General features: G+C 34.4%; 3 protein-coding genes across 4 annotated transcripts in view; all 3 read right to left on the bottom strand.

The window, feature by feature from the left end:
• The window catches only part of LOC128170181 (macrophage mannose receptor 1-like), a 21,664-nt gene extending 1,191 nt beyond the window's left edge, over positions 1-20,473 (bottom strand). The window contains exons 1-5 of the mRNA XM_052836119.1: positions 20,404-20,473; positions 17,572-17,719; positions 16,586-16,812; positions 1,813-1,960; positions 52-287 (exon numbers count right to left, since the gene is read on the bottom strand). Of these exons, the coding sequence (XP_052692079.1) occupies positions 52-287; positions 1,813-1,960; positions 16,586-16,812; positions 17,572-17,719; positions 20,404-20,470 (826 nt within the window). The 5' untranslated portion in view covers positions 20,471-20,473. The remainder of the gene's footprint in view (positions 1-51; positions 288-1,812; positions 1,961-16,585; positions 16,813-17,571; positions 17,720-20,403) is intronic.
• A 7,766-nt stretch (positions 20,474-28,239) lies between these two features.
• LOC128190882 (uncharacterized) lies at positions 28,240-55,632 on the bottom strand. Of its 2 annotated transcripts, none has more exons than XM_052863106.1 (30): positions 55,457-55,632; positions 55,187-55,247; positions 52,556-52,657; positions 51,637-51,714; positions 51,196-51,255; positions 50,904-51,011; positions 50,544-50,621; positions 50,374-50,411; positions 50,217-50,262; positions 50,011-50,112; positions 49,843-49,923; positions 49,694-49,753; positions 47,091-47,198; positions 46,855-46,932; positions 46,727-46,755; positions 46,454-46,499; positions 46,224-46,325; positions 45,808-45,888; positions 45,640-45,696; positions 44,638-44,745; positions 44,420-44,497; positions 44,095-44,126; positions 43,921-43,975; positions 38,170-38,271; positions 37,398-37,478; positions 37,041-37,100; positions 36,619-36,726; positions 36,217-36,294; positions 35,672-35,703; positions 28,240-28,643 (listed from the first exon to the last, which is right to left on the bottom strand). In XM_052863106.1, the coding sequence occupies exons 1-30, from the start codon at positions 55,517-55,519 to the stop codon at positions 28,545-28,547; spliced, it is 2,211 nt and encodes a 736-aa protein (XP_052719066.1). In that variant the 5' UTR covers positions 55,520-55,632; the 3' UTR covers positions 28,240-28,544. The 2 variants fall into 2 exon arrangements, with proteins under 2 accessions (XP_052719066.1, XP_052719058.1); XM_052863098.1 differs by having other exon boundaries at positions 47,091-47,201; positions 55,457-55,631.
• A 3,373-nt stretch (positions 55,633-59,005) lies between these two features.
• On the bottom strand, positions 59,006-60,519 carry LOC128157224 (neuronal acetylcholine receptor subunit alpha-7-like). The gene has a single exon (XM_052819680.1). The coding sequence runs from the start codon at positions 60,439-60,441 to the stop codon at positions 59,251-59,253; it is 1,191 nt and encodes a 396-aa protein (XP_052675640.1). The 5' UTR covers positions 60,442-60,519; the 3' UTR covers positions 59,006-59,250.
• Positions 60,520-62,708: the final 2,189 nt, after the last annotated feature.

Genomic DNA, 62,708 nt, shown 5'->3' with positions numbered 1-62,708 from the left:
ATTTTCTAATTTGGATTGAATTTTCCTAAAGAACAATATCTCTGAATTAACCTTGGCACAGGAATCTGAAAGTGCTTGAGCAGCCATAATCTGCCCATACAAATTGCTGAGAGCCCATATACTTTAATCGGATGCATGGGCTGGAGGAATCTGGCTCGCCGGGGTGCCAGGGATACGCATTATGTACAGAACCGTATACACCGGAAGTACAGGACGTGCCGTCCTCGAATGTAAACACACTGCTCGTGGTCTTGTAAAAACCATGCCAAAGATCAGCCGGCGACATTCTGAAATGAATATCTGTTAAGCTTGGGAGGTGTCAATAAAATTATTGCATAAGGTTGAACTTGTGATTATTAGCTAGTATCGAATTTAGGATGGGAATATATTAGATACGTCATGCCCATCTCCCAGTCTGTTTGCCCGTCTGTAGACACAATACTGTGTAGACATTATATAAGAGACTTTAGCATGGATTATTTTCTTTTCACAATTCTATATAAATATATGCACTTGCTATTTTTACTGATCCTCATTTCTTAGGTACTTTCTATTTTTACGATCGACGGTGTCATTATCTAGATTTGAGGTCAAGGAACACATCAAGGTCAAGGGCACATCAGAATAAATTAGACATTTAATCATGAGAGATATTTAGTCCAGAAAGGACGGGTCTAGTTTAAACGTAATAACCGAAGATCGATATATTTTCTAACTATGAATCGTGGAATCGTTTTTATTCGAGGGGGTCAATGTTCGTGGGTAGCATTTATTTTCCTGGTTCGTGGGAACGTAATTTCGTTGATTGCAAGTTCGGGATAATTTTGATTAACATTAACCAAATGCTTGAATATATGTTCGTTGGGATGTAAACTCGTGGGCAAAGGTTACCCACGAAAACCACGAAAATTGGTCCCCCACGAACAAAGATGATTCTGCAGATATTTATTTATTATTGTTTATATTTAACTAGACTTTGACCCGTGTATGCACGGGTTGGTATTGTGTCTCGGGGCAGGCCTTCATCACAGTTAAAATGCCACCCATATACAACTGATATACCCGTAATGTAGCAGAAAATTACAGAATCGCTCCGTAACGATATTGGAGAAAATTAATGAAGTTGCATTGAAAATAACAGACAAATTATTCATAACAAACCATTTTGAGGCTGTAAATACCGTTCATCTAAAAATTTAATTCACATTATTGAAGAATTTAACACTCTTTCACCACCGTTTTTTACTCGCTTCAAGTTGACTTTCGGAACTCTCGGGATTTTCCTAGTAAATGCACTGTGTTAGAGTTATCTCCTATATCTTATTTGATGAACAGAATATATACATGTAACGAATCTCCAATGAAAGCCTACCCGGTTCTGAGTGTATCAATGCAAATGTGATATTGTAAAAATATAAACTTTATACAGAGCATCCCGTGATTTATCGTGAATGTAATGCGCATGTGCAAGATTGTAAAATCCAAAAAATTCAGATGATTTCCGGAATTATTTGAGGAATTTTCGTAAATTATTAATTAGCGAAGCTTGATATAGAAAAAATAAAAACAAACTGGTAATCTTCAAGTACCAATGATGTTTAAAATATATAAAACAAAAGACAGTACTCTTCCGATTTATCGGTATTAAAGACAAAAATTCGAGTCTGTTATTTTAATATAATAGTATACAATGTAGATACAAAACGTTTTAAAACGGCAATCCAGCATTTGAAAGCTTGACTGAGTCAATATAAAGTCCCTTTTGAATTATTGTAAGATCGTTGGTTTCTTAAATTCAACAAAAAAGCTTACCCGGCTATGTTATATCTCACATTGATGTATTTGATGGCAGCTTCGTTAATTTCAGTAGTTTTCAGCGATGCTAACTTCATGCCCATAGATTCACAAGAACTTTTTGCACCTGACCAGCTCAATTGAGAGGATGGGGTCAAGAGGAAACCTATTTTTGGTAAGGACATTTCATTAGGTAGTTACATCAATTTCAATAAATACCACATGCACAATCAACAATACGCAGAGACAGGACAATGCATGATAAATCAAATGACTACATCAACTAAAGAATCATTGCAAAGGTAGTTTCTTATTGTCTTTTTTGGAACTAAATTTAAACAACAGAAGAGCTGTCAATGTGACAGCACACTTTGTGTGAACAGCATGCATACTCATTTGTCAACACTGAATTCAACACTACACTGTAAAAAAATTGCGTTTAAAATGTGATGAAGTTTTAAACAGCGTTTAAAGAATGAAACTAAACACAAGGCGTCTTTACAAAAGTAAAACATTTGCATTTAATTTATACACACTCGCTATTTAAGTTGATGTTAATATGCAAAGCGATTAATCGCATATAACTTAGACACACAATCAGGGATTAAATAAGTGTTAATTCGTATAACGGAGGCAGTTGTCATGTACTTTATGGTTGTAACTTTATACAATTGTACATAGCCTTTTAATGAGGTCAATACTAGGAATTCCTCGGTCGATAAAGTCTCATCAGGTCTGTATTGAATTGAACGATATCAAAAAAAATTGTTTTATTAAAATAAGTCAAAAACAGTTTCCTTTAAAAGAAAAACAGTGTAATTTTTGTATCAAGATGTAGAGGCATTGATATTGCTATTGTGAGATCACACTGTCGCACTTATCAAAACCATTTTTTTCATGAAAACCTATTTTTGGTAGTTGATTTTAATCATCTCCTATGCAGTTACTCTGGCAAACCGAAAGTGAAACAGTGTTTGGACCTAAGCACAAATCATCACCGCTGACAAGACGTAGATCTTGAAAATAATAGATAAATTCGGTGTACTGTATGCTGTATCAATGTTTTTCAAAAGAAAAGTATCTATAAATACCTTGAAAATAGTCAGATTTTATATAGTACGAACAATTCAATTGTTTTTTGTAGTTTCATGTATTCCTACGCTAGATTTCAATATAGTCACGTTCAACCAGATGCTGGGCTGTCTCCGTTGGTCTCCGACAAGCAGAGTCTCTCTTGGTAGGCGGAGTTAAACGGAGACAGCCGAGCGTCTGGTTGAACGAGACTAGAGTTCAATAGTGCTTTGATCTAGACGTGTACAATTTTTAGAAACATTTCGATTACTGATACACAGTTTGATGGAATTAATTCTATCTTTAAATATTACACAACATGATTAATACGGGGTTTTCTCGAAATTCTTGTCGGAAAAGTTCAAGAATTCATATAAAAATTTGCATAGCATATCGTTGATTTTAAAATTGATAATAATCAATAAAATCAACTCCCGACAGTACTTCATCAGTATTTTGATTAGTACAGTTTATAAATTTTATATTTTTATTACAGTGAGGTCTACAACTGAATTTAGAGCACGGTTATGTGTCACATGATCGTGCTATTAAATCTGTTAAAAACCATGCTATACTAAAAATAGAAGATTCATGTCCAAGACTATAGAGTATATCGATATTCTATCGATTTCGTTTCACTAATTTCAATATTATAAAAAACTAAAATGCAAAATTATGTGTAATAAATATTCTATACATTGTGTCGATATCGAATCGATATTGTTTCACCATCGTTTAACACCATTATTATGAAGACTTTATTTTGCATAGTTTCATGTTAAGCATTTCACAATTAAGTATCCGTAATTTACGTCGATATCGTCCATATCATGTCAATATCGATTTGTAAATGAACACAATTGAAGCTATTTTGAAATCTTTCATTTGTATTTCTTTTATTCACACCTGATATTGACAATATTGTATCAATATATATCATTTTTAATTTTACCATACCATTATTTATACTTTATTTGGTATTGCTGTAACCAGTGTAAGTAATAAATGTTATTGTTTCAGTGTTTTAATTAATTGTGTATGTGTTTGTTTTGCGAGAGTTGAGCTATGGGACACGAAAATTTTACAGGTGAGATTAATAGTGAAATAATTGAATTATACCACACTTTAAGGAGTTCATTTTAAGACTTAGTAGTGATAAGATGAGACCCGCGCCCGTCCGAAGAGTTTCTGGAGGTTTCAGTAAAAAGAAGCCAAAGAAACAACGAAAACGAAAGGCAGAATCAAACGTAAGCAGTGAAGCGCAACACATAAAAGTAAGTGTCATGAGTAGATCACAGGACAATATTGACAATGTAAACAATGATAAAGACACACGGAAAGACCTTTTCCCGATATTTTCCACTCCAGTAAACAATCAAGAGTGCACTCCAAACACTCCCAACAATACATTCCAAGCATATAAAATACCGCACCTGCAACAGGTGCCCATGATGAATTACAGTCTTTCACCTATAGGTCCAGTGCCCCCTGTGCAACATGTTCAACAATATCAGGGTGGTATGCAACCGATTAACTACGATAGCAAAATTGACAACCTGGCTAAAACTCTGGATAAAGTTTTTCAAAAATTAAACAAACTCGACCAAATTGAATCCAAAATCAGCAATTTTGAAACCTCAATGATATCTGTAACAGAAGAGGTGCATGACCTAAAAGCAAAAATGCCTGAAATCGAAAAAAACGTTGTATTTGCAAGTGAAAAATTTGATGAGAGAGATAAAAATTAAAAAAGAACTAGTTACAGAAATGCAGAAATCAAAAAAAGATAAATGAAAATCTAGTAAAAGAAAATAAGGAAATTAAAGAGCAATTGACAAGCATTACAAACAATCTCAAAACCCTAAAAGATCAACACCTAGATTTACAATCAAGATCAATGAGCGACAATTTAATATTCACGAGGATAGACGAACAAAGAGAGGAGAGTGCAGATATGTGCGAGCAAATGCTTAACAAATTAATTGAAGAAAAACTGGGGATAACGGATGAAATTTCTTTTCATACCGAGTCCACCGCATTGGACGAAAACAAACAAATAAAAACCGCCCAATCGAAGCAAAAGAATCTGGGGGAATAAGCCGAGGCAAATGCCCACGCCCTTCTCATACCTCTATTAAAAAGTAATAAACGTACGAGTTAATTGGGCATTTAAACGGTGGACAGTATTGTCCAAATGAAAATGTCCAAAAAGGCGTAACTGTGCTTAAATTTTATAGTATTTACATATACTTTAAACTGGCAAATTTGAAATGACAATCACGTACTCATTTAAAGAGTTAAAATACGAAATTGTTGATTATAAAATATTTTATTTACTAATTTACCTCAGTCATCATATACAACCCCTAACGCAGGGGAGTCGACAAAGAGTATGGGGGAGTCGATTCCACCATTTGTAGTAGTCGATTTTTTTCCGCTTCGGAAACAGGAGGAATTTAGGTAACACCTTTTGTAGGTATTTAAAACAAGTTTTTCCAAAAAAAAAAAAATTGAAAGTGTGTGGGGGGGGGGGGGGGGGCTAGACTTGTACAAAATATTGACAAGCAAAAAAAGGTCTTTGGAATGTATAAATTTGCAAAAAAAAGTAAGCGCCCTGACGATACAATTGGAAGTAAAGTGCATGCCTAGTTAATCGTTGAATTTTCATTAGGCGCACACGGTACGTTTGACTTGGCTTGTATTCTGCATTTTGAGCACAATTACATGCTTTTGTCCAGCGTATGTCCCTGTTGCGTTAACAAGACTCTCAAGGATTCAGAGATGGAACGTTTTATCTTTCCATGTAATAGTTTCTTGCATGCACAACAACCATCTGTTTACAATATGAAATCGTGCAATCTTAAAGAGAATAACATACATTTCATATTTTATAAAAGTAGTAGAAAACGCATATCAAATAATTTCAAGTAATTATTATCAAATTTTTGATTATTAAGAAAAGAAAAGAAAAATACATTTTAACAATGTATATTAATAAGTATAAAAAGAAAATTACATTTTAACAATGTAAACAAAAAGATAAACAAAATACCCAAAAATCGTACGATTCGAACACTCGCTTTTACAGTGACATTTGTTCAAAGAGCTCCTCGCTTACCACTAGACCACCGATTCGCTTGTTTAGAGGGAATAATATAGCTGATTGTATTGTTATCAGTATTACGCAAACAACTGGACTTAGCCATTTAAAGACCAATCTTAAAAATTAAAAGAAGAAAACTTACTTTTTACCATAGAGTGGGTTTTCGTACCATTTTTTGGAAAATCGAAAAAGATAGACGTTAATATGTGTTATCAATATTCGTTCTTTAAAAAATGGTACGATGACCCACTCTACGAAAAAATATAATTTGAACATCCGATATCTATATCATTTTGTTGCCAAATTAGCATATAACTATTTTGTTGTCTTAATAACAATTAAATGTGAAGTTACTATTTGTGGGTTATGGCAGCACTGAAAGTATATGATTACATATGTTTAATAAATGTAACAAAAGTGAAATTTGTTAGAAAAAAAAATGTTATTTTTTTTAATGGACCTATGTGGTTTTTTGCCTCGGCTTATTCCCCCAGATTTTTTGTCAACTTTAAGGACCGTGAAAAAGTTAAGAAAAATTTCTATAACAGCGTGACGGGATCAAAGTGATCAAAAATACAGTGTTTTTGAGAAGTATCCTGGCTAAAGAATCAACGATCAACGCAAACCGCTGTATTCACACTATAAGGCAGCAAAACGACGGGAAAAGGGACAAGTTGGGGATGGATAAATTATACATTGAAGGGGAGCTGTTCGTGTTGACGAAGGGACATCAGAAGAATGCCTCTCCTCTATGTCGCGTGAATTCCACCCATTCAACAGACGCGGGTCAGCGAGCACAAGGTAGGACAACCACGGAGGTTCTTCATCCAGTGAATTTCCAAGCGTGAACAGTGACTCAGCCGTCTCGTTCGATTTTTCGTTTCAAAAGAATTTGACTGAAACACGTTCCGTAGACAATTTAGATGTCAAATAAGACAGAAAAATTAAAATACTAGGACTTAATGTCCGTGGGCTCAATAGACGTTTAAATTATCCGGAATTTTCTGATTTCATGTCGTGTTATGACATTTTGTGGTTAACAGAAACAAAAACAGACGATACAACACTGGTAGAGAATATCGAGTTTTTATTTGATGCTAAAAATAGACATGAATATTCTTACCGACGCCATGGAGGTATTGTTGTCGGCTACAAAAGATCTTTAAAAGATTATGTTTCTGTTGTTTTGTATGCTGATGATACAGTTTTACTCTCAGAAACACCTGAAGATCTTCAAAACCAACGTTTTAGTTCCCTACTATATTGTCAAAAATGAAAACTTGAAGTTAATATTGAAAAAACAAAAAAAGTTATTTTTACAAAGGGACGGATGAAAAATAATGAGTTTTACTACAGTGGTTAAGAAGTTGAGATTGTAAAAAACTTTAAATATCTTGGAGTTATATTTTCATCATCAGGTTCCTTTATTCAGACCAAAAAAAAATGCAACTGAAAGAGCTACTAAAGCTATGTATGGGATTTTAAAAAAGATAATCAACTGCATCTTTCTTTAAATGATCAGTTGCATTTGTTTGATAAGATCGTAGCTCCTATACTGTTATATGGCTGTGAGGTATGGGGATATAATAATGTCGATATAATATTAAGTCTTCTACTCCAAATTACATTGATATATGGAGAATTAGGGAGAGTACCATTAATTGTACATATTAAGACAAGAATTATAGCATATTGGTTAACAATTATTCATGGAAAAACAGTCAAAATATTGTTACATAATGTATTGTTTACTTTATGCTAAATATGTGAATGGTAAGGAATCCAAATGGCTAAAAAACTTGAAATCAATTTTAGATGACAGTGGGTATAGTAATATTTGGATGAATAACCAAGTAGTTAATCATGATTGGCTAATGAAAAGCTTAAAACAAAAGCTAACAGATCAGTTTTAACAAAACTGAAAATCAATCTGCAATAATTCTTCAAAAGGTGTTATATATAAGTTGTTTACTAATTTAGACTATAGATGCCAACTGTATGTTAATTGTAATTTAAGTAATTATATGAAACAAGTATTAGCTAGATTTCGAACTTCAAACCATAAATTACCTATTGAAACTGGTAGATGGAATGATATAGAAAGAAGTAACAGGTTATGTAATTTATGTAACAGAGACACTGGAGATGAAATTCACTATTTTATGTGTTGCACTGTGTTGGAAAACGAAAGAGAAAAGTATATACCAAAATTTTATCTTTTTAAACCAAATATTGTTAAATTTAACGAGCTTTTTTCCTCAAACAATGTGAGCTTATTAAGCAAGTTATGTAAAAGTATAAGTATTGTTAACGAGAAGGCTAAACCTCCTGGTTATTAATCTACACAGTAGTATAGTCATTGGACAAAAGTATTCGTCGGTGACGTCAAAATGGCAGCGATTTGTTTACATTAACTACTCAATAAAAACTACGCTCCTGATTTTAATATACGTTGTCTTAACTTAATATTTTGTGAGATTGCCCTTCATTTTAATAACTTCTAGAAGACGGGTTGGAATTGTGGCATAAAGCTGACGAACATAATCTACTGATAGGTTTTGCCAGAATCGTGTCACTTCCGCGATCAGCTGATCTTTAGACTCGATGGTGTTAGACTGCAGGTGTTCAAGTTTCAACCAAATATTCTCAATGATATTAATATCGGGAGACTGGGCTGGCCATGATGTAGTGTTTATATTATTTTCTTCCTTATATGCACCGAGTAATCGGGATCTATGAACAGGGGCATTGTCATCTTGAAACACATAATTTTCATGAGGAAAATGTCGAACAATAACGGGCCACAAATTGTTTTCTAATATATCAATATATTTTTCGGAGTTGATATTACCGTTTACACTGGTCAATGTTCCAACACCATCGTAACAAAAACAACCCCAGATTATAACAGACAGTTTGCTCTTCGATGGCGCGCACACGAGATGGGGGATGTCAACTTCGTCGGTCTTTCGTCAGATATATACACGGTTGTTATCACCATTTACTACCTGACATTCATCAGTGAATATCCAGTTCTTCCAGTGATCATCAACAGTCCATTTTTTTTCCTTCTCTGCCCCATGAGACGCGTTTTTTTCTGTTACATACTATAGTGTTTCTCAGTCACTATCACTGATTATATCCGTGGGTTGCCGCTGGACTTGCCTGTCGCCGCGTCTAGCACATGTCTTACGTCTTCACTCGCTGGCTGCATGCGGTAGAATCCTTGCTCGTGCAGATTCCCGCGTGGTGACGTCACGGGCTAATAGATAGCCCGTACGGGGAACGAGTCCACAAACACTACACTCCCCTCCGTTTTCCTTGAGGGGAGTAGGTCCACGTCTGGAACCAACGGGACCACCGAATAACAAGGGGCGTGGGAACGCCATCCCAGCAACAGCCGGGATAACTTCCAGGGAACCGAGTCTCACCTGCGGTAACACCAATCCCAGCAACAGCCGGGATACTAAGTCACTAATGCAGGGCCCGTCCAAATGACAAGGGCCTCCACATACATAAAGGATAATCCAGGGACAATCCAAGTCGTTCTTCTAGGTTGCGGGTCCTGTCCGGGGAGGGCAGCTCTACGTCTGATCTACGAGACATGCCCTGCACAATCCAGATGGCGTCGACGGCATCTCCCGTGTGTCCGTCACCCTAGTCTGGACACCTTAATGGAGATACTCCAAGTTCGGTGCTGCTCCTAATGGCTGTCCTCCTCCAACCGACTCCCAAGCAAGGGAGTTCCTAGCTGCAATAACATGGGCATCCTCCACCGCTGTATCAAGACTGCTTCTTTGGAATTGCCAGATGTCTGTATCAGTAACAACCAAAACACCAAATCGTACAGACTGTTATATTGCCCATGAATATCTTCTCTTTCACACCAGTGCGATAAATACTTTTCCGTACGTACATGATAATCCTTGAACGATTCATCAGATTGTTGCCTTGCCTGTCGAAACTTCTCTCTATAAGCTTCTGAAGTTAACTCATATCGTTTGAGTATTGCCTCCTTAATCTTATCATACTTACCACTTTCACCATCGCTTAGACGAGAGTAAGCTTCCAATGCCTTACCTGTCAATAGTGGTACCAAATGAATAGCCCATTCAGACTTATCCCATTTATGCAACGCTGCAAGTTTCTCAAATGATCTCAAAAACACATCAATATCTTGACCTTCTTCCAACTTAGGAAGCTTAACATGAGAATTCTGGACCGATGAACTACCATTTGATTTCCCTCCATTAGCTCTAGCTACCTTTAACTCTTCCTCTTTCAATGCTAACTCCTTAACCTTAAACTCATGATCCAACGCAGCTTTCTTCATCTCACGCTCAGCCTGCCTCTCTTCCCGTTCAATCTTTCTCTCTTCCCTGTCCTTCTCACTCAACAACTTCAACATTTCTAAACAATCAGACAATGATGCCCCCTTCTTAATCTGATCATTAACCCACGACGGTAACTCCGACATGATTCAACACCTAACTGAAACAGAGATAGTAAGGCTGAAATTAGAGCAGGACTAGAGAAATGAAGAGAAAATACTCACAAGGGATGGGTAAATTCTGCCCACTTTGTAAAGGTTGTAACTAACACAGCAATCAAAGCAATCCCACCGCTGCCACCAAAATGTCATGAATCATATATCCTGAACTGATATAATGATCAGACGAGTTCTTTGGAATTGCCAGATGTCTGTATCAGTAACAACCAAAAACACCAAAATAAACAAACAAATATTTAATAAGAAAAAAAATACATATAAGAAAAAAAAATAAATGAAAGAAATATTAAACCAGATTCTAACACACAGAGTCGACTCTAATTTCAATAACAAATCTTTAAAGTGACTTCAAAACAAAATATTCTTTCCAAAATTTAAACACTTAAATTGATTCACATATATTTAGATTTACAAATAATTTCCTTAAACTCGTTTATCAACTTTCAAATCAATTTCACAAAAATATCACTACAATTATACGAGAACCAAATATTCAAAACAATGAAAGTGAAATTTCAATAAATTTCGTCACATTTCCTTTCCTGGTTCCTCGGTATATTTCCGGTGACTTTTCACCCAAACCCCGGATATCACATAGACAGACACACGGACACACAAACACGGACAGATGACACAACCGTTGCTCCGGTACGTTAGGACACCACAACACAACACACATATACAAACGTCTCCAGCGTAGACCGCTCCCGGTCACCATACACCATACACGTACATCGACGCCACGTGTCCCCGATATGGATGAAAAATGGCGGGTCTGGCGCTCCGTACTCGTCTCCGACTTCGTAGTCACAATTCAGCTGGTATAAACCGTCATCCCCTTTAACACAATTTCTTTTAAAATAGAATGGAATATACTCGAAACAATTTATCGTTAGTGTTCAGTTCTAAAATGACAATTTTCCATTCGAACACGTGCTTTTAAAACTAAGCTTTCTAACATAGCAAACAAACCAATTAAACATACATAACATTAAAAAAACAAACAAATACCTTGAAATTGGTGACAAACATACGGAAATGAACAAAGTAGGGAGAAGTTTCCCAATCTTGGTGACTACCACGTGCCTCTAAATAGACACACGTCCACTCTGCTGGACTGCACGGACTGGAGTGCGGTATTTAAAATTTACCGTGTACACGTCACTCCAGTGACAGGTTTAGAGAGTAAAAGGAAAAGCGGGAAATTCAAACATATATATATATATACAATCATATCAAGTACGTTACACTCCCGTATCTGACTCTCGGCTTTCCCATCTCTTTTACTCGACTGCTCATCTACAACCACACTCCTCACTGCACGATAGCCAGCGCATGGGGGTCTGCTCTGTCGGGAATACCGGTAGAACTGCATCCGGTCTACAGCCTCATCGACGGTCTTGGGCTGACCATCCAGGCCTGCCTCCTGGTCTTCTGCACCATAACACAGGCGGGGTATAGTCTGAGTGTGAACATCCGGTAGCTGGGGGAAGGCGCGAGTAGCCAAGGTCAGTACTCGGTCTGACCACTGCCTCAGGGACTCACCGCTGTTTTGGACTGCTGACTGGAAGTTGAGCTGGTGGGCCAAATCAGGCGCTGCTGAGCCAAAGCGCTTGTTGAACTTCCTCAGGATGTCGGCGAAGCACAAGTCAGGGCTGGTCTCCAGTAACAGAGTGAAGTACTCGCTAGCAGTTCGTTCCAGGAAGAAGCAGAACTGGTTGTGTTTCTCAGTCTCTGTCCAGCGCTGGCTTCGTGACAATCTAACAAACTTGTGCAGGAATGGCTTCCAGCTGGATCTCCCATCAAAATGCAGATCCTTATACTTCGGCCTACTCCAGGTTGTCGGATTGTGGTAGCTGGTGGGCGGTGCAACAAACTATTGGAGGTTGTAGCGCGCTGCAGGGGTCTGCACATCTCCAGGTACACCATAGGCTGCTGCTGGTCTCCACGAGTATTCCGGGGGATGGATATACGCTGCGGGTATCCGCGCGTAATCTGAGGGACATTGAGACGCTGCGGGAATCCGCGCGTGACTTACATTAAAAGGTCTTTCAGTGGTGGGGGGCTCATATGTATGTGGCATTCTCCCCGCTCCTTCACCCCCAAAATGACAAGGTTGGGAGGGGACCTCAGGTACTGGTACAGGATAACTACTGGGCTGATGATCCAAACACCCGCCCATAACAAACGGTCCTGGTGAATACCAAATATCTTGATGACCACCATCGAGCCGAGACCTTGGACAAGCATCTGGGACAGGGGGTTCTGGGTGGGTGGACCCTTGGGCTTGAAGTCAACTGCCTGAACTGGTCTTAAACTATCATAATGCTGCCCCTGACCTACATCCCTAGGCTCTGGTGAAACCCCTTGTGAATAGACAAGTTGGCTTTCTGAGGACTGGCATCCGGGCCATACAGGCCCGGTGGGCACTGGATTACTGGGGGGGGGGTGAATCCTTGGTAGTAAGGGGGTCAAAATCCAACAAATTTGGGGTTTGCCCCAGAGGCTCAAGTGGGCATAAAGTAGTATCCCTGACAGTAGGTGCTTCCTCAGGGTTAAGGGCCACATGGGAACATTGTAACATGGGGACCCCTAAATAGTCACTAGGTGGAACAAAGTCCCTAACACCTACTGGCGAACTCAAACCCTTGGCCGACAAACGAACAGGATCTATAGTATCACCCCTCCCCTCTCAAATCTTTCAGGAGACTCAACCCAAACATCGGGAGAACCTATGTAATCGCTGTGGGGTGCTCTCTCAACATAGCCTACCCTAACATGCCCTGTAGTGTCCAAGTATGTGGGTTGCTTAACGATACATACGGGAACTTGCCCGTACACAAAGCCGGGCCTAGTACCCCGTGACAACTCATCCCTACCATGAACCATAGACATAAATCGGGGCGATCTCTCATCCAACCCCAAAGCAAACAGAGCCTCCTCAAATGACATAATGATAAATCAAAGCAAGTATATGTAACACAAAGCTAAAACTGGCTCAATGTTTACAAAAACTAACAGGAAAGCTGACCACGCGGTGGCCCCCAAAATGGCAGCCTCTACGCGATTTACTCAAACTCCCTAATCAAAATGATATTGTACAGGCTTGCTCTACGGGGAAAAAAAATTCCTCGAAATAACTGGCGAGTCCAGGGCCTCGAGTTGGGCGCCAATATAGTATGTCTCAGTCCCTATCACTGATTATATCCGTGGGTCGCCGCTGGACTTGCCTGTCGCCGCATCTAGCACATGTCCTACGTCCTCACTCGCTGGCTTGGCTGCATGCGGTAGAATCCTTGCTCGTGCAGATTCCCGCGTTGTGACGTCACGGGCTAATAGATAGCCCGTACGGGGAACGAGTCCATAAACACTACACTACTCTGACGATCATCTTCTTTTTCTGCACCCGTCTATCGTATCCCATTTTAAATAATTTTCTCATGACAGTCTTTGAGCAAAAAGTAGAATCCTTTGCATTATTTATTTCACTTGTTATATCATCCAGTGTCCTTCACCTGTTACTTTTCATGATTCTTGAAAGTTGGACTTCATCGCGCACGGAAAACTTCGGCTTCCGCCCAGATCGATGCCTGTTTTCAACACTTCCATGAACTTCAATTTTTTAAATGATGCTTACAGCCTAACAATAGTAGTCCTAGGTATTCCCAACAACCTCCCAATTTCTGCCTTATTCTTTTCCGTCTTGTAAGTTTCTATAACTTTCATTCTTACTGCCACCGGAATTTCCTCTAACTTACGAGGGGGCATTTTCCCGAGCTTTGTTAATAGAATATTTTGACAGCCGACAAAAATTGTAAACTCTGACGAAATCTAAAAACTATGACGTATTTATGGAAAGAAATTCCGAACCCGACGTGCTTTCTATAAATAGCGCGATACAAAAATAGCCACGACTAATTACATCATCAAAGGCATTTTGACGCCAGCGACGAATACTTTTGTCCAATGACTGTACATTAAAAATTGTACTTTAATACTTCATATATATTTTGTAGAGAACCATTATTATTACTTATTAGGTTAGTTACTGACTCACTACGGAAATATTTTGGGTTGATCAATCTCAAAGATGGCGAGGCGTAGTGAGTCAGTAACTAACCTAATAAGTGTTTTGTTTTCCTGAGGACTATCAAGCGACATATTCATTCATAAATAGCCATGTACAAGATGCCCTACATCTCGTCCAATTAAACTCATTTAAACTCTTCAAAATTATCAATACTGCCTTTCAAATACGCCTTAAAAATCTTCGCTTCACCCATATTACTTACAATGTTTTGTTGCTATTCAATTTTAAACCTCTGCAGAGATCTGAGCAAATTTAGACGCTGACATTTTTTCTGCTCCAGACACAACAATGTGACGCCAATATTCAAAGGGCAACTACTCTAATTTAAAAAAAAAAATTCCAAAGGGCCACTACTCTAAATGTTTTAAGGACTTACTGAACACGAATTCTGTGTTAAATAATATGAAAAATCGAGATGTTTAGGTGAGGCGGCGGCCAATGACGGCCATATTGCCCAATATTAATCCTCAAAGAACATATATAGAGATATATGAGGCAATCACGTGCCATGTTTAATCCAATGAAAATATGACATTTCAGTCCGAGGGAAAACAAAATTGTTTATTTTTTTACTCTACTTACGCATAAAGTATATATTGTGTATATGTTTGTAATATTCTCTATGTTGTAAATTACAACCAAAGAGATAAAATAAACTGTTCAACTGTTCAACTGTTTATCGTATGGCGTCCTGTCCATGTGTGAATGTCCACGTGTGTTTGTTTATGTTTACATGGTGTGACGTGACGGACCAAATACCTGTTCGACCAGTTTACCTGTAGATGTTTTCTATTTTTAACAACATACTAACCTTCCCGCTAAAACCATAGTTACCCGCACACTCGGCGCTACATCCTTAAAGGGAACAGACTTATGTTTGATATCTACTCTATGTAGCTGATTACTTGGCAGTGCTTGGCAACTATAATTATTCTAATGCATATATTCTGTTATAATTATAATAAAGTGTAATTGCAAATGTTAGTAATATTTATAAATTTATTGTAGGTTTTTCGTATATTTATTATTTGAGAATATTAAAAGTATAGTTAGCCTGTATGACTGTGTCAGTTATAATTGTCTACCGACATGGACTACGTCGCTGCTGTTTTATCGTGATGTCAATATCGACGATTTAGTATCGATATCAATTTTCTTTTGCCCACTAAATTCTGGTTTTGGCACATGCGACATTGTGACATCACAATAGCGACATCAACGCCTATGCACAATGAACTAAATATTTTAATGTTATACCCTTAAAGAAAATTAGTTTTTGATTTATTATAATAAATCAATTACATGTATAGCCTTTTGATATCGGTCAATACATGGTTTTAAAGACCTTTCGGAAGTTCATCGGTCGATATGCTCTCATCATGTCTATAAAACCATGTATTTACTTAATAAAAAAGCTATAGTTGAATATTTTTTCTACAAACAAAACCCAAAATTAAATGATTTTTAGAGGAGTTTGATATTTCTAGATTGCCATATTGGCAAATATTCTAACACTATATCCATCATATCCATCACTATTATTTTACTTCGATGTTCACCTCTTAACTACTATGTGTTTAAAAATTAAACACAATATACATTTGTATCTACACAAACTAATTAAGTACCGGTGTTTAACTTTCCATGATATTTTTATGTAATTAATTTTGTCACAACATTTTGTAATTTAAACACTTTGAATTGTTTAAGTGATTATAAACCCTATGTTGCATTAAATAAACGTAATGATGAAGTTTTAAACACGTCAAGTGTCTATTTTATAAATATTGTAGTGTTTTATATTAAAACGTGTGTTTTAAAACTAAACATTGAAACAATACAAACGTTTAGAACTGATCTGCAAAGCAATAACTTTCATTCTGAAATTGAATTGAAAACATTGAAAACTGTAGGAGAAGTTATACGTACATAGGGGTTATTCTTTTGACAGCCGCCCGCCGCCATTTCACCGATTTTCCCTCAGAAACCCTATTAAAAACGAAAAATACATTCTTGCCTTCGCAAAGGAAATCTTCAGTAGCTGCACATTCATGGTCCTTCCAGGGAAGACTGGACCCCCACTCCATTTTTATACAGGCCTTAGTTACGTCGGTGGAGGGGGTGCCGCCATCCTTCCACGGGTCGGCATACAGCGGCGCCCACGTTAACGCAGAACCGTCAATCCATTTGAAGACAGTCGGAGTTGCATCCCTTTGTAGTCCTATCCATACGCTTTTTGATTTTCTAGATTAAATTCAAAATGGTTTTGGGACATCAATGATATTAGTAAAGGTATGGCAAGTTGAGCGGTTAATATCAGAGTTGCACAGAGTAAATCATTTTTGCAAATCCAAACAATTTCACCAATCCAAAAACAATGTTACCCTAAAATATGTAAGGATTTGAAAAGACCAGCAAATTGAAGTATCATAATATATTATGTCTTAGAACTGTTTTAACAAGAGCTTGGACATTGGGCATTTCGCGATAAACTCCGATTTGATGAAGGTGGAGTCTAATGATTAACTGTCCAGTTATTGGCTAATAGATATGCATACATTGAACGCAATGACACTCGTCCGCTTCATCCAGGTATGCATATTTCGACAAAACAGCGTCAGTTTCACACAGCAGAACAACGATTTGGAGAGTCTATGAATATTAATGAGGTTCTTTTAGCGAATTAGAAGAAAGGAGGTCAATGTTTGACAGTTTGTTTTGATGAGCCAACTAGATAGTGACATCCCACCGAAAGACCAAGCTCTTGTTAAAACGGTTCTAATATTAACAGACATGTTTAGCTGTTAACTGATGTGTTTTGTTGTTTTATTTTGATACTCAATAATACTATATTTACGGATGTATTTTGTTGTGTCTATATACACGGAATACACAGGCGAGTTTAAGCAGTGCCATGATACTAGAATCAAATTTTACTGAGGTTTTAGAAGTTTTTATCGCCGAATTGTGATAAGTATTTAGAGAATATATCGTGATACAAACCCCCACAGAGAATTGTAGGTGTTTAGGAAGGCTTTGGCCGAGTCGTATTCCGCCCTGGTCTCCAGTACGGCTAGCCTGAGTCCCAAAGACTGGCATTGTGTTATGGCGGTTGCCACGGTAACCGAGGCATCTCTCCCGTAATAAAATCCTGTGATAACGAAAACATTTGATTTATTTCAATTATATAACAGTACAAAGAAGCAATAACAATAGTAACAGCAATTTTTTTCTAATCTTTGATCGCTTAAGCTTGGTTTTTAATTATTAAGATGATTAAATCTGTTCGACTTTTCATGCGAATTGTGGGCTCGGCAGAGGTTATATTATACACACAGACACCCCGCCATTCTGCCGTTGTCTGTTTCTCACTAAATCCCCAAAGTTATATCAGTTATTTAAAATACCTCTTTTTTTTTAAAGATTTTCCCCTAGTCACCCCTTTTAACCTAAGCATACTTTCCGGAAAGTTTGGATCTAACTGCAGAACTGAACTGTAGTTCTACGGGAAATTTGTGTTGACGGACCGTTGAGCTAAGTACTGTTCCATCCATACAAAAACTGTATACATGTAGTTATTGCGCATGGTTTTAGACTTATTAAACCAATCTATGGATATCTTTTATTAACATGTATACGTGAAAAACATAATATAAGTTCAATAAATAATTCAAAACAGTGAACATGAATGAAAACTGTCATAATTAGTACTTACTATTTAATTATATAAAACGCTAAATTCATACAAAATAGGGATATATATTTTCCTGAACAATACAAAACAAAAATGCGTTTATATGTATTTGATTACCCCGATGCAATAATACCATAGAAGCTTAAAAATTAGGTCTAAGATTAATACTTTTACTCCCCTTTTTTCTGGAATTATGACTTTTTGTAACATTTTCTCTATTGAAACATCAGAAAGTAACGCATTTTTGAAATATGTTTACTAACATCAACATACAAATATTTAAAATATATCTATGATTTTGTACATCTACATTTCTTTTTTCTAAAATTAAAAACATTGAAATCAATTATGTACTTTTAGGTATGACATTTCACTAATAAAAACTACTGAACAAAATATGTCGGCCTATTAAAAAAGAACTGATAATGTTTTTAAAGGCACAGATTAAAATGGAGATGTCTTCCTTACATACCCATAGATTGTATTAACGACTCAAACAACTTAAAGAGGTTCGCTCCTTTCTACTTTCTCCTTTCACCCCTTATCTGAAGATTTTGCATTATATATTCATTTGATACTATTTGTATACTTATATTTTACAATGCCAAATAAACCATTTTGAATAAAATTGTTAAAAGAAAATTATATGTTTACGAAGTTTAGTAAGAGACTATATTTTGGATGGTTTTCAAGAAGAAAATGAACAGTTTTCATATATCGTTTTAGAGTATTGTTACTTTAGCCTCATAACTTGCAGCGCAGACTAAACTTTTAGATAGTGTATGTAATACGATATATTCATATTGTTCTGAAAATCACTTTTGAACACTATTTAGATATTTCTATCGATATGTTTTGGCATATTTAGTTTATATTTCATAGACGTCAAGAAAACATTAACTCCAATTTTTGCCTAAAATTAGCTTATTTCAATTTTTGAGATGTGACCCCTACATTTTTTTTTTTACTTTTATATGAGACATTAAATACATGTCTATTTGTATGCAAAGTTTTGGAAATATAAACTTTGACTTGAATATTACTTTTATAGTCACTACATGTGTTCAACTTCATACTGTATTGAAATCAAAAATAATAATAGTTTAAACTATAAATATTTTTTTTTAATTTCTTCAAATAATCAATTTTCATATCTAATTTAAGCAATGATTTCAGGAAAATTATCATTTTTGTTTGGGGTCCCAAATAAAATTTATAATTTTGTTGGGAAAAAAATCCTCCAGTAACTTCAGACTCTCAAAAGATTTAAATTTGGTGGCATTTAAAACATAAATATATATATACTCTTATACATTGTAAACACCAAGAATACAAATAAATCATGGTAAAAAATTCTACAAAACATTTAAAACTGATTGAATTCATAAATGATTCGTTTCCCCCCCAGTACCCCCCCCCCCCCCCCCCCAATACCTTCGCCGGTAGTTCTACGACAGTTCTATGGCCATTAAAATTCTTTCTCAGTTTTTATGACAAGTATTCAATTTGATTTTGAGTTGGACATATTTAATTGACTATTGAATGCCAAAAGGATCGGACACAAGTTATAAAAACTTAGATAGTCCTCTCCTTGTTGTATACATAATATATTACAATGTTATACAGTTAACATTTATAACAATTATAGTACATTTCGTGAAATAGAAATAAAATACTAAATTTAAATTGTGCATATAAAATTTAGACTTTATAAGAAAATTGTGCAAATACAATTAAAAAATTAAGATTAATTGATTTGATTTTGTTAAGAGACATTTCTTTTATCTAGTATTCATTTTATTTGGCAGTTACTGAGTAGGTTAATCCAAAAAATATTTTGAATCATTTATGCATCTGATTTCTTTATACACTTTTTCTCTGTCCAACAGAGATATGTTTCAAACTATACACTATTTCACTTATAGGAGTTAGTAATTTAGATCCATAACTTATCAGGTAATGATTTATAGTACTATATTTAAAAAAAAAAATAAAAAAAAAAACAAATCACCAAATTTAAAAAACTTAAAATGTAACATTCTGATAAAATTATTTAAAAAAAAGAAACTATTGAAAACAACATAATAAAAATATGCTAAAAATGATTATATGATTAGACGTAGATTAAGTTAAAAGTATACCAGACACATAAGAACCGGAATACAATAATCCCAGGACCAAAACCGACCACCGCCCCACACACTCCATGGTCAAGCAGTAAATGTCACGGGGCCCTGGAACTTACCTTATCCATCGATTCTGAGAATGTCTGGATAAAGAACTTTAAAAACATACCCCTTTTCAGTAGATCAAATATTGTTTCATTGGTTAGCAAACAGTTGAAGATTCTTGGGTCCACAAAAAGTAAATTAATGATAGAATATAAATTGTTAGATTACTTTTTTGATATCTTTTACAAATTTCAATGATATTGATAAAACTTTATAAACAGTAACGTGTGGTCTTTTATTCATTTTGTGAAAGATATCATCATTCCTAAATTTATGTATTTGTTCGTTTCGTCTAAATAAATAAGAGTTTTGATTATCGTAAATGGCTGTCGTCTATGTCCTCGTGCTGGAACAATTAAGGTAGTTTTTTTAAAAATAAAATTAAAATTTTGTGAAGTAATAATGAGTTTAAATGTATGGTTTTTTTTTAAATGGAAAACCTAAAACGTACCGGAAATAACCAACACACGTTTCTATTATTAGATTTATGTAAATATACCCGACTTAATGACAAAGCGGCATAACGTCTAGAATCTAGTACACATCAATCGTAAGCACTCAATAGACCAAATAGGTCTACACTGGCCGCATCGACCTGTGTTTATAAATATCAATTTAAAATAGTTCTTAAAGATTTCAAACGCCTTAATATTTTTGCGCTGTAAAAAAGCATGGCAAAATATTTCGATAGAGCACACCTGACATACTTTTTATTTGTAAGTTACATGTGACGTAGTAGTACAACAGACGCGGTTTCTTTATTATGTTTGTTTACTATATAAAACTTTTTTTGCTAAAATGTAGTATTAAGTTTAAACTTAAGAATTTTCACTTGCTTCAGAATGAGACTCCGATCTCATCAACATATCTTTTATTTAACAATATGATAGCCATGACCTCAGGTAGTCAAAATGTAAACAATCATGAAATATGTCACAGACAAAAATTAACAAGACCGAATAATAAAATAGGTAACTTAAAGAATGATCAATTGTTTCTTAATTCCATGTAGAATTAAGTTCATTAATCGACTTTTCCTAGATAAACACTTTGTAAAAGGGTAAATTAAATGAATAATGGGCGGTGTGTAAACAGAGCCGAGTTTACACGGACAGAGTTTCTGTATGATGTATCTAAACTACCTCCTGCAGGTCGTGTGTATCGGTCCACTTCGGTCCGTACATCAACAACCGAGGCAATATCTCAAACAATCCAAATATATTTCTTTAAGCAATGATGTATTTGTTATGTTGTTTTATGGACATTAAACGACTATATATTTACAACCGATTATGTATCCAAATACTATTGAGAAACAACGAACAATTCAACAATATTTCTCTAATCAATAATTTATTGATCGCCACAATGTTTCTTGAAAACAGCCCATTCTAACTTTGATGTGTGATCGACTTTCATTGTATTATTTTGTTTAAACCGGTATTACGTATTACTGCATATCTTTCAAGAATCGATACAAATTGAAAGTTGCTAAATTGTATAATAATGTTTAATGATTCCATAAAAAACGCAAAGAATGTTGCACGGAAAGTTATAAAAGTTGGAAATATACATGTAACATATCATTTTACGATTTTACTAGCGGGTTGTGTGAAAAAACCAAAGCCGCTTTTACTATAAATCATGGTAGGCTCATTGTTGTTCAGTTAAAATTTTTCTTTTTTGTCATAGCAAGATAATTTCTATCGTTTACGAAAATCTAATTGACTTATTTTTGTTACTTCTGCTGAATTGCTTCTTTCTACATTAAAAATGAATTTTCCCAGAAATGTAAGACGTAGCTTTTCGGTTGCTTATGAATGCAAATATTTAACAAATGATGAATTAATTTATTTGATTAAATCTTTGCAAATATATGCGTTACTTTCGCAATAATAACCCAAAAGCAAGAACGAGTAAAAATTGTTAATTTGATAAAAAAGTATTCTTGGAAACACTTGTGATTACACGTAGTAATTTGCAATACAGTTGTTTAATACCTGTTTAATGCAAATAAAAGCTATTAAATTGATTTCAAATCATATATTCTTTAAATGAGTATGAAGTGATTTTGCCACCGATTTTAATCTTCTTTTTTTTTTTATTTTAAAATGATTTTATTGTCTTAGGTATAATATAGTAAATGTACCTCAAGTCATAAATAATTCAGTTTACCAAGAAGTATCTATTCTTTAATCTAATAAGGCCATTTTAGAGTTTAGATAAATTTGAAATTCTTACAATACCCTTTAGAAGTTAACTTAAATACATAAAATACATAAAAGCTAGTGAATTACTCGTTCACACAATAAAGAAAGCTATGTTTAGTTCTGATAAATTTGAAACTTCTCCATTATCCTTTAAAAGTTCACTAATATACACAAACGCTTGTGAAGAACTCGTTTACATTATGAGAATAAACAAACCAAAGAGACCAAAAAAAACAAGTTTAATACAAAGTTATAGATTTGCCAACTATCAAAACCCAAAGTTTCAATAAAACAGAATTTATTGTAAATAAATAACCTACCTATACGTATTTGCGCGCAGTTCGTCTGATATCTAGGTCTTTGAAATACCTATCTAATTGTTCAGCTTTAAATTGATTGTTACATGTGCCTTTATTTGGTAAAAATTAATACAGACTAAGTTTTAACAGGTGTAAAACCAAGTTATTTTTAAAGAAACATAAAATATGACACGCCCACGCACCTGCTAAACGGAAGATGTCTGTTCCACTAGCGCCAATACCGTTTATGACGGCTTTGACAATTTTTTTTCAGTAAAGTACTTTTGCTGTTTTCATGTTTTTTGAAAAGTATTCTAACAAATAGTTGTTAAACTCTAAAAAAACAAATCAACACTGAAACAGTATTATACAGATAACTACAGGTAAGGCCATCCTTAACTCACCTGGTGTACACCCGTCGTTAGCGTCCGCCGGCAGATCCAAGGGACGGATCGCCTTCTCTGTATTGGAAAAACTTAATTTTGAGAGTTTATTAGTTTGGTAATCAGCGAGTAAATCTGCTAAGAAAACACGAAAGAAACGTTAAATATGTTAGTTACTTTTATCTTAACAGTGTCTTGGCGTTTGGAAAAATTTCTAATGTCATTAATTTTTTTCTTTTCTCATCCCCCTTTTCCCCTAATTTTGAGGCCCAACATCTCAAAAAGTACAAGATATAGAAAATGCCCAAATTAACAATTTTATTCAACATGACAAGGCAAGATTGATCTAAATTTAAAATTTGAATGCTCTTACTAAGAACGTAAGCAAGATATTGTGCTTTACCTTGTGATAACCGGAAGTATCGGAAACGCAAGTCCAAAACCTGACATAAGCGTGTCATTAATTATTGCTCTAAGGTTATTGCATAATTGTTTAATAATCCTCTTTTCATTTAAAAAATAGCTGACATAGATAATGTCGAGAATAATAATGAAAAAAGACGAAAACAATCGGTCTTTTCACCTGAGGTAAAAAAAAAAACCAAATAAATAAAACAAAACCAGCAAGCACACATCCCCTCCCCCCACCCCCCCCCCCCCCCCAAAAAAAAAAGCAAGAAAACTCAAACAAACCAAAACCCACGTTTGCCATATTTGGCTCACCAGAAGCGAAGATTTTATCAAACTACCATTTCTGTATCTTTCTGAGTGACAGTGCTCTAGGGCTTTACTCCAACCGAAACATTGAACGTCTTTTGAACTTAATAAGACCAAATTAACTTATTTAAAATCTTTTAAGGAGACCAATTTGGGTTTTTTTGCGGAAACACTACAAAACTAGCAAAACCCTTTATTTTCTAATCATATGTAATTTTCACTAACTCTAGTTTATTTTCGAAGTTTTAAGAAAATGGACCAACTCGTTTTTTTAGGTACCATCTAAAATACAGATACTTTTACTTTAGGAATATATAGGAATCAGTCATTTTCTGTATTTGAAACCGATTCTAAAATTTTAATATGTGATTTACTAGAATGCGCAAAAACATGCGAAATAAAAACTAAAGTCGTCCTCCTAAAATACTGGTAAAGGATCTAGGGCTATTCAATAGACACATGATACATGCTTTTTTTTTTAATTATGAATAAAACAGTAATTTAAAATCCTTACGTATGGTTGTGATATTGTGCAAAATAGAGCTGATTAATTAAAAAAGTTTTATGTTTTTCTAATCACACTAGTGAAAAGTGGAGGGACAAAGAAGATGTAGAATAAAAATGTCCAAAGAAAAAAAGAAAAATGAGGAGGCTATGATTTATTTGAAAATGGTTTCGGAATTTAAATCAGATAGAATCAAACTTGTACAAAAAAAGACTAAAGTTTATTCGTGCCACAACTCTTGCTTAAGGCTTTAAGCGATTGTTAACAAATTGATCTTAGACAATCATTATGGATTTCAAAGAAAGTATTCTAAATGGTATTTTTTAAAAATTTATTTATTTGTCAATGGCAGGTGAAATTTTTTAAAGGTGAAAACAAATTAAACTTACTAATTAGCTGCTCATACAAGATCTTTATTTTTATTTTTTGGGTATTGTATACCAAAAACATAATTAAAAAAAATGTTTTGTCAATTTTTTAAAATTAAAATTAACCTGCTGCAGTAATAACGCGCAGAAATGTATGGTTGTTTAAGGGCATGTATACATGCTAAAAACACGCCTGTCTTTTATTGGTATAAATGTTATGTAAATATAACTGACACAATGACAGAGCAGCATAACGTCCAGGCATTATACGCATGCTTTATTTACTGCAGTCACTAGTACAACAAGAGGTCCAAGGGGCCACATCGCTCACATGAGCAACAGTGGGCGTTCAAAAGTTGTGCCATATGGCCCTCGGTAGAATAACAAAAAAAATTAATATTGTAAAGTATTCGAATTTTACACTTATTTTTGCATACACGTAATCTATGACATTGTACCTTCATGAAATACTGTTTTTACACAGAATAAGAAAATCCTACGCAAGATATAGAACTAAATATTTGGTAGGAATACACTGTTATATAACTTCTAATTCCCTGTATTTTCGTTCTGCCCCCTCCCCCACTTAATAAAGCGATCAAAATATATGAGAGCATATAGGTACATTTTCTTCCTCAACTACTTACTAGTTATTGTATTTTTTTGAAATATAATAGTTTTTGTATTTTATTTAAAAAATCCTACATGTATATATGTGAAGAAGAAAATTGCACCTCAATGGACTCAATTTCTCCAATTAAATATATTCAACACTTAATTTGTCTTCTCCATTATAATTGAATGACTCTTATTTACTTCGCGTAAACTCGTGACTTTTATAACTTTACTCACACTTGATTGATGAATACACTGTAATGAAAAATGTTGTCACTTGACATGTTAAAGAGCTATAAAAATCAATGTTACCGTATTGACAGGCACATCACTCTAATTTACTATGGCCCACCCATTATTTTCATTTTTATTCAAATATAACAAATGGCTACAAACCAGGACAATTTTCCGCTGTAATATTTTCTTAGGAATAGCGATAATTCTTTTATCCCCGCAACAGAAATGTGTCAGAATTATGGAAACTGTTTTAACGATGTCGTTTTTATTTACTCACATTTCACATTATTCATTGTATAAAGAGGGGGCCCCAGAGAGTAGTTGTATACAGCATACCATTCTTTATTTTTTTTGTGTACAAGTATTTAACATACTCTTATTCATATAGAATATCTAATGATTAACCAAAATTTCAACGTCAATTGTAGAATTATAAGCAAGATGAGCTCAAAATTTTGCTAGGTTTGAGTCATATTTTGTTCACATGAGTTTATTTCATTCATGCAGCTTAAGATTTTTAACTTGGTATTTCCTATTCGGCATTTAAAATGGAAAAAAATGAATGGCCTCAGATCTGTGTACAAACATAGAATTGTGAGCAAATCTCTGTATCTTGCTTATAATTCGAAGCTTAACACTCAAATATGGTAAGTAAATAGAAACTGTAAACGATTAAACAAAAGAAACATGCACCATAACAAATAAAGAACACAATTTATTTTTCAAAATGAATCATATACATGTATATACCTACATATTTCCGTCAGCGATATTAAACTCTATCTAAACTGAATAAACTCGAGAAAATGCCGAGCATCTCAACAAAACATATTGCATTATTCTACCATTACGCAAAAGATGATACCGAATTACCGATAGCCTGAATGAATTGATTTTAGTTCTTTCTTAATACATCAGATGTTGCTTAATTTGCGCAGGTAAACAGTAAACTGTTTGATTTACCGAAGTCTCTGTTTGATTTGATACGTAATAATCAGGAAATACAAGCGACAGTTCCCATGTTAAACAGGTTCAATTCAATTGTACCTATCTTTAATTCAATTGTACCTATCTTCAATTCATTGCATTTGTACCTATCTTCAAATCAATTGTACCTATCTTCAAATGAATTAAAGATAGGTATAATTGAATTGTACCTATCTCTAATTCGATTTGAAGATAGGTACAATTAAATTGAAGATAGGTACAATTGAATTGAAGATAGGTACAATTATTTGAAGATAGGTACAAATATTTGAATATATGTAAATTTGGCGTTCCATATAAACCACCGTCATATGTGAAAACTGTCAACGCATTGAAATATTTAGCCTCAATTTACTTAACAAAATCGGCACCAATGAATTTTGCATGTTTCAAAGATTCCCTTCGTACACGAACTGTTGCACAACAAACAAATTCATCATTGTCAGATCGACCCGTTTATCATATAATTTCATGGCTGCATTAAACAAAGAACCTCGTTTTAGAATTATGGAATACGAGTCTTGGTAAAATGGGTATGCAAACCCGGGCCGTGGCAAAATAAAAGCCGGGGCAGATCGGCAATCGTCAATTCCAAATACGCAATATTTTGCAGCAATATTTACAGCGAATACAAATATACTGGTCCATCAAATGTCCTGAAATTTTAATGAGATTAGCAGATTAATAACTGGCAAACTTTTGTTTTGCCCAGGCCACGTCTTGCCTACCCATTTTACCGGATGCCGATCCCGAAGCTATTAAACTGATTGAAACACGCCTTTCCTTTATTATTATTATCGTAATAACTCATATTTGAAACAGAATTAACACTTAATTTTTGCAATTTATATTTTCCTTCCCATAAGGATTATTCATGCTAAATTACGTTGAATTTGCCTAAATAGTTCTTGAGAAGAAGATTTTTTAAAATGCACCCCCCCTTTTTTTTTTTTTTTTTTTTTTACAGTTTTGAGGTTTTCTCCGCTTTCAATGAAAATTTTTCTTCATTTCTGCAATCTATATTCATCTTTCCATATGAATACCTTGAGCCAAATTTGGTTAAATTTGGTTCAGTGGTTTTAGAGAAGAAGTTCAAAATGTGAAAAGTTTACAGACGGACAGACAGACGGACAAAATGTGATCAGAATAGCTCACTTGAGCTTTCAGCTCAGGTGAGCTAAAAACAATTGATTTCTTAATTATGTTTGTTGACTGTTTGCACAGTGAATATAGTTTGCAACAAAATTAAGACTTAAAATCCAAACTGCCAATTATGCTTTCAACACTTATTTAATTTGTTTAAATATGACTTTTTTGGTTAAAAAAAAGTAGGATCAACTGTTGTTGCAATTTGAGAAAACATTGCAAATATTCTTTAAAAATGGGAACAGGAATTGATTTAAGACTGAAAAAATAACACATGAGTTTAAGAATGCAAATGTTTATTCATTACAAACACGGAAGACAATGCGAACGCCATTATTAAAGAGGGAAGACTCTCGTGATATTTGAAGCTTTGGTATTGATATCTCCATATTTTAGCGTGGACAAGAATTAAAAGCGAATAGAAAGGTATAAGTGAAAGATGATAAAAATTAATAATATCATTGTTTGTAAACAAATGATACTAATACATCAATGTTTTATACAGTACAATTGTATGTCCCCTTTTTTTAAAGGCTCCTTCCGGTGTTGGGGTATTATGGGTATTATGGGTGTCTGTATTTTGATTACTCCTCATTCAAATATTGACGCAAGATGCGTGCAAGCCTCTGCACCTCTCTATTCCTCTGGTTGTCCGGAGCTTGACTCGGGCTTACTTTCTCGTCCTGTCAAAAATAAACTATTTGTAATACTAGCATTGTTTTCCGTAAATAAACAAAACTCACATTTAAAGCAACAATATTAACAACTAGACTCTTGTTGCAAAAGCAACAAAAAGGTCTTCCGTTTTGATATACATGAATCAATTTAACCGTAGACATTGCTTCTCTCACATAGAGAATTTAGTTGATATGATAATTATTTTGAATGATATATCCAGACGTTACATCCATGTAAAACAACGAGAATGAAAAAGAAATCAATTTTTGAAGTACTTTCTGTGACGACCGGAAGTAATGCCGAACTAAACAAAAATTTGTACAATCATAAGTCAATCTTTCCTCAAAGTTTGGTTGTTAACATTTCTGCCAAGTCTGAAATCTCTTTGAAACAATAGTTTTTGTCTGGAGACGGGAAACGGACGAACGGAAGTGATTAATAAAAAAAAAAGCTGGTATTTTTCGTACATTTGCTTAGCGTACAACACTGTTTATCAGGCTACATGAAACACCCAAGAAATTCAGTCAAACTTGTTAAAAATATGTTTATTTGAATCCTTCCGGTGAGAACCGGAAGTGACAGTTGACAAAATAAAACCCGCTAAACATATTATCAATCAAATGTCTATCATTCATGAAAGCTTTGTGTCTCAATCACTTGCAGTGTCAAAAATCTTTCAGGCATCAAACTTGTAAAAATGAAAGCTACATTGAGATAGTTGAGATATCTCACCGGAAGTAACAGTTATTTGAAAATTTAACATTATAAAGATGACACATCTAAGATTGTATACTGATATATTCATTCCATCTAAAAGAAATAAATAAAGAAAAAACGTAATTTTTGTAGTGCTTCCGGTGACGACCGGAAGTTACGCCGAACAAAATAAAATAGTTTAAAAACATGTACATATATAGGTCTATCATCCCACAAAGTTTGATTGTTCAAGTCGACACCGTTTATGAGATCTCGTCGAAAAAAGGTTTTTTGTCTCGGGACAGGAAACGAACATACGGAAGAGCTCAATGTAAATTCTATTAAATATTTCTTCTATACTTGCTTTTTGTACATTAATGTTCATCGAGCTCACTACAAATATCAAAGAAAAACAGTTAAATGATACAAAGTTCAATATGTTTGAACTCTTCTTGTGTGGACCGGAAGTGACGGACAACAAAATGAAACCGGTCAAACATATCTTCAATTAAATGTCTATCATCCATGAACGTTTTGTGCTTTGATCACTTATAGTTTCTGAGAACTCGTTCGTACAAAATGTGTTTCAAAAAAGCTACCTGAGATATTTGAGATATCTCACCGGAAGTAGAATTTTTTTGTTGATATAACATTGTATTGATAACCTATGTATAGATTTATACTTATATATCTATTCTATGGCAAAAGAATTTAATGCGTAAAAGTAGTTATTTTTAAGTGATTCCGGTGATGACCGGAAGTTACGCCGAACAAGACAAAATAGTGTAAACACATGTACATACATAGGTCTATCATCCCACAAAGTTTTATTGTTTAAGTCGTCACCGTTTTTGAGATCTCATCGAAATAAGGTTTTTTGTCTCGGGACAGGAAACGGACAAACGGAAGTGTTTAATGTAAATTTTGTTAAATATTTTTTGTAAACTGGCCCTTCGTGTTTTATTGTTCATCGAGCACACTACAAATATCAAAGACAAAAAGTTAAATTGATAAAAAGGTCGATTTGTTTAAACTCTTCTTTTGTGGACCGGAAGTGACGGAAGACAAAATGAAACTGTTTAAACACATCTTCAATCAAATGTCTATCATCCATGAAAGTTTTGTGTCTTGATCGCTTATAGTTTCTGAGATCTCGCGGGTACAAAATGTGTTTTAAAAAAGTTACCTGAGATAATTGAGATATCTCACCGGAAGTAGAATTTGTTTGTTGATATAACATCGCAGAGATTTCCTATGTATAGATTTATTCTTATATATTTATTCTATGGTCAAAAAAAATAATGCGTAAAAATAATTTTTCTTATGTGCTTCCGGTGACAACCGGAAGTGATGACGAACAAAACAAAAGTGTTTAAACACATCTACAGCTATAGGACTATCATCCCACAAAGATTGAATGTTCAAGTCTTTACCGTTTTTGAGATCTCGAGGTGACAAGCTTTTTGTCGCGGGACAGGAAACGGACGAACGGAAGTGAATTTAGCAAAATTTTAATTAAAACCCTCTAGATCTTTCTATTTTCTGTCATTCCTGAAAATTTTTTAATAATCCATCAAGGCATCTCTGAGAAATTCACAAGAAAAAAAGGGGAAAAAAATAATAAAAATAACTAGACACGATCTCGTTGCGAGCAACGAGGAGGTCTTCCGTCCGATTTTTAGAATATGCAATGACCTTACTCTTGACCTTCATCAACGAAACGTAATCGGAAAAGGAGGCGGGATCTATGAGTAATGGGTGAAAGACTATCTATCCCTTTGGTGTCCCTTATTTGAGGGATCAGCTCCTTTTCATTCATTTTAGTCAAAAGGTATTTTTGTGTACCACTAATAAGTATTTAGAAATTGGTTACCGTTTTTGAGATATCTGGGAAAAATCGTTTTGATATCCGGTCCTAAAACTCCTTTAAGGGTCCAGATAAAAACAATATATATGGTTGTACATTGTTAAGCTCAATATTTTGAGCATCTTTTGTTAAATATTGCTTTCCAAAGTTTTCCTCTATTTTGAGATATTAAACATCAAAGCTTTAGACATCTGGTCCCTTAAAATCCCTAATTACGTAACATAAGTGTAAATGATTGCCATGCACAGGTACATAACATTAGAATGAACATAATTGCTTCTATAACGTATCACCAAATATTTAACAGTAAAAAGTTATCATTAATAGACTTAAGAGCCCCCTCAGACCCTTATTAGAAGGGCCGGCACCTTTTTCATGATTTCAAATGAAAGCTATTGTCAATTCTAACACTTTTTGTTCAACAAGTAATTACACATTTTGTACCGTTCTCGAGATATCTTGAGAGGGTCGTGTTAGGGGCCAACCCTGTATCTCCTTTTAGGGACCGCATAACAAAGAAATTATAGTTGATTATTGTTAAGCTCTATATTTTGAGCATCTTTTGTTCAATATTGCTTATCCAAATGTTTCTTCATTTTGAGATATTGAGCATTAAATTTTTGGACTTCTGGCCCCTTAAAAATTACTAATTACGTAACATAGGAGTAAATGATTGCCATGTATAGGTAAATAACCTTAGAATTAACATAATTGCTTCTATAACGCATCACAACATATTTCACGGTAAAAGGTTATCATTAAAAGACTTCAGAGCTCCCTCAGCCCCTAATTTGAAGGGCCAGCCCTTTTTCTTGATTTCAAATGAAAGCTTTTGTCAATTCAAACACATTTTGTTCAAAAAGTGTTTACAAATTATGTACCGTTCTCGAGATATCTTGAGAGGGTCGTTTTAAGGGCCGACCCTGTAACTCCTTTTAGGGACCGCATAACAAGGAAATTATGGTTTCAGGTTGTTAAGCTCTATATTTTGAGCATCTTTTGTTCAATATTGCTTATCCAAATGTTTCTTCATTTTGAGATATTGAGCATCAAAGTTTTGGACTTCTGGCCCCTGAAAATCCCTAATTACGTAACATAGAAGTAAATGATTGCCATGTATAGGTAAATAACCTAAGAATAAACATAATTGCTTCTATAACGCATCACAAAATATTTCACGGTAAAAAGTTATTATTAAAATACTTTAGAGCCCCCTCAGCCCCTTGTTTGAAGGGCCAGCCCCTTTTTCATGATCTCAAATGAAAGCTCTTGATTTAATTAAGATTTTTTGTTCTACATGTTTTAACAAAATGTTTTCAAGAAAAGAGATATTCAAAGAAAACCAAGAAAAATCACGACGCCTTTTTTATCCTAATTTTCAAGCTCGGGCGAGCTTCCGCGCTCTTTGAGATAAAGATGATTAATGACCATTAGACACTATTTCAGTCTTTCGTCTATCATCCCTGAAAAGTTCAACATCATATCTTAAATGGTAAAAGAGGAGTTCTCGTGACAAAATACCCCTATAAAAACCGATAAATCCATGATATCTCAAGACAGGAAGTTACGTCATGAACAAAAAAAATTTCCAACAAGGTTCAGATCAATACCTATCAGAACTGAAAATTTGACGTAAATCAGTTGAGCCGTTTCCGAGAAATCGCGTGCACAAAATCGGTAAGAAAAAAAAAAATAATAATAACTAGACACGATCTCGTTGCGAGCAACGAGGAGGTCTTCCGTCCGATTTTTAGAATATGGAATGACCTTGCTCTTGACCTTCATCAACGAAACGTAATCGGAAAAGGAGGCAGGATCTATGAGTAATGGGTGAAAGACTATCTATCCCTTTGGTGTCCCTTATTTGAGGGATCAGCTCCTTTTCATTCATTTTAGTCAAAAGGTATTTTTGTGTACCACTAATAAGTATTTAGAAATTGGTTACCGTTTTTGAGAAATCTGGGAAAAATCGTTTTGATATCCGGTCCTAAAACTCCATTTAGGGTCCAGATAAAAACAATATATATGGTTGTACATTGTTAATCTCAATATTTTGAGCATCTTTTGTTAAATATTGCTTTCCAAAGTTTTCCTCTATTTTGAGATATTAAACATCAAAGCTTTAGACCTCTTGTCTCTTAAAATCCCTAATTACGTAACATAAGTGTAAATGATTGCCATGTACAGGTACATAACATTAGAATGAACATAATTGCTTCTATAACGTATCACCAAATATTTAACAGTAAAAAGTTATCATTAATAGACTTAAGAGCTCCCTCAGCCCCTAATTTGAAGGGCCAGCCCCTTTTTCTTGATTTCAAATGAAAGCTTTTGTCAATTCAAACACATTTTGTTCAAAAAGCGTTTACAAATTATGTACCGTTCTCGAGATATCTTAGAGGGTCGTTTTAGGGGCCGACCCTGTAACTCCTTTTAGGGACTGCATAACAAGGAAATTATGGTTTCAGGTTGTTAAGCTCTATATTTTGAGCATATTTTGTTAAATATTGCTTATCCAAATGTTTCTTCATTTTGAGATATTGAGCACCAAAGTTTTGGACTTCTGGCCCCTTAAAATCCCTAATTACGTAACATAGAAGTAAATGATTGCCATGTATAGGTACATAACCTAAGAATAAACATAATTGCTTCTATAACGCATCACAAAATATTTCACGGTAAAAAGTTATTATTAAAATACTTTAGAGCCCCCTCAGCCCCTTATTTGAAGGGCCAGCCCCTTTTTCATGATCTCAAATGAAAGCTCTTGATTTAATTAAGTTTTTTTGTTCTACATGTTTTAACAAAATGTTTTCATGAAAAGAGATATTCAAAGAAAACCAAGAAAAATCACGACGCCTTTTTTATCCTAATTTTCAAGCTCGGGCGAGCTTCCGCGCTCTTTGAGATAAAGATGATTAATGACCATTAGACACTATTTCAGTCTTTCGTCTATCAGCCCTGAAAAGTTCAACATCATATCTTAAATGGTAAAAGAGGAGTTCTAGTGACAAAATACCCCTATAAAAACCGATAAATCCATGATATCTCAAGACAGGAAGTGACGTCATAAACAAAAAAAAATTCCAACAAGGTTCAGATCAATACCTATCAGAACTGAAAATTTGACGTAAATCAGTTGAGCCGTTTCCGAGAAATCGCGTGCACAAAATCGGTAAGAAAAAAAAAAAAAATAATAACTAGATTCGATCTCGTTGCGAGCAACGAGTGGGTCTTCCGTCCAATTTTTGAAAAGATAAGATTAAACTTATCAATTCAAAGATAAAATCGTAGATCTAAGCGAAAAAAAGAGAAAAAATTTTTGCGGCACTCGAGGCTTGAACTCGGGTCGCCTGGGCCATGTCCACGACTATAACGACTGAGCTACTCGGACTCCGCTTCAGAACTTTGACGCTTAATTTCTCGAGAATGCCTTGATCGAATTTAAAACTAATTACATATTCTTAATCAGTAAAAGGGTCACTATAAGGTGTAAAAATTTCAAAGTAAAATATTAAAAAATAAAAAAGTCGAAAAATTCAATTTTTCAAATTTCCTTCCGGTGACGACCGGAAGTGACGCCGGAAATTTTCTTGAGTGTGTTGCACCAGAAAAACGGTAGATCTATCGTCTCTGAAAATGTCAGCCCTATATCTTTACTCATTTTTGAGAAACGTCGCAGACAAAATTCGCTTTTAAAAATCGTTTATCGACGATAACTTCCGAACGGAAGTGAATTTTCAAAAATTGAAAAAAACCTATAAACTTCAGATACAAACGCGTTAGTGTTGAAAATTTGGATGAAATCGATCGAGCCATCTCCAAGAAATCGTCTGCACAAAATCAGCTTGAAAAAAAAGAATAATAACAATAAGAAAAGTGAAAAAGAAACAATAGAATAATAGAAGGGTCTTCCGCTGAAGACGGAAGACCCTAATAATAGGGAAAAAGAAACCTAAGAAAAACAATAAGGTCTTCCGTTGGAAACGGAAGACCTTAATAATAGGGAAAAAGAAACCTAAGAAAAACAATAAGGTCTTCCGTTGGAAACGGAAGACCTTAATAAAAAGAAACATTACAATCACTATAAGGTCTTCCGTTGGAAACGGAAGACCTTAATAAAGCTTCACTTTTAATTATACTATATATCAATTGTCTTTATCAATTAGGCTAATTAAAAAGAGATAAAAGACAATAATGGAAGTACGGTCTAAATATTAAAATATGTTCAATGTTATTACAAGCATGCTACTATTTTACTAGATTTAATTACAGATCATGCGAAAATAAGATATTCTAATAACTTTTATAAAACGAAATAATTACATGTCCAACTGATAAAAAGTCAGAAAAATGATAAATTGCATAAATAAGATACTATAGTGTAATGAATTTACACAATAACTAAGTATACATAAAAGAATTTATCATCGGACATCGTTAAAGTTTACGGTAGTTATCTCTTACCGATTTCTCTGTTTTTTCTCCATAGCATTGATCTAAAAGGAAAATCATTTGCTTGTATTTTATAGATCTGATATAGCTGAATACATATACTTTATACAAACACAATGCTCACTAGTGATATGCTCACTCGTGATACCCCCGCTCTGATGAAATGCAAATTAAGCAAAGTTGACATTTGACAAATAATTGACCCCTGATTGTTACAGAAATGAATCTCACAATATGACATGCCCACACAAAGAATACGGGAAAATTTTAAAAATAAACAAAAGTCATCATTTAACAGGAATTTGACGTCTGAATGGTACAAAAATGAATTCCATCATATTTGTTATTTGACAGGCATTAACAAAGCGTATGTGTAAATTTCAAGCATCTGCAATGAATAGTTGCCGAGAAAAATGCAACAGAAATTTTTGTTCGGACAGACAGACGGACACACAAGGTGTACCCCAAACTAATTCGGAGAGATGGTATAACAACACACACATATATGGATATCAAAGAAATTTTTTTTAAAAATACAATGACTCAACAGCCATTACCTGCCAACTTAAAGATGCCTTCTGCCTCGGCCCCTATGCTATGAATGACTGCTTTGGCAAACCCGATTTTTGTCACAGCTGCAAGAAATATTATACAAGAATGCTTAATGGCCTTGCTTTTGATAACTGCCCCATTTAAGCAATTGCATGTTTTATTTCTGTAGAAATAATTTTGATTTCATAAATATTTAATTGAAACGACAAGCGTTATAACAAAATTAACAAATTTTACATGTTCCTACATCAATTAAATAATAGACAGATGTATGAAGAAAAAAACCCGAAGATCACACGTTTTGTTCAATTCTTATTTCCCAGATCTTCAAATAATGTCACTATTATTAATGGTAATCGGTTATTTATCAACGCCACCGTGTAATACAAATGAACCCGCTTTCATACCATCCGTATCACTCTCCAGGTTTTGGATTACAGCCTCGACCCCCTTTCTCACGCATCCGAAAATCAGACCAAACTTTGCATCACAACCTTCTGTATTCTCAACATCCGCTACAAAAAAAAAACAATAAAAAAACCTGAATAAGATTAATATTACAAAACTTAACACTGATAATGTAAGTATACTTATTATACATCTTGTGATTCTTTTTAAAGATTTGAATATATCTATATGTTTATTTCAAAACTTTCACACAGGAAGCCTGTCAAAAAAGCTTACTGGCATCAGTACAATATGTTAGGCATTATTTTAGACTTATTTGTAAGTTGTTTGCATGGATTTATCGATTGAAATTGTTTGTTTATTTGATGCTAGTTTGAGAGCCTGTTAACGAGTCCAGGTACTTTTGTAGTTGATAATTTACCTGAGGTACATCCCTGGTCTGAGCCCGGGGGAAGCTGCATAGGCTGAATAGCTTTCTCTCCTGTCAATACAGTATATCGGTGAATTGGTGCATGTACAAACATAGTGTATTGTTAGTATATAATGAAAATAAGGATAACATGAAGTATGTATGTAAATTTAGGTATCAAATGACTTAGCTGTTAACCAAGTACCCTCCTTTTTTTTAGTTTAGTTTTTTTTTAGTTTTCCTTTAGTTGTTTCTTGGTATATTTTGATATTACGCCAATGTAATAAAGTTTATTAGCGCATGATAGCAACAATTAAAACAACTCTGAATGTTATGAGTATTTTAAACACCAAACTGAAGAATTTTAACCTGCTTCAGAATGAGTCTTCAAGAGCCATAACATTCCACCGAGGTGTTCCATAGCTTTCTTGCCATACTTATCAGCATCGCCTGCAACAAATAACAAAAATTACAAGCATGACCTTTAATAGTGTGTTTATATATATATATATATATATATATATATATATATATATATATATATATATATATATATATATATATATATATATATATATAAAACATGTTATAAAAAATATAACACATTTAAAGTCGTAATATATTCAAATTAATTTTTCAATATTTCACACAGTATATCATTTGGATGCTTATTTTTTGACAAATATCCGTTGTTCCTCATGAGCAACCAATACATATTACGCAATTAACTGTAATAAGAGCGCTGCTGCAAAGAGCATCATATGTGTATATAAACTATGTATAAAAGGGGTGGGGGGGGGGGTCGCTAAAAAAGGGGGGAAAGCGTTCGCTACGAATCTGTACGCCAAGAGTTCGATTCCCGCTGGAAATTTTGAATTTTTACTTTTTCCAAAAATTTTTAAACTTAATGTTTTGGTTAAATACTTTAAAAGTTGAAAATTCCAAACTGGTAGAATAATTTTTTCATAATGTACGTTAACATCGACAAATGTCTCACACCAACTTAATTCATACTGCGCAAAATTAACTTCCTTTATCGACTTTTTTCTGTATACACATTTTGAAAAGGGTAATGTATAATGGGCGGTGTGTAAACAGAGCCGACGTTTACACGGACAGAGTTTCTGTATTATGTACGTACCGCCGCCCATAAGGTGGTCCAAGTTCTGAACTACCTCCCGCAAGTCTCGCAGGAGAAGACTCGTGTACCTGTCCACTTCTTCCTGAGGGAGAGTCTGTACATCTACAACCAAGGTAGCATACAAGATGTTATAAAAACAACGATCTATTCGATGATGTTTCAAAATCAATGATTATTAATGACCATATTAATAATCCTTAAAAAACATAAATATTCTTATGTTACAAAGTTTTATTTTAGTATTTTGTTAACAAGATAAAATCCATTTTTCTTATCAAATATCTCAACAAGAGGCCCATAGGCCACATCGCTCACCTGAGGAACAAGAGGTATGATAAAATCAGCTCAATGGAGTCATAATACAAACTATCTGGACAATGTACAATAATTCATGTAAATCCTGTATAAATAAAATCCATTTTCCCCTGGATATTCTTATGTTTATAATCATTAGTCCCTTTTCTAACAGGATGATTTTATAGTCATATCATATGTTGAGTATTGCAGATCTAAAAAAGATCCCTAACAATAGTTTATATATGGGATATAAACGTACATCAAACTCTGAACCTTCTCGTGAGGCCAAAGAATTGTCCTGGGGCCAAAGTCTTAACAATTATAAAGAATCATCTGGCTGATTAGTTTCTGAGAAGATTTTTAAAGATTTACCCTATATATTCCTTTGTTAAACTTTGACCCCCCCCCATTGTGGCCCCATCCTACCCCTGGGGATCATTATTTTCACAACTTTGAATCTACACTACCTGAGGATGCTTTCAAACAAGTTTCAGTTTTCCTGGCTGATTAGTTTCTGAGAAGAAGATTTTTAAAGAATAACCCTGTTTATTCCTATGTAAAACATCGACCTCCCATTGTGGCCCAAACCTACCCCCAGGGGTCATGATTTTCACAAATTTGAATCTACACTACCTAAGTATGCTTCCACACAAGTTTTAGCTTTCCTGGCTAATTAGTTTCTGAGAAGAAGATTTACTGTATATAATCATATGTTAAACTTCGATCCCCCATTGTGGCCCCAACCTACCCCCAGGGGTCATGATTTTCACAACTTTGAATCTACACTACCTGAGGATGCTTCCACACAAGTTCCAGCTTTGCCGGCGAATTAGTTTCTGAGAAGAAGATTTTTAAAGATTTACTGTATATATTCCTATGTTAAACTTCGATCCCCCATTGTGGCCCCACCCTACTCCCGGGGGTCATGATTTTCACAACTTTAAGATTTACACTACCTGAGGATGCATCCACACAAGTGTCAGCTTTCCTGTCTGATTATTTTCTGAGAAGAAGATTTTTAAAGATTTACTGTATATATTCCTATGTAAAACGTCGATCCCCTATTGTGGCCCCTCCCTACCCTCGGGGGTCATGATTTTCACAAATTTGAATCTTCACTACCTAAGGATGCATCCACACAAGTGTCAGCTTTCCTGGCCGATTAGTTTCTGAGAAGAAGATTTTTAAAGATTTACTTTTTATATTCATATGTTAAACTTCGACCCTCCATTGTGGCCCCACCCTACCCCCAGGGGTCATGATTTTCACATCTTTGAATCTACACTACCTGAAGATGCTTCCACACAAGTTTCAGCTTTCCTGGCCGATTAGTTTCTGAGAAGAAGATTTCTTAAGAGTTACTCTATATATTCATGTTAAACTTCGACCCCCCATTGTGGTCCCATCCTCAGGTGAGCTAAAAAGGTTAAGTTTACAATTCAGTAAGTGGGTTTCTGGAAGAACAGATTTTGAAAATTTTCGTAATAAATATTGACAATTTTTTATATTTTTTAATCTTTAGCTTTTAAGATCTGTGTACAAACATAGAATTGTGAGCAAATCTCTGTATCTTGCTTATAATTCGAAGCTTAACACTCAAATATGGTTAGTAAATAGAAATTGTAAACAACATGCACTACATGTATAACAAATAAAGAAAACATTTTGTTTTTTCGAAATGAATCATATATATATACATGGATATACCTACATATTTCCGTAAGCGATATCAAACTCTATTTAAACTGAATAAACTAGAGAAAATGCCGAGCATCTCAACAAAACCTATTGCATTAATCTACCATTACGCAAAAGATAATGCCGAATTACCGATAGAATGAATTGTATTTCAGTACCCCTACATCAGACTTTGCTTAATATGCGCAGGTAAACAGTTAACGTAACTGTTTGATTTACCGAAGTCTCTGATTGATTTGATACGAAAAATCACGAAATACAGACGATAGTTTCCAGGTTACAAAGCATAAATAATGAAAACGAAACAAAAATCAGAACAAGCTAACACCAACATCATGTGTGAAAACTGTCAACGCATTGAAATATTTAGCCTCAATTTACTTCACAAAATCGGCACCAATATATTTTTCATGTTTCAAAACTTCCCTTCATACGCGAACTGTTGCACAACAAGCGAATTCATCATAGTCAGATCGACCCTTTTTCGTATAATGTCATGGCTGCTTTAAACAAAGAACCTCGTTTTAGAAGTATGGAATACGAGTCTTGGTAAAATGGGTATGCAAACCCGGGCCGTGGCAAAATAAATGCCAGGGCAGATCGGCAATCGTCAATTCCAAATACGCATTATTTTGCAGCAATATCTACAGCGAATACAAATATACTAGTCCATCAAATATCCTGAAATTTTAATGAGATTGGCAGATTAATACCTGCCAATCTTTTGTTTTGCCCAGGCCAAGTCTTGCCTACCCATTTTACCGGATGCCGAGCCCGATTGAAATACGCCTTTCTTTTATTATTATTTTCGTAATAACTTCGATTTGAAACAAAATTACCCCTTAATTTTTGCAATTTATATTTTCCTTCCCATAAGGATAATTTATGCTAAACTACGTTGAATTTGCTTCGGTAGTTCTTGAGAAGAAGATTTTTAAAAATGCACCCCCCTTTTTCTACAGTTTCAAGGTTTTCTCCGCTTTGAATACAGATCGGACTTTAATTTTTGCAATTTATATTCGCCCTCCCATAAGGATGCTTTGTGCCAAATTTGGTTGAAATTGGATAAGCAGTTTTAGAGAAGAAGTTCAAAATGTAAAAAGTTTACAGACGGACAGACGGACGGACGGACAGACGGACAGACGGACGACGGACAAAATGTGATCAGAATAGCTCACTTGAGCTTTCAGCTCAGGTGAGCTAAAAAGTGAAAAGCTGTGAATGTGACAGCAAACCAGGTTTTCGTTTATATAAAATGTATCCATAATCCATGTCAACCCTGAATTGATAAACACTACCTACCGTATCCAGTGAAATGGAGTACCCCATATGCAATATTTTGCCAAAAAATGACTTAGTTCAAAAGCTGGTATTTTTTCATAAATTATCACAAATCAAAACCCCAGCAATATACAGACCTCTTATATATAACACTGTGCCGGATAATTATGCCAGTGCCAAGGTGGCATTTTTGCACCCGCTTAAGATGCAGTTTCGGAAAAATCCATGTATACCAAATGATAGAACATTGTCTAGAGAGTATATAATCATCTTTGTTTTTAGTGTGTTTCACCTGACAGGTTAGATATTTACCTTTAAAAATTAATATCCCATCGGAAAATGATAATTTCCATAGGAGGATTGATTCTCCTACAGGAAATATTTACAAGTGCTACTTAAAAAGTGCTACAGGAATTATATTTCCTATAGGAGAATGGTATTTCCTGTAGGAATTTGATTCAGACATGTAGTTTTCCTGTAGGATATTAGGTGTTCCAATCGGATTTTATCAAATCCTATCGGAATTGAAATTCCTATAGGAAGTTCTTGTATTCCGATAGGAAATTTCAAATTACCTATAGGAATATTGTTTTTCCTATGGGAAAAATTATTTTCCTATAGGAATTTATTTTTGAAAGGTAAATATCTCACCTGACAGGTGAGATACAACGATAACAAAGGTGGTTGCTAACTCTTTAAGCAATGGTTTATCATATGGCATATTTGAATTTTTCGATATATGCAGCTTAAGCGGGTGCAATAATGCCACCTTGGCACTGGCATAATTATCCGGCACAGTGTTATATGTTCAATAAGACTGCAAAAGAACAACATCCTATCTTGAAAACAGTATGAGGAGTTATCCGTATAATGAGTGTACCCTATATGCAATATTTTGCCAAAAAATGACAAAGTTCAAAAGCTGGTATTATTTTCATAACTTATCAGAAATCAACATTTTAGCAATATTGACACCTCTTATATATGTACAATTGATCTGCAAAGAACAACTTCCTATCTTGAAAACTGCAGGAGGAGTTTTCCGTACAATGAGGGTACCCTTTTGGCAGCCGCCCGCCCGACATTTTCACCATTTTAATTTTCTGTTGGAAAACCCGGTTAAATCTATTTAAAATGTTACATTCCCCCTCATAACTTATTTAGAATTTTAAAAAACCGCAGTTTGATACTTAAATTTAGTTGATAGTTTGCCCATCCATGCGCTGTCCGTCCCACTGTAAATCATACTACTCGTCTTGCAAGAACTGATACGAACATAAAGTTACTAAACTCTATAATAGAATCCATACAAACATAGCAGAAACAAGAAGCAAATCAACCACCGTATATGGCAACATTAACCATGGACATATTTTTATTATTCAAACTTTTGCAAGGAAAGTTAAAAAACCGGAATTTATCTCATTTTTTAATTTTCCTAGGGTGCTGTATGAAATAGATGAAGTCGCTTGTAATAAAAAGACAATATACAGATAAAAATTTGATATAACGAAATAAAATCTTTCATCTACGAGAATCTAGTGAAACTATTTTCGTAGCTTCTTTGTACATGTAAATAAAACCCCGAGTTTTACATTATTTTTATAGTTAGATATAGTTTCGTGAGAGAACCCGTATCTTTTGTTTAAAAGCGCAAACATTCATCAAATAAAAATACGCAAAAACAAGAATAAACGGTAATTTAAATGATTTTGAATAATCTGTTTGTTTGAATAAACATGTAATAAATGTAATTAACTGGTTTTATAATTGATTTCAGGGTATGATTAATTCACTCTACGAGGAAAGTGTTCTCGTTTAAACAAGTGAAGGGACATAATTCATTTTATTTCACCTTGTATCCTGATAAAAGGACAGATTTTATTCTATGTTTTCATTTATATTAAAGATTGAATAGTTAAACTACGTCCTTATGTGTATTCATTGCCTGTAGGTCTTGTTTGATGCTGCGCATTCTTTGATTGATGCTGTGTTTTCGTCGCCTATAATTCTTGTTTGATGCTGTGCATTCTTTGATTGATGCTATGTACTCATTGCATATATATGTCGTGTTTGATACTATGTATTCATTGCCTGTAAATCTTGTCCGATGCTGTACATTCTTTGATGCTGTGTTCTCATTGCCTATACATGTATATGTTGTGTTTGATACTTTGTATTTATTGTCTGTAAGTCTTGTTTGATGCTATATTTACCTTGCCTAGGGGTCGTGTCTGATACTGTGTATCAATCGCCTATAAGTCGTGTTTGATGCTGTATATTCTTCGTTTGAAGTTGTGTTTTCATTGCCTATATGTCGTGTTTGATGCTTTTTATTCATTATCTACTGGTCATGTTTGGTGCTATGTATTTATTGTCCAGCTTTAAGTCGGTAAGATGCTATTTATTTTATGCCGTTTGATGCCATGAATTATTTGCATTTAAGTCACGTTTCATGTTTCTATGTGGTCTGACCTTCGCTGGTTGCCATCCAAGTCTCCATCCAGTGATCGTAGTTTTTGTTTTCACGCTGTACAAATGAATATAAAACTAAGGCGCTTTGTCAGAAAGGTGTATACTTGTGTACTTGTATATGAAAATTTCCAAAACAATTTCAAGATTAAAATAATTTCTTCACAAGAGATGTACCTTGTTGTTGTTTCCATCTTCATAACAGTGTCCTGCAATGACAAATCATTAATTAAACATCTATGAGACAGATGAATAGGTAGGTGGATATGATTTGATATATAATGAGTCCCTCCCACAACTCCCCTAATATACCATAAACAAATCATTTCAAAAACGTTATAATCTCTATATTTTAGGTTATAATGGATGTTATTTGTTTAAATGAAGTGCGTTGTTTTGTGTACAATTACATGAAATAAAAAACAGGGACACAAAAACTAATATAGTGGTAATAAATAGAACTATAGCTATGAGAAAATTAAAGTAAGACACGCTCACTCACCTGCTAGACGGAAGATGTCTGTTCCACTAGCACCAATACCGTTTATGACGGCTTTGACAAATCCGATTTTCTTTATTTCTTTAAAGAGATGGAGAAAAAATTATAATTGAAAACAAAATAAATTTTGTCTTGTCATTTCGAATATTTTACAAGGAATTAGTATTGAGCCTATTGAGAAAAAAGACAGAGAATTGAACAACATTTATTGGATCTCTTACTGTCGGCATCGCTTTGAAGGACCTGTATAGTAGCATCCACTCCTTGCTTCATACACCGGAAGATCAGTTCAAACTTCTTGTCACAGCCAGTCATCTTCTCTACGTCAGCTATTATCAAATACCAAAAACTTATATGTGTTTAGATAGAATCATTACCGTAATATTCATATTTGTTGGACATATCCCATGAAATCATATCAGTAACTCATAGGTAACCGGAATAGGAATGGCCATTTGTCTAAGACATATTGAAATAAATGACAAACAGTAAACGTATAAACAATCAATAAAATAGACTTGGGACAACATTATTTTTGCAATTAACCCACAAGATCGGTGCTAATCTTTGACAAAAAACATATAATTTACAAAAAAATCACCCGAGTTAAAAACTACCGTAAGACTAGATATGTCCCCGAGTTTTAATTGTTAAAAATTGCATAATCAAAAAACATATTGTAGATGTAAACATATGTACAGGTACAAGAAAATGACAATATGGAGCGTTATCTGCCATAAAGATATGTACATATACAATCATATATCTAACATGCAGAAAGTGAAAGGAGGGGGGGGGGGGGGGGTTGGTGGTTAGCGAATGTTTACAAACAAACACACCATAACTCATTTATACAGTTACATATCTATAAACGTGTTTATATTCTACTCCTATATCATTCGGTGAATAATCGTGAAAGAGTAAATTTTACTGACACATATTGTTTTATTAATTGCTGTATGGGCTTCCACTCAATGAAATTCAACACTTGTAACTGTTTTCAAATTATCGCTGATAGTTGATAACAGTATGCACAGTTCATGTTCGATATCGTGTCAAGATTTATACAGACACATTCTGTTTTCATTTGTTTTGAGAAGTATTAGAACGATACCAACAAGCGAATAGTTTTTGAACTCTGAAACTTAGCATTGAAACACAATTATACAGATAACTACAGGTAAGAAAGCGAATCCCTGTATCAAAAGTCATCTTTAACTTACCCGGTGTACACCCGTCGTTAGCGTCCGCCGGCAGATCTAAGGGACGGATCGCTTTCTCTGTATTGGAAAGAGAACCCAACACTAGTTTCGTATTCGGTGATTAAAATTGATACAAAACACGAGAGATAACAAATATCCAAGAAAGACAACTAAGCCATGGTAAGATACCGTCATCAGCATCCATCTGTAAGAGCTCCATCATTCCCCCTACGTGCTGCATTACTTTAAAGCCATTTTCTTTTGTATCTTCTATTAAACATGAAACATGATAACCTTCCTTATAAGAGTCATGAAAATGGACATATAACAAGGCAGCATAACTTATCTTTAAGGTTTACTATGTATCATTCACACTGCTTTTGATGTACAGAGAAATTCAAGTGAGGCGTTTAACCATTTCTTGCGTTTAATTATGTATTTTAAATAGATTTTCTTCAGATAGTACATGTATACATTTATAAACACGCACAAAAACATATTAAATGAAAATCTCACATGCTTAGTTTCGGTACACATCTATTCTCTTTGAGTATGATTACTTGTCCCCCTCCCCAAAAATAGAGCATTGAGGTTGTTTTACTTACCCCCCGAGAGTAGAGCATTAAGGTTGTTCTTGACCTCATTGAGATCACGCAGAAGAAGGTCGGTGTACCGTTGGGTCTCCTCTGGAGAAGCATGTGCCACATCTGTCAATTTAGAGTAGCTAGCTTTTACCATAATCGTGTTAGTCAGAGTAATTTGTTCTTACAAATTCGAACATATTTTTGTTTACATTTTTTATGGGAGTGGGGATGAAAAAAAGGAACTGCTTTACCTTCTTCGCTAGCTTTCCAAGTATCAACCCAGTGCTGGTAAGTGTTCTAGAAATAGAAATGGGACATTTAGTTAAAAAAGATCAACTTATCTATAAATTTATTTGACATAATAAAGAATGTCTTATTTTCTATCTCTCTTTCAATTTGCAAACAATTTCTTTAACTAAAAGACATTATGTATTTTAAAAATACTTTATAAAACATATACTATTTACTTTTAGTTTTGAATATTTCATTTTAAAAAAATAAAACAATAGATTCATTTATACTACCCTATCAGAGTTCTTCCCATAGCACATGTCTGTAAAAGGTAAAATGCATATAATAATCGATTGTAATCACAACTATGAGGTTATTTTCGCAGACGAAATGCATGGATACATAGAGAAAAAGTCGATACCTGCTAGCTGGAATACTCCCTTAGCTCCAGCGCCAATTCTATTGATGACAGCTTTGGTAAAGCTGATCTTTTCAATAACTGTCAAATATTTTATGAACAGATTATATAACGTTATAAATTAAAGTAATAAACCGAATTTTCTGCTGTTAAATTAAAGACATTGTAAATTAAAGATTTTGCTATTTGTTTTTTGAGTGTTTTGAGATTTGCAAAAGACTAAACTAAAAGTAACTTACTGTCGGTCTGGTTACTCCTTAGACTGTCAATCACCGCGACCACCCCGCCCCTGATACATCTCAGGATCAATCCAAACTTGGCATCACAAGTATCTTGTTTTTCAATGTCTTCTAAATAAACCACATATCCAATGAGTTCATTGTCAAACAGATTACATCTCATAAGTGGTTCGTAACTATCATTGTTTAGTGTGCTGGCAATTACATTACATTGTAGTTTTAAAAAAAGGATGGTCAACCACGAAATTTTGTTAATCAACGAAATTATTCTATCAACTTAATTAAGTGCTAATGAACCTTGTGACAAAGGCTGTACATTTTGAGTTTTTATTTTTGTCTGAAATTTCCCTTTTTAACACACCCTCAATGAAGTAAGCGCTTAGAGTCAAACCACTTACTATTTATCAGTTGTTACCAAAAACTCTTGGTGATCAAAAGCAAACTTAAGACAATATATCAAATAAAGCTAAAGTTAATTATCAGTAGAATATGGTATTAAAGTGATAAGTAAAATGGTATTTCAAAAGAAATGACGTTAAAATAATCGCTTTTTCATTCGTGAGCTCAGTCAGGTTTTCTTACCGAGAATAGAGCAATTAACAACTATCTTTCGTAAATGACGTTGGCTTAAGTTGTAGACCCCTTGTGAAGTTATTTTCCCACAGCCTGTATAGGTAATATGATTAAGGTACAAACTTGATCTCATTTATAAGGAAGATATGTACTAATTAAAATTTTTAACGGCCGAGGCAAGTTTTTGCAGTAAACTGTCTTAATTTTAATCATTTTGATCATAACAATTATTAAGTATAAAGAATTAAAACGAACCACAACAATCTTTAAAATTGAAAGTTTATTTTTAAAGTCCTTTATAACAAAATCAAGAAACGTATAGGTACCAAACAATGTAAAAATCACAGAACTAATACCGTATGTGCCCCATATTCGCAAGAATAACGGCAAAACATCTGCTCCTCATAAAGTTCACATAATTAAAAAAGAAACACTTTTAACCTTTTTGGAAGGTTATTCCAAGTGTCAACGCGGTCTCTTTCCAGTTGTGCTAAATTTTGTGGCTGGGGAAGCTGTCTCAATATTTTGTCTATCTCGTCCCATAGAACTAAATGTCAAGTCCAGTCCAGTCAAGCAGATGCTATGCCTCTACATCATCCGTTGTGTTGTTCAGCCAGTGAGGGGTGGCATTATTTTGCATCAAAACTATTCCTAGATTTGCTCTATTGTGTGAGATTGCCACTGGCTGAAGATGTGGTTTTGATCCCTCGCAGCAAACAAGTTTTGGTGAAGTTTTCGTGTGTATAAATATTCCCACCCATATCGTTATTGGGCCACCACAAAATTGCCCCATTTTTCTTACAGATTATAGTCCGTCTCTCTTCTGCGATACACACGGTTCCGTCCATCTAATCGGTGCTAACTGAATCAGCTGAACCAACTCAACCCCAATCTGCACGGGTGTACCTAAGATGACGTCTTGCCCAAGATAACCGGAATTAGCTGTGCCTTGCCGACAACACCAAGCCTACATAAAGTCGCCTTGCACGCAATCCTTCATCCCTCAGTCTGTTCCTCACTGTCAGGTTACTGAGGGGCCTTCCTTGTGTTCCTTAAGTGTGCTATGCAGTTGCGCGTGCTGTAAGGTTTCTATCCAGAAGGCGAGTCACCCTATACAGCGGTCCTGTTGCTGTGTCGTAACACGTTTGCAATAAACCCGGACGAGCTTTTGAATGGTTTTGTGGTCTCTGTTAAAAATTCTAGCGATCTCTAATGAGTATTTCTAATATTATGAATTTAGATTAGTGTTTATTGTATATGACAGTGTTTCATAGAGTTGTAATTGAATAAACAAATATTGTGCAAGAATACAAATCTATGGCGATTCTATATTTGCTCTGATTGGTCCATGCCCACTGCTCTTGCACGTTCTTAGACAGACATGGTCTTATGATTTTTTAAAGCAACCATAAGCAAGGAAAATATTAAAACGAACCGTTTTGAAAAACAGACTCGGAAAACCTATAGAATTTTCACTCTTCGTTATTCTACGAAACGGTCGTGATCGAGTAGTTACTCGATTACATTGGACAGCTTAGAATTTAAAAATAGCGTACGCTAGTGGTATACCTTAAACTGATGCGAGTATCACGTTTAATATAATAAAAATTTATTTTATAATGAAAGTACCACGCATCATTATTTATATAAACAAAAAAAACCCACAAAAAGCAACCAAAAACAAAACAAAAAACTCAAAAAAAAAAGAAAAAGGCAAAATTTTAACGGCAAGCTATCAAGTAACTAAGATAAACGACACTAAGATGAATAAGTTTACTTTATTGCTTTTAATTAATTTTATAAGCTAAAATGAAAATCTATTTACATCTTTGAATATCGTATAAAATATGAGATTCGATGGGATTAAGAACTAATGCTTTATGCGTATCCCTAAACATAACCGATCTAAAAGATCTAAAAAGGAATGGATGAGAAAAAGAATGTGAGGAGAGAGAAAGAGAGAGAGGGAGAGAGAAGAGAGAGAGAGAGAGAGAGATTGTGAAGAAAATATGAAGTGATGTGATATTTACCTGCAGTGCATCCTTGGTCGCTGTTTTCCGGAAGCTGCATAGGTTTAATTGATGTTTCACCTTGCATAAAAAAGATTGTTACCCTTCATATACTGAAAAAATACAAAATCGAATTTATCAATTACCGCCATGGTGACTCTTAGACCTACCGGAAACTGCATCAAGCTGCAGAAGTTGTATGGCGCCAGCAATATGATGCAGTGCAATCGTGCCTTCTTCCTCTCCACCCTCTTTAAAAAATATATATAAGGTATATCTTAAAAGTGGTTCAATAAAGTTGTAGATTTATACTGGCATAAATAACAATTTGTCCGTACTTCCGCTGAGGACCACGTCAAAAGACTGCACCATTCTCCCGAGATCCCTCAACAACAGCTCCACGTAGCGTTCTATCTGGTCGGCAGGGGCGTTCTTTACGTCTAATAAAAAAAATTATAGTGCTAGTCTACTGGTATTCTTTCAAGACGCTTTAAATTTTTGGCGAGTTATTTTCCTCTTTTTTTATGGTGAAAATAAGTGTTACCGTCCTCCGAAGCCGTCCACGTGTCTATCCAGTGTTGGTTTTGGTTCTGGAACATACATGTAACATGGGAGTCAATACCTCGACATTTTTGTATTTAAAATAAAATAAAAAAAATAACTTCGCTTAAAGCTTTAACAGCAGAACATGTACGAATTACCTCATTATTCTGATTATCCTGATTGTCATAGCATTCCTCTGTAAATATGGAGAAAAAATCGATATAAAACGAATAAAAGAGAGATAAAAAAATATAAAATAAGCTTAAAATCAAACAAATCTTTCGAGAAACGATTCTCGTGATTTTGGTAAAGTAATTCTACCACGCACCTGCTAGCTCGAATATCCCTGCCGCCTTGGAACCGATCTTATTGATGACAGCTTTGGAAAATTTTATCTTCTTCAATGCTAATCATGAAGCATTAATAATTAATTATGATAAATCATATTTTGTAAACATTTAGACCTACCTAGTTTACAAAAATAAATGAAAAATGTTCGAATCATTTTCAATATAATCTTGCAAAGCATTTTACCTTTGCACGTTTAATTGCAACTCAAAGCTTTTCATAATTCTTTAACGGTATATCTGTTTGTTTGTTTGTGTGTGTGTTTGTCTGTTTGTTTTAGACATGGTGGAGCAGTAGTCTTGTCATGTTACGTACATGGTTGTTAATTTCATGCACTTACCGTCATCATCACTCTTCAGACTGCTGATAAGGATTGCGACCCCCCTTCTTATACATCTCAGAATCACACCAAACTTGGCATCACAGCCGTTTTGTTTCTCTACGGCGTCTTTATAAAGTCAAAAAAAGCGAAAATAAGACGCGATACAAAAAAATTGGATCATTGAAACTTCCCACTTTATTTTCATGAGATTTTGAAGACTTTTGTATCTATAAATATGTGTTGAATTTTCTTTTCGTTTACAGTACTTAGATTTTTATTGAGAGTATTAATCATTTAAATCACTCATTACCAGCGCTGCATTGACTGTCCTTATCCTCGGGTAGCTCCATTGGCTTGATAGAACTCTCGTCTACAACACAAAATATGATCCTCAGCTAAAAGGTCTACTTGTATAATCTACACGTTATACAAACCATTAGTCACTGATATTAAAACAAGTAGCCATATGCATTTTACCATTGTTCAAAACTAACACCATCTGCATACATCATATCATGCAAAATTGAACAATAGCGCTTTAATTTTAAGAGTGTTTAATAGATTAACGTTTATTGCATTATTCATTTTATCTTTAAACATGCATACATGTATCAGTTATCATCATTTCCCTTTTTTCTTTGAAAAACTAATTCATCCTATACATTGAAGGAACTACAGGATCATATTTCACCGGCAGAAGGGTTTTTATTTGTGGAGAAGAGAATTATGCGTGTAAATAAATATGTTGTACCTGCAGCGTCTATTTCAGTGAGCATTATCATCCCTCCGAGCTGATACAGGGCTTTCTCACCGCCGTCCTCTAATCCTTCTGTTAACGAAAAAAGCCTATAACATCAAAAAGTTATACAGTGTTTAATGACAAAGGACAAGAGAACTTATTAGTTTCATAGTTTGTGGTTGACCTAACATGGATTGTACCTGGTAAGCATATTTTACATTGGATGCAATAGAAAATTAGCAGAAGGTAAGATAATTAGATACCTTTGGGAGGATTAAATTAACTTTGTCGTCATTGTATCAAAAGTCCAGAGATAGACGTATGCAAACCTTTCAACAAGATGTCTAAATGTTACATTAAAAGTTTAAAATCGAAGATTTCTAAACTTATCTATAACAATCTTGTTATAGATAAGTTTAGAAATCTTCGATTTTAAACTTTTAATGTAACATAAACCCAAAACACCGACGTAAAGATGTAAACAAGAGCATAAAGATCTTATTAGTTAAAAACAAATTCAACGATTCGAAGGAACTTAATTCTTTATTAGTTAACATTTGCCTTTGTTTTCTTTCAAATTTTCTTCCATTATTACTAAAACAGGAATTGTAAGCAAACAGATAAATCTTAGTCGTTTAGCAAATGAATACATAAAAAGCACCGCATGTTTTGTTAGCCAAATTGTCTATTTTCTTGTAATGTTTCTCTATCATGTTTTAAAATGTCAAATTACAACATTTTTTTCTTCACTCTCATCATGTACAGTCAGTTTGAATGTTGTGAATTTCAATGCGTGTAATACAGATTTACTATTCAAAGCAATCGGACAATTTTCTGTAGAATAAAAGGAATACGTTGCTCATCATAAATTGACCACGAAACGCAGAAATGACACCATAAGTTTATCGTCTATGGATGTGCATGTACTCACTCCCTGATAGCAAAGAGTCCAGGGTTTTGATGACGTCATTAAGGTCCCGGAGCATAAGTCCGGTATATCGTTCAATCTCCTCCTTGGAAACATTGCTCAACTCTGAAAAAGACCATGAACCACATTTATAAAAAATAACGAAATTTAAAGTAAGTCTAAATTCAAAATTATATTTGTGTTTGTGATAAGTGAATTAATCTATATTTCAATTCAATAACTCATTAACCGAAAAAAAGATGACATAGAAAAAACTATTAGGTGTAAATGTAGAACCCTTTGAGAAATGACATAGAAAAAACTATTAGGTTGAAATGTAGAACCATTTGAGAAATGATTTTAAAATTATTAATTTCAATTAAATTTGGTTTTACATCCATGATCCATCATAAAACGATATCATGCAGTTGATTAATTTAACTCGTGTTGGTGCTCTTCTTTAGGTGATCTGTTTACGCTAATGTTATGTACAGTTGCTTATTAATGTTGTGTAAATATTACTAACATTATTTGTCTTTTTCACTAAAACTTTAATTCTTGCCTGCCTGTACTTTTGTTACATCGAATGAAAGGACCTCAGCAAGAATACTACGAGCGCTACTTTATTCAAATAGTCAATGGAGGCCAAACATATTTTTTCACTTTCAGGTGTAGTTTTTTTTTTAAATTTAGAATGTAACTAGACTGTATATGTCCTGTCCGTTTCGTTGTAATATGGGGGTTAAAAATATGGAAAAAAGAAACTAACCAATTTAAGTGCTCAGTTTAATTTAAACTGTCAACAGTTATTCATCGAAAGAAAATCAGCAAAAACCTGACAGGAACCACGCTGAGGATTTCCTCATTACATACATAACCTAGATATTATTCGAACCAAATCACAGAGGTTTCTCAAAAACTCGTCAAAAGACTTCTTTTTATCCCCTGACACACCCACTTAGTGGAGAGCTATTTACACCTAACAAGTTTCTCCTTTCTTTCCCTACGACCTTGTCCATATTGTCACTTCGACGTTAATAGTCTCCTCCTCAATCCCCCACACCCCTCAGGCAGTCAATGGGTACTTATATGTATAACTTTGAGGTACAAATCAGTGTTAAAATCAATTTGCTCGAAATTACAAAGTTTTCATTCCAATACATATGCACGTGGTTCTTAATAACAGGTTTCTGTAACAGGACATCGTGAGAAGGTACATGTACATAGGTACAGTGTAATACCTTAGTAGGCCACGCACAAGGATCTCATTTGAAATTGTATTCAGTGGTTTGTGGGAATAAGATTATCTTAGTTATTTCACATATTCATTATGAGAAAGCTACAGTGTGTCGCTGCAATTTCATAAAGTGTTTTGTTAAATTCAAAGTTTATGTAATAAAAATGTTATTTAAAATAAAGAGTGATAAAACTACGTGGTGTGTCGGTCTCCAAAATGACAATTACACTATACATTAAATTCAACTGGTTCCCATTCAGTCACAATTACAGCATGTCATCGGGTGCCCACTTTCTGAACCCATTCTCAAAAGTATTTCAAAACAACTCAACAGTGACGAAACTGATTGTCTCTTTATCATCGGCCTCATAGTGAAGTTTTCAAGGGTCGAAACTGACCGTGCTTTAAACTGTTAAACTTCATTTAGCATTATTAAATTGTTCGCTACCTACCTCGTCAATCGGCAATTCCGCGCCGTATTAAACACACCTTTATATCACCGGAACTTTGTCTATTCTAACCGTTTTGTTTAACACCATGTAAAAATGCATTTACAGTATAGGTAAATGCAAGTCAACTTTATTCTTGATTTTTTATTTGAACTCTTTAAATTGATTTACAAATATTACATGCCAAATATAACTTTTTCCAGTGGTGATATCTTTTAGCATATTTGTATATTTTTGCTAATTTTAAAATGTTTCAATCATGGGAAACGTTAAGTGCAAAAATAACTATTTATGTCAAATGTAAATCTTTTAAAGACATATATTTAAATTAAAATTTAATTTCCCTTTATTTTATGAAAATCTATTGTAATTCCTACTGCTCTAAACCGACCCGACTGTAATCTACAGGATCTCCTGAAACAGTGTAAGCATATGATTATATGCAATTTTCTAAGTTTTAAAACTGTTCTAAACTACTGATTTTACTGTTCTTTGTACGTTCCAATCACATCGATAATAATTTAGAAACTTTTACTCATTTTTTTTTTTACAGAAAATTGATTTAATATAAAATGAAATAGAGATGTATACATATCTACAGTAAAACGATGCATATGTGTCATAAAGGTACTGCAGAAAAAAACTATGGTAGGTTATGTATATTTTCTGCTATACTAGCTTCCTTCATATCGCATATCATTGTTATAAACAAATGACTGACAAACAAAATAAATATTTCCAAGCTTCGCTCAGTGTTAACAATGGCTGAGGTTTTAACACACTCAATGCATGGCGTCGGAAGCAAATTGAAAGTGGGGGAGGCTAGACTTACCAGAAATTCTTGAGAAGCAAAAAATAAAAAGTTTTTTTTGTTATGGTTATGAATAACTTTGCAAACGCCCTTTCCCCCAGCCCCATAGGTTCCGACGCCTATGCAATGCCCCTGTTCGTGGCAAATTCCCTACTCACCCTCCTCTGTGGTCCCCCATATCTTGCTCCAGTGCTGAAGGTCATCTAAAGGTCCCTCTCTCTGCAAAACAATTTTCATATATAGCATATACTATCGAATCTATTAATTGTATTTTTCAAACGATCAGTTAAACACGTGAGAGCAATCATCGTGTTCCAATAGACCAAATTGTTAAAAAAAATCAACTTAGATTACAATAGCTTAATGTTTTCTGTGTAATTGGTTTTTTTTATTTACTGAATATATTTTTTCAATTTGAAAAAAATTACCTTTCTCATGGGCAGAGCAATGGCCACCATAACTAAAGCAGACAGAGTCACGATAGAGCGCATGATTCTGTAAATGACCCTTCTTTTCCCAGTGCTTTCTGTAAGTCCACGGCCAGCAAAAGGTTGTAAATTTATATAGGGGTAAACTTTGAAATGTTGCAGCGATTAAAGTGACAATGACCAGCCTACCTGGACAGAGGACAATGGTAAGCAGACAGGTAACAAACAACCATGGTTACACGACACGGGTCGCTGGGGATTAAAGATGTTTTGTGAAGATCGCTCTATGTCGGGTAATGTACGTGCAATTACCTGTTTCAGATTAGGAAATAAACCGAGGAGGAAGCCGACTGTTCTGCTTCCTTGTGAGCTGATTGCAAATAATACCTGATAAATTACTAGTATTTCTATATAATATACTTTTGCGTTTTTCATTAATATAATAATTTCCAATGACTATCTAAAAGATGAAAGCTAATTTTCAAAGTCTCATTCTTGTGCAACGTTTAAGACTTTTGCTTCATATGCTTTCCCTTTTCTGTGTTGGAGAAAACATTAACCTAGCAAGTTTGACTATTGACAATTTTGATTTAAGGAGACTGGCTGATCAGCAAACTAGCCATCAAGTCTACCTTAAATTCTTAAATAATATGATTATTCAAGCTATAAACTATTGTTGATTAAAAATGTGTTTTTATATTTAAGCGTTAAATTGAAACATTTTCTTAAATTTTTATACAGTGCCTTCTTGTTAAAGAGATCAATATAGTCTTAAAATGACAAAGGCCATCCAGCCCTCTTAAACTTAATTTGAAAACCGAAATAATTAACGGGCAAAATGAAACACTTTTTCATACATCTCCGAGAAGGTAAGAGAAGGGCGTAAAGAGTAAAATGCTTTCTTTGATGGAACAGACATGAACATGAGGAGGCGATAACAATCACTGCAGTAAAAAATACCCCTCGCCAATAAAGCACATTTTACTTTTGTTTACAATACCCGCTTCGTTTAAGAGATAGGAACTGCCACAGTTAAACGCGACATGGGTTGAGCTGACATTTTGTCGTGTTATTATCACGTTTTTTAAAATGTTTATATAGTGTTATATGTTCAGTCTTTTATTAGAATGATGTCATTATGTTCCTTTTATTACACAGATCGTTTTACAATATTGTTCGGAATCTGTAAAACACTTAACAGCCCATTAAATGTTTAATACAACTGTAGAAATTCATCAAAGCAAACAAATCTTAAATTATCGATTACCGCTAAATATTAAATCGGTTTGAAACTGATGGTTACAACGACCGACTGATGTTTACTTTGTATTGTTGCGTGTACTGTTAAACTGAATATGAAAATACTGAAACAGTAATCTACCGGAACCCATGTCTACTGAACATGATATAATACAAACATGTAGGACGAGGCTCGATATTGGTCGTCATACAGAAATATAAGTGATAAAGCTGTATTGTAAAGATACTCATCGGGAAGAATTTGCAAACTCTTTTCTTTACCTACCAAAACATTATAATATTTCATAACTACCATAACGGTATACTTAAGAGTTAGATCGAAAATATAATGAAATACTGTAAATTCATTAGAATTCACGGTGGCTCAATGTTCGTGGTGTTCGTCGGTAGCCCTCCACCACGAAATTACATCTTCGACGAAAACACATTTAGAAAGTGTTATATTTCTTACTGGATCTGAAAACCGACGCATACACGAAATTATATTCCCACGAATAAGCTAAAATCACATTCCACGAAAATTGGCCTCCATTAAATGATTCCACAGTAATGTTTGTTAAGAAGGAAAGATAATTCGGTGATATCAAATCTAATTATTCCCATTGCCCATTCTCATTGCCCACAGGCACTATGGAATAATGTTCCTCAAAGAGGATGTAATTAGAAACCATTTTAATAAAATTTTGGACTTTCGGTGGAATGTTTCTATATAGTTTTTTCATCAAAACAAGTTGTCAAATTATCTGACCTTCCTGATTTGCAGAGAGAAGTTCATTAATATTTAATGGTTGTCGGAATTGGGAAGTTGATTTTCTTCGTACATCGGACCCTGAAATAGCGAGGATGATCTCCAGTACCCTTTAAATATTCTACTTACAGTACATGATTTTTTTTACAGGAAGTGAAGGTAGGCAATCAAAGCAGCGTCAGAATCATATTATCTAAGTAATCATTACAAAACCCACATCTTATTCGTACTTCATGTTTATTTAGGTATAAAAAAAAGAAACCTTACTAACGTAAGAGGCCCCTTTTTAAAGCGAAACGCGAGCAATTCCTGGAAGCTTTAACGACAATCTGGGCGAAGAAAAAATCAAAGTACTGAAAGCCGGGCTCTTTTGGTGCTTCCTTAGGCATATTGTATAGTAAAAAAACCTGAAAATCAATCTCTCTCTCTCTCCTGTTTTTAATGTCGGCAAAGCGTCAGAGAGCGACCAAATTTTGTAAGCGGCTATAAACAAAAATATGTCTGTCTAGTAGAAAAAAGTTCAACAGTTTCTGCCTTTAATTTTGCATCAAGCGTTATACATTTAATCCCAATTTCTTCAACGCGCAGCAAAGTAGTTCATGGAAATTCATGCGCATTGAATGTGTTCAAAATGCAAAGTCTTGTTTTTAAAACACTGTATTTATAAGAAAACTAAATAAATAAAGATAGACAATTCCCCCAAAATTAAAAAAACAAAAACAAAATGCCGACAAGTTTGACAAAACGTGGCTCTTTGTTTAACTATTTGGTATAATAGCGGAAGCTTTAACTTTGACGCTGTTTGTTTGTTGTTGTTTTTTTACTTTTGAAGTTGTGCTATTTATAGTAACATTGGCTATTTGCCTGCCTACAGCCAGGACTCTGCTTTCAGCAGAGCCCTGCTAAAAGTCAAACCACTGAATTTCCGACGTCAGAATTTTCCCCACAAATCCGTGTTAATTGCATATGGTTACCAATTACATTCTCGCAAGAACATGCCAAAATGAATTTAAGAGTGTTTGAAAAAGAAAACGAAGCGAATATCAACGTAAACACTGGCTGCACAATTACTTTCTAAAAAGGGTAAAGAACTATATTTGCATTGAATTAAACAACGCAATAGAATTAGGAATGTCTTTTAAACAACATCTTCGCTAGCCAAGGGTTTTCGGTTCACTCTGCTCCCCATAAACATGGGGAGCAGAGTGGACCGAAAACCCTTGGCTAGCGAAGATGTTTAAACAATCTGTCTTTTAATTTAAATCAGTTTTAAAATCTAATCTAATTAAAAATATTTAATTTTTGGTTGAACTGTAACTCGACAGTCTGTCAACCCGAATTTTCCCTGAAGGTACAGTGCCACAGCTTTATTTCCTGGTTTTCACGGTCATGACCAAACACGCAAGAAAGGTTAAATTAAAAAATGTTATGCAAAGAAAGAACAAAAATACACATTCAGTTGCAAAAAAAACTTGTTTTAATCATATGTTATGTTTTGCTACAATATAAAAAAGAAATAATAATTCGAAAGAAGCTTAAATATATCTACAGGTGTATTAGAATTAATAAATCAATGTGAAGTTATATATATAAATATATTTACATCACGGTTAAGGGTAAGTGAAAAAATTGAAGTGAAATGCTTTTTTAATTAAGAATACACCCAATCAACATGTTAAATCGCTCCTTTCAAGCAGTTTATTCATACAGAAGAACAATTTACTGTGTTGGCATAATAAAACACATATCTAGATATTTTTTATTGATTTGTGATATCAGTGCACGTTTACTGTTCCCTTGGCACTATGATGAAAAACACAGTAACAGAAGCAGCAATTGCTAAGACACAGATACCAAGTGCGAAATTGTCAAACCAACGCGACAGAATTTTCCACGTCAAAATATCCTCGTCGTCGGACAATACGTCATCACTTTTTTCCTTAAGCGCATACTTCCTCTCTCTATGGGATTTTCTTGAACGGAGCTTCTCTTGTACTCGAAGCAACAGTTTAGGAACGGGTCGCTTTGCATCGGCATAGTACAGAGACGAACTTAGTATTACAAATGCACATATAACTGTACTAATAATGAGATAGGAAAACAGAAAATAAGATACTATTGCGGTTCGAAAAGACGTTTTTGGCAGATTTTCGCCCACGAGTGTGAAAAACACTGCAATGGCCAGGAGAACAGTGATAGAATAAGACACACGCTCGCCGCTTTCGACCGGTAAAACAAAAACTAACAGATTTAGAACTGTCATACAAACTACAGGAAGAATGAAGTTTAGTACAACAAACATCGGTCGTCTCCGCATCGCTATTTTAACACTAACCGACGAAATGCCATCATTCGTGGACTTGGTTGTTGTGTTAACTAATCTCCATTCTCCGTGCTTTGAGTAGTGGGTCAATGGTAGCTCTTTCGTGGGACTGTGTAGGACAAGAGAATACGAAGAATACCCCCAGCATACAAAATCTAATTCACAGATCTGAACATCGAAAGGATAATGCGTCACATCTACGTCACATACGCTTGATATGATGTCACCAGGTACCCAGATGATTTTCCCTTGATTATTGAGAGTCACGGGGAACATATTGTTGACAAACCCTTTCATACTATCATAAGGATTTGCAATAACAGGGTTTGGTGTCCAAATGTTGCTTTCGGAAATCACCAATACGTTTGTATTGTTGTACAAAGAAGCATTCCATTTTAATCGAAAATCTGTCCAAGTCAAGTAAAACGCAGCCATTACCGAAAATTTCCCGGTCAGTTCGTCAAACTCTCGAATCCCGAAGAGAAGAAACGTCATACTTACATTAACGGGTACACTTCTTTTCTCCTGTGGAAGTATATTTTTATTGTAGTCCGCAAACAAGTCACTATAAACAATATCCGCCTGGGACTTTCTACCGTTTACGAAACACGCCTGAAAAAGAACGATAGGGAAAAAGAGTTTTGTTACGAGCATGTTGTATAAAACAGATTTATATAGTTTCTATCCAAAAACATGAAGTATTCTGTTTAAGATGCGTACATCTATCAATCTGTCAATGTATTACAATAATCTAAGCAATAGGCACACTTACAGAGCATTACGGAAAGTATAAAGCGAATCAATAAGTAAACGTTTAATTATGCAACATTGATTCTCCATCAGTAATAACAATATCGAAATAGACCTATTAATTGAGCAAATAATTTTCAAACCTATCACTGTTCATGTAAATTCGTTTGTAGAACATTTGACTAATATTATTTTGTTAACTTTATATGGTCATGATAATAGTATAATATTGATTAACAAAGCTTCAATTATAGTACATTAATGAAGGAGCAAGCACAGCCATTAATTGTAAGGTAAATTTAAAAGCTCACGTGTGGCATTCCGTTTTTCGTCCCATTCTAAATGTGTATGCTAACATTTAGCATTAATACATTTTTTAAGATTTTTAGTAAATAGATACTTAAATTGAAGTAAAAATTCTTTTAAAAATTCAAACAGTGTCTGTTATTTAGTATACATGTATTGTCTGTTTCTCTCTGAATGTCGTACCGTTGGCTAGCATAGAAACGATAGAAAACAATAGAAGAAAATGCATTCACTCACTCAACAAATAAGGGTTCACAGGGTAATAATGTTCTATCGTAACCTAATCCCCCCCCCTAAAATGGTCAATTTCATCCACATTACTTTGTTACAATGCGGGAGGTAACCTTATTAGTCCCCTACCGGTTTCACCAGAGGGGACTATAGCTTTCCTCTGCGTCTGTCAGTCCGTCTGTCCGTCCGTCTGTCTGTCTGTCCGTCCGTCCGTCCGTCCGTCCGTCCGTCTGTCTGTCTGTCCCACATCAGTTTTCCACACTTTTTTTCTGTATGCATTTGAGGAATAATATGAAACTTGCTGAACAGCTTCAAAATGTCAAACTACAGATCAAATTTACACTTTTGTAGCGTCTGATTGACATATTTTCCAGAAAATTAATTTTTTATATTCCAATTTTTTATTGTTTGGATTCGTTATCGGGTTCGGTGTGTACTGAATAAACGAGGCCAGTACGTATCGTGCGTTACTTGTACCATTCCTTTTATCATTTCTAACAAACAAATAAATTCTGTAAAATAGTGTCAAACATTGTGTTGTAAATTTAATCGGCAGGGGTTTTTTTTGTATTATTACAATCGGGTTCGTTGTCGGGTTGGGCTGTTTAACTGTTTGGTTTGATTCGGGGTACAGAAGACGGTAAGAAATGATATTGTGCATAACAGTGCATTGTTTTCACAAATTTTTACCAGCGAATACAGAAAAGACTTGGCGAAATTACGGGAGATGAAATAAAGAGTATTATTTTACCTATTTTGTATATAATTTCTATATCAGGTATATAGTTTTAATTTCCTCTGTTCTTTTATCTCTGATTAAAGCATGACATCTCGTTTACAATAGCTCTGAAATAGTTGTGTGCTTGGAAGCTTTCATAGAATAATACAAACCGGTAGGGGACTTGTATTGCTTATGCAATACTCTCAGAATGCTTGTTTTATTGGGAGTTGATTTCAATCAACTCTCCTATGCAGTTACTCAGGCAAACCGAAAGTGAAACAGTGTTTGGACCTAAGCACAAATCAACACCGCTGACAACATTTAGTTCTAATCAAAAAATTCGATGTAATGAGTTCTTAAGCATTGTTTTCAAGGAAACTAATTTATAGATACCTTGTAAATAGTCAGATTTTAAATGGTACGAACAATTTAGATATTTTTTGAAGTCGTACATTTTATGTATTCCTACGCCAGAGTTCTATATAGTCTCGTTCAACCAGACGCTCGGCTGTCTCCGTAAATCTCCGACAAGCAGGGAGTCTCTCTTGCTTGTCGGATATTACCGGATACAGCTGATAGTCTGGTTGAACAAGACTAGAGTTCAATTTTGCTTGGATCCATACAATTTCTCACAACTATTTCCATTACTGATACGCAGTTTGATGGACTAATTCTTTGAATATTACACAACATGATTGATATTGGATTTTCACGAATTTTCTGTAGTAGACATCATGTTATAAAAAATATGCGTAATACTTAAAGGAATTTACTTGCCATGCATGCAAAATTACATATCGTTGATTTTAAAATAAATAATAAGCGATAAAATCAGCTCCCGTCAGTACTTCGGTACTTTGATTGCTAGCGCTCTCGAGCGCTAGCAACTACGTTAGTCTTTTTCACTGGAATA

The sequence above is a fragment of the Crassostrea angulata genome, chromosome 1, assembly GCF_025612915.1.
Source record: "Crassostrea angulata isolate pt1a10 chromosome 1, ASM2561291v2, whole genome shotgun sequence".
Lineage (NCBI taxonomy): Eukaryota > Metazoa > Mollusca > Bivalvia > Ostreida > Ostreidae > Magallana > Magallana angulata.
Note: the sequence above shows the minus strand (reverse complement) of the source record. Positions and strands in the feature narration are given on the sequence as shown.

Coding starts and splice junctions, on each gene's coding strand:
- LOC128157224 (XM_052819680.1), bottom strand. CDS start 60,441: ATGCTCGTAACAAAACTCTTTTTCCCTATCGTTCTTTTTCAGGCGTGT.
- LOC128190882 (XM_052863098.1), bottom strand. CDS start 55,519: ATGCGCTCTATCGTGACTCTGTCTGCTTTAGTTATGGTGGCCATTGCT. Junction 44,127..44,419: donor AGACATCTTCCGTCTAGCAG/GTGAGTGAGCGT, acceptor TTGTCATTGCAG/GACACTGTTATGAAGATGGA. Junction 43,976..44,094: donor AAGATGGAAACAACAACAAG/GTACATCTCTTG, acceptor TCATTTGTACAG/CGTGAAAACAAAAACTACGA.